We start from the raw sequence: 67,869 nt of genomic DNA, 5'->3' as shown, positions 1-67,869 counted from the left end.
CTGGTCCTCCAGCCAGGCTGAGAGAGAGACTGTCCTCCCTGCTCCTCAAGCCAGGCTAAGAGAGACTGTCCTCCCTGGTCCTCCAGCCAGGCTGAGAGAGAGACTGTCCTCCCTGGTCCTCCAGCCAGGCTGAGAGAGACTGTCCTCCCTGGTCCTCCAGTCAGGCTGAAAGAGACTGTCCTCCCTGGTCCTCAAGCCAGGCTGAGAGAGAGACTGTCCTGCCTGGTCCTTCAGCCAGGCTGAGAGAGACTGTCCTGCCTGGTCCTTCAGCCAGGCTGAGAGAGACTGTCCTCCCTGGTCCTCAAGCCAGGCTGAGAGAGAGACTGTCCTGCCTGCACCTCCAGCCAGGCAGAGAGAGACTGTCCTCCCTGGTCCTCAAGCCAGGCTGAGAGAGAGACTGTCCTCCCTGGTCCTCCAGCCACGCTGAGAGAGACTGTCCTCCCTGGTCCTCCAGCCACGCTGAGAGACTGTCCTCCCTGGTCCTCAAGCCAGGCTGAGAGAGAGACTGTCCTGCCTGGTCCTCCAGCCAGGCTGAGAGAGACTGTCCTCCCTGGTCCTCCAGCCAGGCTGAGAGAGAGACTGTCCTCCCTGGTCCTCCAGCCAGGCTGATAGAGAGACTGTCCTGCCTGGTCCTCCAGCCAGGCTGAGAGAGAGACTGTCCTGCCTGCACCTCCAGCCAGGCAGAGAGAGACTGTCCTCCCTGGTCCTCAAGCCAGGCTGAGAGAGAGACTGTCCTCACTGGTCCTCCAGCCACGCTGAGAGAGACTGTCCTCCCTGGTCCTCCAGCCACGCTGAGAGACTGTCCTCCCTGGTCCTCAAGCCAGGCTGAGAGAGAGACTGTCCTGCCTGGTCCTCCAGCCAGGCTGAGAGAGACTGTCCTCCCTGGTCCTCCAGCCAGGCTGAGAGAGAGACTGTCCTCCCTGGTCCTCCAGCCAGGCTGAGAGAGAGACTGTCCTCCCTGGTCCTCCAGCCAGGCTGATAGAGACTGTCCTGCCTGGTCCTCCAGCCAGGCTGAGAGAGAGACTGTCCTGCCTGGTCCTCCAGCCAGGCTGAGAGAGAGACTGTCCTCCCTGGTCCTCCAGCCAGGCTGAGAGAAAGACTGTCCTCCCTGGTCCTCCAGGACAATCCTACAATGACAGACATCAACTCGCTGTCAGAAGATCCTCAAACAGCCCAATTACCCTGGATACTCACTCTTCTCCCTGCTGCCATCAGACCAGAGTTTACGTTGCCTGAGAGGATGAGGAGGCTGTCTGAGAGCAACACAGAGAGGATGAGGAGGCTGTCTGAGAGCAACACAGAGAGGATCAGGAGGCTGTCTGATAACAACACAGAGAGGATGAGGAGGCTGTCTGATAACAACACAGAGAGGATGAGGAGGCTGTCTGATAACAACACAGAGAGGATGAGGAGGCTGTCTGAGAGCAACACAGAGAGGATGAGGAGGCTGTCTGATAACAACACAGAGAGGATGAGGAGGCTGTCTGATAACAACACAGAGAGGATGAGGAGGCTGTCTGATAACAACACAGAGAGGATGAGGAGGCTGTCTGATAACAACACAGAGAGGATGAGGAGGCTGTCTGATAACAACACAGAGAGGATGAGGAGGCTGTCTGATAACAACACAGAGAGGATGAGGAGGCTGTCTGATAACAACACAGAGAGGATGAGGAGGCTGTCTGATAATAACACAGAGAGGATGAGGAGGCTGTCTGATAACAACACAGAGAAGATGAGGAGTTTCTTCCTTCAGGCCATCCGTCTGCTCAAACTTAAGCGTTGAAATACTGCTGTGTGCTATTTTACTCTATTTTATTTATTGTAATTTATCTATTTCTATTTTTATGTCTCCTTTAGTATCTTTTATGTCTCTTTTAGTATCATTTTATTTATTTACGTAGTTGCAGGTACAACATCACTGCATATTGTACCATGTATAATCATGTATGTGACAAATAATAATAAATCCTAAATCTTGAAATAAGCATTAGCAAACTCTGATGCTACGCAGAATTCATTCCCAAAGTTTTATTAGGTTCAGTAATTCTCCAGCATCTGAGGGTGGATTTGCTACCATCTGACCACTTCCAGGAGTCTCTGTACAGGCCAATCCAGGCAAAGACATCTGCAGGTATGATATCCGATATCTGCTGGTTCTCAGTCTGGCTCCTCACTCTGGCCAGGTCTGTGTAGTGCTGCCTGCAGTAACTCTGAGCTTCCGTCCAGGTCATTGATTGATTAATGTAGACAAAAGCTACACCTGCAAGAAGTATTGAGGTTTTGATGAGAAATTACAGACAATACCAGTTGTGTTTGTGAAAGGCCCACACCCCCTGCAGATTCTGTGCACTTTGTCACACTGGACAGCCTCTGTTAAATCAATAAACACACGTTAATGACACAGATGTGCTTACCTTGGTTACAGACGAAGGGTCTTCTAACTGAACAGGAAGAGTCATACCACTTGGAAAGACTTCCAATCCCAGCACACAAATGTCACGGGGACCATATTCAGTACCGTATTAAACCAACTAGCTGCAGGTGTGCAGCAGGGAAGCACCCAGCTGGTCGCAATTAACCGGGGGATTGGGAGGGTTTTTAAACTCAGATCACCGTCAATCAAGGAGGGTTGGGGACTGGAAGGAGAACTGAGACTGGAAGCGGAGAGAAGGACTGGAAGCAGAGAGAGAGGACTGGAAGCAGAAAGAGAGGACTGGAAGCAGAGAGAGAGGACTGGGGGAGCAAAAGACTGCAACACAGCGCGCACGGAGACGGACTTTCGCTGAAGCTGAGTACCGTGAATTCTACACAGTCAAGCTTGTGGAACGTGCTGCCCGGACTGCTCGGCCTATTGATACACCTGAGTTTGAGGTTTTATCCACAGTTGTGTTACGCTTGCACACGTGAGTTTGATGTGTGGTGTGCCCATGTTCCACTGTTTTACAGATTTTGCCGTTCATGCACTAGTTGGAGCACCCTGCAGTCCCGGGTGGGCAATAGGATTACGTCCAGTGTGCGCAGAATAATCAATTGGACTATTCCAGCAGTCTCCGGATAACCCCCCTTCCCCCTGCTGGAGGAGGCCAGTATCAGCGGCCACCAGAGGAACCAGGCTACCTTATCTCCTGCCAGAGCCTCTTAAAGGGATCAACAACAAGGACTTCCTTTTCTTTTTATTTTTTTACCAATAAACCTAATACATTTTATACCTCGATTCTACGAGTTTTGGCATCTTTTGAGTGGGAGATACGTTTTGCTCCTCAGAGTAAGAGTAGACTAAGTGGAGGCACCAGCGCCCCCACCTGTGACACAAATCTGAAGCTCCATTTGTGGGTTCATTAGGCCTCCAGTTCCTGAACTCAGCCTGTCCCTCTCCATAGTACTGACTGTCTTCCAGAGACCACCTCCAGCTGTTGATGTCATCATACAGACCTATCCAGACTGCCCTATAACTACTTGTTAGATTAATCATATTTGCTATATTGACTAGCTTGTTCATGTCCTCCATGTTGTCTATGGTGGCCAGGTCAGTGTACTTTTCTCTGCAGTATCTCTGGGCTTCAGTCCAGGTCTTTGGGATGTTAACAAGGTGGTACTGATGAGGAAGGCATGAGGAGAGGGCACACAGTCCTGTTGACGTGATACAAATGCAAATGTTCTTTATTTTTTGTGTACCTGTTTCTAATTGCTTAACGTGTGTGAACACTTGTGCTCAAATAAAAAGACAGTCGAGCCCAAAGCTTTAGTTCATTTCATACTGCAGAGGAAAACTACATAAATCTGTCATTAAGAACTACAAGAACCAAAAGGCCACTGGCCTGATAGAAGTGTAGTCATCAGGACCAGCATCTTCATGGTGGATGACGATTCAGCACTGCAAAACACTCTAAAACAGTTCAAAACTTTTAGACGGAATATTACTTTTGTTTGCAGCAAGTCTAACAAAACCATCACACAACACTGTCATTCTGAAGGGACGTCAAGTTCTCGTTTTAGAAGGTTCAGTGGTAATGATGTGATTCAGGTAAGAGGAACAACAGTAAGCCAGGAAACAGCTAATTATCAAGCAAACACGTATTATTATCATGATGATTATCATAATTGAAATCATTAACAGAACCGTGTTTTATCAATGGACAAAGTAAAGTAAATCAGAAGATCAAGGATCAAAAGTGTGTCGTTCATTATCAACTGTAACCATCAACATTATAAGGAAAAACAACCATTATGAAATGATCCCTACACCTTTCTCTTTAAAAATAGCTTACAAAGTTTCGCCACAATTAAGCAAACCTGCCCTATGTATGTTAACCAGTCTCTTACCTGTGTAGCAGAGAGTCAACAGACAAAGCTTGGTACCATCCACACCTTTCCCCTACCCCCGAAAAGGGGGAAGGGTCCTTCCCCCTTTTGTCCTTATCTCCCAGAAGATGCTTCAAAAGCCCTGACCCAGCATGGGGTCAGGAACAGAGACCACATGGTCACACAGTATCAGACAATGGAGTATAAGGGAGAACTTTCTTTTGTGGATTTACGAACATATTTCTCAAGGACTACATGGCTCATGGACACTAATTCAATGACAGTAGTCGATGTGTTATAATGTGTGTCTTCTCATTTACCTAGAACGTGTTTAATTGATGTTTGATTATAACTCCCCTTCAGATATAGTTAAATCAGTCAATCTTGATATCAAAATAATTGTATCATACTAACAAAACCAGTTATGAACGTTGTATTGCTCTATTCTGAAGTTTAAGCATTTCATGGACATTTGAGATAATGGAATTTAAACTATCAGCCACTTCACACCTCTGGGCAGATCTCAAGACGACGCCCAGGTGGAAGTAACTGACCAATGAGAGAGGTCACCTTCACACGGATGACCCCCTGTTCTTTGGAGTATAAAATCGCCGAACTTACAATCACCCCCGCTTGTTCGTAGGATTAACTTGGGGTGAACGCGTCACTCCCTAACCTTTACCTCATAACCTGCATATTCACTTTGCGCCCGGAACTTTGACGAGAGATTCCGTTTCCTATTCGTTGGATATAACGAACCATTGACTCCGTTCTTCAAACCGACAAAAGTAACTGCGATTTGCAATATTTCTTACTTGTGACATATTGGCATGTTGTGATTGAATTGTCGATGTTTGATTGTATTTTACAAATGATTTAACTTGACCATCGTTAGGTCAGTTGCTATTGATCGTCCATTGTTACTATAGAAGCCTCTTCCTCTGTACCTCTTCCTCACTCTCTCTCTCCCCTCCCCCTCCACACGCGCTCTACGCAGCCATTGTGTAGTGCGCTCTCATTAGAATTTAGGCCTACTGTACTGCTTTAGCCCAACTAACCCATAACTTATCTGGTATGTGTTCACTATAATTTCATTATCTTAAATAAATCATTGTGTATAATACTCGCGTATCTCTCACGTAATATGATCTGCTCTACTTTCATAGAATTCCCTACTTAAGATTAGACTGATTATTACGAGTGCTATTATTCAATATTATTAAACAAGGTTTCCTCTGTCCCTTTCACGAATCAGAGGTGGTGCCCCCAAGAACGACTATACTTTATTATAAACTAAGTATTGCTAATCTTAACCGTGCAAACCACACTACACCTGTATATACCTCCTCTATGTACATTAACCAAGCTCTTACCTGTCTATTTCTCAATGTTCACCTCCTGTCTACTGTTTCCAGAGCAACAGAAAAAAAGCCTCTGTTTGGCAATGTCTATGCCTTCTCTTATGTTTCTCTCTGGGTTGAGATGGTTCTAGGTAATATGTTACTTTATGTAAAACGTTTTCTGATATACAAAATACAATTGCCTGGAATTCAACTAGTTTGCATGAAGCGGAACACGTCTATTCAGGCCATACGATCACAGTGGTCATCATTCCAGAATTTTTGTATACGTTTTAGTGCTGTCAGTTTAACGCGTTATTAACGGCGTTAACGCAAACCAAATTAACGGCGTCAATTTTTTTAATGGCGCGATTAACGCTCTTTTTGACCTAGCAAACTTTGTAGTTTTTTTCACATTCTTTTGCAACAACCACTGACGTTAGAAAAACTACAATACCACACCGGATCTAGCTAGACCGGAAACAAAACAACAGGCACGCCACAACCACTTGTTTGGGCTTGCGAGCCGGCTAAACAGTCGTAGCAGAGCCCGTTTACGGATATTAGACATTCTCTGGTAGTAGGCTAACGTTATGTTTTGAGTTGATTGCCAGCGCCAGACGCCGAAATGGATGCCAATAAGATTCTGAATGGAAAGTTTACTTTTAAAAGGTTGCCAAATGGTTCCATTGACAAGACCAAAGTGATCAGTGTGTTCTGTCGTTGTGAACTGAGCCGGAGGGAATGAGCTATCATCGCAGCACGTCGTGGAGTCGAAAATATAATTTTGATGGCACACAGCCAAGCACACAGCTGATGCGAATTCTCCGCCTGCTCGTCAAAGCCAGGCGATTGCAATGTTGTTTTCAATAAAAAAAAAAACGTTTGCACGAAGCAATCCGAACCACTTTTCCATGTCGATAAGAGCATTACAATTTGAAAAAAGAATGGATGAAAAAGAAATCAAGGGACATTTAAAATAGATAGAAATGTGCGATTAATTGAGATTAATCGCGAGTTAACTATGACATTAATGCGATTAATCGCGATTAAATATTGTAACGATGGCGCTAGGGGTCTATATTGGAGTGGATGCGTAATAATCGGACGCAGAGAAGAAGACCTTTTTATCCTGTGTCCCATACACCGCTCGACTACAGGTTTTATTACTACACCACCAATCACATGTGAATGCCAACAACAAGTCATTAACTCACATACAATTCACAGTTATGGCAACAACGATAACTTATAGTTACTAATATCCATACATCATCCACTGACAAACCTAATTGACAGAACAACAACACTCAACTCAAACATGCATACAACATTAACCAAACATGAAACAAGTATGTGAATTGCGCCACCCACAATCCTTTGCGCCAACAGCGCGAGTTAACACGCGACCAATCCGTGGGTCGCTACATAGCCCCCACCTGAGGGGTCAGTCGTCCCCGACAACCCCATCACCCAACAGGTAGTCTCTTAAGTGTCCTGGCCGTAACCGCCGCCGAGTTGGCCTCCTGGGACTGGTAGAAGGTGCCATAGGGGGGGGGTTACATTGTCCAGTGGGAATGGTGCCGCTGGTGTCGTTCTCTGCTCCACCCGTCTCTGGAGCAAGCGGGCGATATGGTGATAGTCTGTCCTGGTGCAGCACCACCACACGCCCCCGACCAGGCATGCGCACCCGATACACCACCTCAGAAACCCGTTCCATAACCTCACTGGGCCCCTGCCAGTGACTGCATAGCTTGGGTGACACCCCCTTCTTACGAGTAGGGCAATACACCCAGACCTTGTCACTGGGCTTGAAGGTCAGCTTCCGACACCGGGTGTCGTAGGCTCTTTTCTGCCGCACCCCAGAGTTAGCCTGGGCCTGACGAGCGTACTCATGGACTACTTGGAGGCGATCTATCAACCTCCGGTAGTAATCCATCTCCTTTCCTCCAGCAATCTCCGGCTCGGGCGGGGTCCCGAAAACCAAGTCCACCGGTGTCCGTAATTCCCGCCCAAACATGAGGGCAGCTGGTGTGCACTGGCTGGACTCTTGGACGGCCGTCCGGTACGACCACAGGACCAGGGGCAGGTGGCGATCCCAGTCCCGCTGATGTTGGCTGGTCAGGATGGCGAGCTGGGTAGCCAGGGTGCGGTTGAACCGCTCCACCAGCCCATCGCTCTGAGGGTGGAGAGGTGTCGTCCTCGTCTTGGATACTCCCAGCCGTCGGCAGACCTCGCTAAAGACCTGGGACTCGAAGTTCCGCCCCTGGTCACTATGGAGTTCCGCAGGGACCCCGAAGCGGGCAAACATCTCCTCTACCAGCCTTTCCGCAGTTGTGGTGGCACTCTGATCCGGCACCGCGTATGCCTCCGGCCATTTGGTGAAATAATCCATGGCCACGAGGACGTAGCGGTTGCCGGAATCAGTCGCTGGAAAGGGCCCAAGTATGTCCACCGCTACTCGCTCCATCGGAGCCCCCACCAGGTACTGCTGCAATGGGGCATGGGAGCGCTGCGTTGGCCCTTTCTTAGCAGTGCAAAGGTCACAGCAGTGCACATACAGCTCCACGTCCCGTCGACAACCTGGCCAATAGAATCGGCCCCTGAGGCGGCGGAGGGTCTTGGCGATGCCGTAGTGCCCCGCCCCCACCGAGCCATGGACGGTCTGAAGGACCTGTTGGCGGAGTTCACGGGGTACCAGCAGCTGTAGGAGGTCGCTTCCCCGGCCAGGAGCTTTCCACCTCCGGTGCACCAGCCCGTCATGGAGCTCCAAGTTGCCCCACTGTGATTGGTAAGCCTTAACCTCCGGTCCGTGGGCAGACACTTCTGTCCATTCGGGACGCCGCCCCGTCGCCAGCCAGTTGATTACCACCGCCAAGGTTGCATCGGCCTCCTGGCATTGTTGCAGCTGAGCGGAGGTCCATGGAGAACTCCCCTCGCAGTCAGCTGTCTGAATGGCTGCCACCGTCAGTGGTTGGTCCCGCTCCTCTTGTCGTTGGCAATACCGACATTCCAAGACTGCACAGGGGCGGCGGGAGAGGGCATCAGCATTAGCATGCAACCGCCCTGGTCGATGCTGGATCTCGAAGTCATACTCCTGTAGGGCCTCCAGCCAGCGAGCCACCTGGCCCTCCGGGTTCTTAAAGTTCAACAGCCAGGTAAGGGAAGCATGATCGGTGCGCACAAGGAAATGGCTGCCATGCAGGTACGGCCGGAATTGTCGCAGTGCCAGGACCACTGCCAGCAGCTCACGCCGGGTCACACAGTAGTTCCTTTCAGCTCGGTTCAGAGTGCGGCTAAAGTAGGCTACTGCGCGCTCCACCCCTCCAACACTCTGGGACAGTACGGCGCCAACTCCCACGTTGCTGGCATCAGTGTCCACGATGAAGGGCTGTTCCGCATCTGGGTAGGCCAAAATGGGAGCCTCGGTAAGGTCAGTTTTTAGCTGGGTGAAGGCTCCGGCACACACGTCGTCCCAGTCAAAGGGCTGTCCCTTGTCAGTCAGTCGATGGAGGGGTTTGGCAATCGTGGCGAAGCCCCGGACGAAACGCCGGTAATAGGACGCCAGGCCCAAGAAGCTCCGCAGTTCGGTGACGTTGGCAGGGGGTGGCCAATTCTGGACTGCGGCCACCTTAGCGGGGTCGGTAGCTACCCCGTGCGCGCTGACCACATGGCCCAAGAACTGCGTTTCTCTTGTCAGCAGGCGACACTTGGCAGGGTTCAACCGCAACCCAGCCTGACGAATGGCTTCAAAGACCTCTTGCAGGTTACCCAGGGCTCGGTCAAAGTCGCTGGCATGCACCAGCAGGTCATCCAGGTATACCACACAACGACTCCGTGGTATTTCAGCCAGTACCCTCTCCATCAGCCGTTCGAACGTCGCTGGTGCATTACAGAGTCAAAACGGCATAACACGAAACTGCCACAGTCCCTGTCCAATGGTAAAGGCAGTCTTTGGTCGTGCGTCAGGGGCCAACTCCACCTGCCAGTAGCCACTACGCAGATCAAGGGAACTGAACCAGCTGGAGCCTGTGATATGGTCGAGGGCGTCATCTATGCGAGGGAGGGGGTAAGAGTCCTTCTTGGTCACCGCGTTGAGACGTCGATAGTCCACGCAGAACCGCCAGCTGTCATTCTTTTTTCGAACCAGGACAGCTGGTGCGGCCCACGGACTGTCAGAGGGCTCAATTACCCCAGCAGCAGCCATCTCCCTAACTTTGTCTTCTGCCACCTGTCGCTTGCCGAGGGCCAGCCGGTGAGGCCGCAGGCGGATGGGTTGGGCGGTACCGGTGTCAATGGAATGCTGAACCAACCCCGTCCGCCTACAGTCCTCATCCTTTGCTGCAAAGATATCTGCATAGTCCTCTAGGAGGTGCCTCAACTGGCCGCACTGCTGTTGGTCAAGGCCATCACTGCTGCGGCGGCAGAGTTCCCTCACCGCCTCAGACGTCTCCGCCGATGTATGGTTGGTAGGCTGACCTGGCATGGAGTCGCTGGTGGCAGCTGTTTGGCAGCTGGCTTGCTGGTCTCTGACCTTTGTGTTCTTGTCCTGGCCGGCCTGGAGCGCCACAGTCTCCCCACCAAGGGTGATGGCTGCCCTCAGGACATCAACATAGGCACCCCAACGGGACAACAGGTCCAGGCCGATAATGCACGAGTCCTGAATATTGGCAAGCCAGAACTCGTGCTCCGCCTCCTGGTTCCCAGCCTGGATCCGCAGATGCTTCTTCCCCTTTGTAGCAGCCTTCTCCCCTGTCACCGTCACCAGGTTCGTGTCTGACTTTGCCCATGCGCCGGAGAGCGTCCCCATGGTTCCTGGAAGGACGCCAGGACGCACCAGTGAGACGGTAGACCCCGTGTCTACTAGAGCTTGGCAGGGTTGGCCATCAAGCCAGCAGTCCAAATACAGTCCCTTAGTGTTGCCTACACGACCAATCAACAGTTCTTGGCTTAAGGGAGGGGCCAACGATTGGGGTGGCGGGCCCCTCACTGCGCCACCCCCCCGTCGTTTCCCGTCTGCTGTGGTGCTCTGGAGACTGGTGCTGGTGCTGGGCAGTCACGGGCAATGTGACCAGGTTCGTCACAACGATAGCACCGAAGAGTGGATCGAGATCGACGGTTCCCAGCTGGGGCTGGCCGCCGCTGAAACTGCACCTGACAAACTGGCTCGGCCTCCTCACCCTCACAGTCGATGGCCCGGACGTGTGGAAGGGACAGCCGTGGGGCAGCCTGAGTGCAGAGCACCGCCTCTGCCCGTACCGCTTCTTGAAGAGCCCCCTCCAGGGTTCTGGGCATGGTGAGACGCACATGCTGGCGTAGCTGCTCTGGCATAAGCCCCTTGAGGAATGCATGGAGAGCCAGTTCCCCTCTTGCAGCGGCGTCGAACATTGGATAGCCATGGCGGGCGTAGAGCTGGATATCTGCGGCGAAAGCGCCCAAACTCCCTCCCTCCTGGCTGCGACAGCTGGCTAGCCTGTCCCTACTCTGGTCAGGGAATGGTGGCTGCCCGAACCGCCTCTCCAAGGCCCCGGTCAAGGTCTCCAGGTTCCGCTGTTCTCCCGGGGTCAGATCCAGGAGCACCTGCAGCGCATTTCCCTCCAGCGCCAGGGCAAGATGAGTGGCGGCTTCCTCGCTGCTCCAACCACCATGCCACACTGCCAACTGGAACTGGGCAAGATATGGCTCCAGGAGCGTCTCTCCATTGAACTTGGGCACCTTCGCTGGTGTTCTTGGCATGGCAGTGGAACGGGGCAGGATGGCCCCAACATCCACCTGTGGGGACGCCCCAGGTAGGTCAGGTTGGATGTCCACAGCTATGGCTGTGTGTTCTGTGGTTCCACTCCCGGCCTCTAGGGGCGACAAGGCCGTTGCACACTGGACCCATCAGCGTGGGACGACGTTCTTGCCCTGGAACGCTCCATCTTCAGCCTACGTTTCTCCAGGTGTAGCTGAGTCCTCTTAATGGTCTCTTCAAGATCTGCGATTTCTTCCTCCATCCTGCGTGGTTGCGCCATCCCACTTCTGACACCAATGTAACAATGGCGCTAGGGGTCTATATTGGAGTGGATGCGTAATAATCTCACGCAGAGAAGAGGACCTTTTTATCCTGTGTCCCATACACCGCTCGACTACAGGTTTTATTACTACACCACCAATCACATGAGAATGCCAACAACAAGTCATTAACTCACATACAATTCACAGTTATGGCAACAACGATAACTTATAGTTACTAATATCCATACATCATCCACTGACAAACCTAATTGACAGAACAACAACACTCAACTCAAACATGCATACAACATTAACCAAACATGAAACAAGTATGTGAATTGCGCCACCCACAATCCTTTGCGCCAACAGCGCGAGTTAACACGCGACCAATCCGTGGGTCGCTACAATATTTTAATCGTTTGACAGCTCTAATACGTTTATTAATCAGTAAAAGCATTTGTTATGAAGAACGTTTTGCATTCAAGAATGTCATAATAGGAACAAAGAAAGTTCTCAACAAATGAGGCCTAAACTAGTAGATAAATTAAACAAAACTTAACATTTCCTCTACAGGTCTCTAATACCTGTAAATATTGCTACAGGAAGTCAAACGATTGATAGCTGTATTCATTAACAAACACATTGGCTATGAACATTTTGTATGAAAGAAAGTAAAACAGAGAAGTACATGGGATATACAGTATGTGTGTCTGTACTCTGCAGTCCAAAAGAATCTCCACACTTATAAAGGGATGAACATCAAAATACAGTATCTGGTACAATAGGTAACATAGTGTTTTCTATCACTAAGCAGATTTAGAATAAATGTATCTACTAAATTTATAATTCCTTCTTAGTCAGAACTGGTTTCCTCTCCCTTTTCTTCCTCTTCCTCTGAGAACTCTCTTCTTCCTCCTTGTGGAAGACCTTTCCATCTGGCTGCTTTCTCCACCTCAGCTGGAAGGCTTCAGTCAGCCCCTTCTCTCTCAGCTTCACCTGGACCTGAGGAAGAGAGCGAGTCTGGACTAAGAATTTGTACTCTCCTCTTTAAAGTGAAGATCAACATGAATCAACAAGTCTCACCTGTTGTAAGATGGCCTCCTTCACAGCAGGATCCTCTAGGTCCACACCAGAGTTCTCTCTGGTCAGACTCATCCTCACCACCTGCTGCTGCACTCTGGGGACTTGAGACACACAGACAACTCAACATTTCTGACAACACATCGGAACATTTATCAGCACAACTTCACATTCAGAAACTTAACCACAGTGTAAAAGAAGGACATAGGCCTACAAGAAAAAAACAGTTGGTGTCATATTTATTTAAAAGAAAAAAGGTAACTCACTATTGCAGAAAAAAGGGAATGTCCAATTACAGGGCCAGTCTGCCCATATGCCAGCGTCAGCAAACTCTGATGCTACGCAGAATTCATTCCCTAAGTTATTATTAGGTTCAGTAATTCTCCAGTATCTGAAGGTGGATTTGCTACCATCTGACCACTTCCATGGGTCTCTGTACAGGCCGATCCAGGCATTGACATCTGCAGGTTTGATATTCGATATCTGCTGGTTCTCAGTCTGGCACCTCACTCTGGCCAGGTCTGTGTAGTGCTCTCTGCAGTAACTTTTAGCTTCCGTCCAGGTCATTTGTTGATTAATGTAGAAAAAAGTTACACCTGCAAAAACAATTATGGTTTTGAAGAGTATTTACAGATGACAAAAATGATGTTTATTTTCGGTTGTAGTATTTTGTCTTTTTTGTGCTCCCCAAAAACAATATTAAGAGGAATCTTAGGGAGTCAGGGAGTCAGGAAGCTGAACGACTAGGGAATCGGGCTGGAAATCAGAAGGTTGTTGGATCGATTCCCAGCCGAGACGTGTGTCCTTGGGCAAGGCACTTCACCCTACTTGCCTTGGGGGGAATGTCCCTGTACTTACTGTGAGTCGCTCTGGGCGATAAGAGCGTCTGCTAAATGACTAAATGGAACCTAACTCCTTATTTATTGTATTTATTTATAAGGATCCCTATTACCTCTACCCTAAGACAGAGCTACTTTCAGTGGGGTCCACATACTGTGGGGACTTACATACTAACAACAAACATTTGAAACATACATTACAATACCAATATCTAACATTTAAAACATATATTACATTACAAGTATCAAAAGTTAAAATACATAAAAATAATGATCATACAATTTTACATTACAAATATAATAAAATGTACCTAGTGGTTATGCAATTTTCCTTTTGTCATGATATAAAACGCTGACATATCCAATTCCATAGAAGCGTAAACTGCAAACCATGTAAGAGAGTATTACACATTTCTGTACAGTATATCACCATCTGGTGTCACAAGTACGCTGTACCCAAGTGTTTCGTTATTTGCTTTTTGAACATATATTTACGTGTCATGTTTAAAATTTCCGTCTGTAGTAGGTTCCGTTACTTTATGGCCCTGTATCCCACAGTTCGTTTAAGAAAATTGGTATTAGCTCTGGGGAGTGAAAACCTACCTTCTTTTGCTCGTCTAGTGGCATAGCTATGTGAGGCTACATTTGTATTTAGTTGCCTAAACGGATCAGCTGGTGTTTTAGACTGCAAGAGGCGCCATGTTGACAAAAGAAATGCAGCTATCATCCTGTCTTCAACTTTTAGCTAGTGGAGACTGGCCTTATATGCACCCTAAAATATTAATGACCTGAAATGTTAATCAATATTGCTCCTAGTTAGCAGTTTCTTCCTGCAATGGTGCCCATTATAAATAGTATCATTTGTAGTCACACACCTCTGCAGATTCTGTGCACCTTGCCACCTTGGACAGCCTCTTCTAAATGAATACATGTAGACGTTAATGACACAGATGTGCTTACCTTGGTTACAGACAAAGGGTCTTCTAACTGAACAGGAAGAGTCATACCACTTGGAAAGACTTCCAATCCCAGCACACAAATCTGAAGCTCCATTTGTGGGTTCATTAACCTCCCAGTTCCTGAACTCAGCCTGTCCCTCTCCATAGTACTGACAGTCTTCCAGAGACCACCTCCAGCCTTTGTGCATACCTATCCAGACTGCCCTATAACTACTTGTTAGATCAGTCATTTTTGCTATATTGACTAGCTTGTTCATGTCCTCCATGTTGTCTATGGTGGCCAGGTCAGTGTTCTTCTCTCTGCAGTATCTCTGGGCTTCAGTCCAGGTCTTTCGGATGTTAACAAGGTGGTATTGATGAAGACGGCATGAGGAGAGGGCACACAGTCCTGTGGTCAATATACAAGAACACATGTTGAGTTTGTTAGTGCACCTGTTTCTAATTTCTAATATGTGTGTGTGAATTTGTAAGTAAAAGAACAGTCGAGCCTAAAGCTTAGTTCAGTTCATTCTGCAGAGGAAAACTACATAAATCTGTCATTAAGAACTACAAGAACCAAGAGGCCACTGGCCTGATAGAAGTGTAGTCATCAGGACCAGCATCTTCAGGATGGATGACGATTCAGCACTGCAAAACACTCAAAACAGTTCAAAACCCTTAGAAGGGTTTTTACTCTTGTTTGCAGCAAGTCTAACAAAACCATTACACAACACTGTCATTCTGAAGGGACGTCAAGTACTTGTTTTAGAAGGTTCAGTGGTAGTGATACGATTCAGGTAAGAGGAACAACAGTAAGTCAAGGAACAAGCAAAGATGTATTTCTATCATGATGATTATCAATGAAATCATTCGCAAGACCGTGTTTTATCAATGGACAAAGATAGAGTACATCAGAAGATCAAGGATCAGAAGTGCGTAGTTCATAATCAACTCTAACCATCAATGTTATAAGGACAAACAACCATTATGAAACAATTCTCACACCTTTCTCTTTAAAAATAGCTTACAAAGTTTCGCCACAATTAAGCAAACCAGCCCTACATACATTTCAGCAATTTTTCACTTGTTTATCGCTCAATTTTCACTGCCTCTCTGCTGTTATTAGTAAAGGAAAACACTTCTGTCTAGGAACGTCCAGGACTTTCTTGTATTTCTCTCTGGCTTAAGATGGTTCCAGGTAATTAGCTACTTTATGTAAAATAAGTATAAAACAGTATTCAAAATACACTGGCTTTTGATAGTTTGCATTCCAGCACAAGCGCTACCACATGACATGATGGAACGCATCTATTTTTGCCTGTACGATCACTTGCAGTGTGTGTAAAATATCTACACTATGGTATCAACCTCAAAACCTGTGAACCAAGTACAGATACAGCAGTGTCCCAGCCAGGGCATCACGCTCTCGCCGTGAACCCACGCATTTCAATAATTTCTCACGCTGACAAGTAATTGGGATGACTTGTCCTGCTACAATTGATGATGCGCAGGCATACGGAAGGATGAGTTGATAGTTGTCACGAGTTTAATGACACCTACCAGCCAATCATAAACACCATCAATATTATTTCATGAATTCTTTGTTAAGTCCTACAGACAAACAAATTACTAATACATCATATCCACCATGACTATAAGCACGATATACATATGCTTGAAGGGGAGACTATCATAGTAAAGACATTTTTACTAATTTTTACTCGTTTTTGCAGCTGTCTGACATTTCACCACAATCACTTTGATAGGAATTAAATTAAACATGCCTTACCTATCAGTCAATGTCTCTCTCCTGTATTGTATCTCTCTAATGCTCTCTTCTCGTGTCTCTCTTTGTATCTGTCTTTTGTTTCTGTGCTTTCACATAACACAAAACAGTTGTTTTGAAAACAACAGGGAAATCATTTGCCTGAAACCACAATGAAGTTATCCTATTGTGGAACTGCTTCCATTGAAACAGTCAAATATCCTTAGACTGTGGTAGGCTATACACCGCATTATCAACCAAATATCGACATCACACGCCATACCGTTAACACCATGACCGGCATAAACCACGATGGAACCAGCACATCAGGAGATTCAAAACTTTAGGCCTTAGGATCACAGTGGTCGTCATTCCAGAAATCCTTCATACGTTTATTAATCAGTAAAATCATTTGTAAAAAACATTTTGCATTCAAGAATGTCATATAATAAGAACATTTGTGACATGAAAGTTCTGAACAAATGAGGCCTAAACTAGCAGATAAATGAAACAAAACTTAACATTTCCACTACAGGTCTCTAATACCTGTAAATATTGCTACAGGAAGTCAAACGAATAATGGATGCATCAATAAACACATTGGTTAAGAACATTTTCTATGAAATTAAGTAAAACAGAGAAGTACATGGGATATACAGCATATGTGTCTGTACTCTGCAGTCCAAAAGAATCTCCACACTCATAAAGGGATGAACATCAAAACACAGTATCTGGTACAATAGGTAAAATAGTGTTTTCTATCACTAAGTAGATTTAGAATAAATGTATCTTCTAAATTTATATTTCCTTCTTAGTCAGAACTGGTTTCCTCTCCCTTTTCTTCCTCTTCCTCTGAGAACTCTCTTCTTCCTCCTTGTGGAAGACCTTTCCATCTGGCTGCTTTCTCCACCTCAGCTGGAAGGCTTCAGTCAGCCCCTTCTCTCTCAGCTTCACCTGGACCTGAGGAAGAGAGCGAGTCTGGACTAAGAATTTGTACTCTCCTTTTTACGTAAAGCGAAGATCAACATGAATCAACCAGTCTCACCTGTTGTAAGATGGCCTCCATCACAGCAGGATCCTCTAGGTCCACACCAGAGTTCTCTCTGGTCAGACTCATTCTCACCACCTGCTGCTGCACTCTGGGGACTTGAGACACACAGACAACTAAGCATTTCTGACAACACATCGGAACATTTATCAGCACAACATCACATTTCTAATACTTCAACAATTTTGTAAAATTAGAACATACAGGAATGAACAATGATGCAAAAGATACTAAAAAGTACAAATGTACACACAATCGTGGCAGAAAAATGGAAATCCAGTATCACAGGGCCAGTCTGACCATTTGCCAGAAAAATTTAATGTTGAAGTTGCACAAAACTCATCCCCTAATCCATTGGGTTCAGTTGGATCCCAGTGTCTGAAGGAGGAGTTGCTCCCATCTGACCACTTCCATGGGATTCTGTACAGGCCGATCCAGGCCATGACAGTGGTAAGTTTGATATTTGATATCTGCTGGTTCTCAGTCTGGCTCCTTACACTGGCCAGGTCTGTGTAGTGCTGCCTGCAGTAACTCTGAGCTTCTGTCCAGGTCATTTTTTGATCAATGTAGACAAAAGTTGCACCTGCAAAAACAATTATGGTCTTGAAGAGTGTTTACAGATGACAAAAATTGAGTTTCTTTTCAGTTGTAGTATTTTGTCTTTTTTGTCCTCCCCAAAAACAATATTATGAGGAACCTAAATCCTTGTATGTAACCTTAAATATGAATATCCTGAAATGTTTATCAATATTGCTCCTAGTTAGCAGTTTCTTCCTGCAATGGTGCCCAGTATAAATAGTATAATTTGTCAGTCACACACCTCTGCAGATTCTGTTTACTTTGCCACTTTGGACAGTCTCTTCCATGTAGACAAATATTACCACAGATGTTCTTACCATGGTTACAGACAAAGGTTCTTCTAACTGAACAGGGAGTATCATACCAATTGGTAAGATATCCAATCGCAGCACATAAATCTGAAGCTCCATTTGTGGGGTCTTTAGGCCCCCAGTTCCTGAACTCAGCCTGTCCCTCTCCATAGTACTGACTGTCTTCCAGAGACCACTTCCAGGTATTGATGTCATCATACAGACCTATCCAGACTGCCCTATCAGTACTAGTTATATTGTTCATGTCTGCTATTTTTATGAGTTTGTTCATGTCCTCCATGTTGTCTACGGTGGCCAGGTCAGTGTACTTCTCTCTGCAGTATCTCTGGGCTTCAGTCCAGGTCTTTGGGATGTTAACAAGGTGGTACTGATGAGAAAGGCATGAGGAGAGTTAGTGTTAGCTGCTCCTGGCATTCTCTAATCCCTGCTCTCCTCTCTGTCCCCCCCCCCCCACACATTCCCTGTGGTGTGGGGGGTTTGAGCTGTCAGGACCTGCTTGGTCGTCGGTCTGCCTACGCTGAACCAGGTCGTCACCCGGAATCCAGTCTCCATGACGGCCAACAGCGAGTTTCCCGGTCCCATCCAACGTCTATAAAGCCGAACAATGGATTTTGGTGTTTCAAAACCCATTGACACTGTATGACTATGTTTAGCTTGTGTTCTGCTCCTCTCTCTTACCAACCGTCTCTGGAGGAGGGGATCCCTCTCTGAATTGCTCCTCCCAAGGTTTCTTCCATTTTTTCTCCCGGTGGTAGTTTTTCTGGGAGTTTTTCCTTGTCTTCCTTGAGGGTTTAGGTTGGTTGAGGGGCAGTTCTATGGGCGCATGTGAAGCCCTCTGTGACATGCTTGCGTGTAAAAAGGGCTATACAAATAAATTTGATTTGATTTGATTTGATTTGAGAGGGCACACAGTCCTGTTGTCAATATACAAGAACAAACGTTCAGTTTGTTTGGTCCACCTGTTTCCAATTTCTAATACATGTGTGTGAACTTAAAAGGTAAATAAAAGGACAGTCGAGCCCAAAGCTTAGTTCAGTTCATTCTGCAGAGGAAAACTACATAAATCTGTCATTAAGAACTACAAGAACCAAAAGGACACTGGCCTGATAGAAGTGTACTCATCAGGACCAGCATCTTCATATTGGATGACTGGTCTTGCTGGATGATAGGGAGTCAGGTGGCTGAGCGGTTAGGGAGTCGGCCTAGTAATCAGAAGGTCGCTGGTTTAATTCCCGGCCCCTCCAAATGACATTGTGTCCTTGTGCAAGGCTCTTCACCCTAACCTTTTAGGTTTTTACTTTTGTTTGCAACAAGTCTAACAAAACCATCACACAGTTCTGTCATTCTGAAGGGACGTCATGTACTCGTATTAGAAGGTTCAGTGGAAATGATACGATTCAGGTAAGAGGAACAACAGTAAGTCAGGAAAATGGCAAATTATCAAGTAAAGACATGCATTATCATTATAATGATGATTATCAATGAAATCATTAACAGAACCGTGTTTTATCAATGGACAAAGATTAAGTACATCAGAAGATCAAGGATCAGAAGTGTGTAGTTCATAATCAACCCTAACCATTAACTTTATGAGGACAAACAATTATGAAACGATCTCTACATCTTCCTCTTTAAAAATAGCTCACACAGTTTAGCCATAATTAAGCAAACCTGCCCTATGTATGTTAACCAAGCTCTTACCTGTCTATTTTCTCAATGTTCACCTCCTGTCTACTGTTTCCATTGTAACAGAAAAAGCTTCTGTTTAGCAACATCTATGCCTTCTCTTATGTTTCTCTCTGGGTTGAGATGGTTCTAGGTAATATGTTACTTTATGTAAAACCTTTTATGATATACAAAATACACTTGCCTGCAATTCAACTAGTTTGCATGAAAGCTCATTAGCGTGAAGCGGAACACGTCTATTTAGGCCTTACGATCTTAGTGGTCGTCATTCCAGATTTTTTTATATGTTTATTAATCAGTAAAAGCATTTGTTACGAAGAACATTTTGCATTCAAGAATGTCATAGAATATGAACAAAGAAAGTTCTCAACAAATGAGAAGTCCCTCTCCATAGTACTGACTGTCTTCCAGAGACCACCTCCAGCTGTTGATGTCATCATACAGACCTATCCAGACTGCCCTATAACTACTTGTTAGATTATGTCATGGCCACATGACACAAATGCCACATAAACAGCGCATTTGTGTGTAGGGTGGGGGTGGGGTTGCTTAGACAGAGCTCTAATGCTATTGTTTTGCACTTGCTTTTTGGATTTCTCCCTACAGATTTGAAGGGCCCATATTGCATGGAGTACTCAATCCCTCTAAAGTCCTATAGATAAACTGAGGAGATAAACACTCACTTGAAAGGTATCATGATGGTTTCTTTCTTGTGACATCTTCAAAGTGAATGTTTAGGCTATTCTTTAGTTTTTCAGTAGGACTTTTGGGGCCCTGTTATTGACATGAATGACTTAAGCCTAGCATTTACCAGCTACGGCACATCGTGTCATATCATCATATCAATACAATGTTAATAACAGCGACGTCACGCAGAGGCTCTGGCTTAGGGGCCCCCTGAGCTCATGGGCCCCTGGTGCCGGTAGGCTCGTTCGGTAATCCATCCCTCAGTAGGACTATTGGGGCCCTGTTACTGACATGAATGAATTAAGTCTAGCATATACCGGCTACGGTGCATCGTGTCATATCATCATATTCATATCAATACAATGTTAATAACAGCGACGTCACGCGCGGAGGCTCTGGCTTAGGGGCCCCCTGAGCTCATGGGCCCCTGGGCCTGGGCCCGGTAGGCCCGTTCGTTAATCCATCCCTGGGCTATACACCACATTATCAACCAAATCTCAACATCACACGCCGTGATGCCGTTAACACCATGACCGGCATAAACCAGGATGGAACTCTAAGGAAATAAGGAGATTCAAAACATGACATTTAAAATGTATTGAAATGAAATGTTGACAAAATGTCAAATGTCAATATCCAAGATAATACATAGGCTATCATTAGGCTATTGTTTAATTACAATAATACTAATAATCGAATCCAAACAAGAGTATAAACTACGGTTTTTCTGAAGAACGATTCAATGACCAAAATAGAAAAACTAATAGAAGTGATCAGTTATTGTTTTTTTTTTTGTTTTTTTCATGGGGCCCAAAATTCCTGGCGGCGCCCCTGCCCCCTCAGCTCCTGCTCGGTTCCGAAAACCTCCGAGTTTGGCCGGAATTACTGTAAACTGGCAGGTGTTTCCTCGTGTTGCTCCGGCTGTATGGAGTTTTTGAATGGTTTCAAAAAAGCCAAATTGTGATCATCATGATATTTTTCAGAATGTTGCTAATATATTTCTGACGATTGTTTCCAATTAATTCTGTCTTTCTCGCTAGCTGGAACGAGTTTCAGTTTTAAAGTCTGGTTTGTTTGCTCTGATAGAAAATGCATCCGGCCTCTAGGCCTAATGCTACATGACCGGTTAGTTGAGTTTGGCGGTAAAAAGTATTTCAGGAACATTCCAACAGAACAAACAATATGCGCATACACTCACAATATACTGACACAAATAAATGATAGAGCACAGCGTAGCCTACGTTTCACATTTTCTATTTTAGTGGCTTGTTGGCTTACAATTTTACCTGTGCTGTTCTTTGAGCGAGTTTGTCGCTCCGCAGTCATCATAGATAAACGATAAAGCGGCATTAAAGAAATACTGCGGAAGGTACTCGAATGAAATGTACAACTGATGGTACTATTAAGGATTAATCATTCGCATTTTGTGATTAAACTGAACCGATATCTGTGACTGCAGTTGATGAGAAGAGCGAAAGACCCACGCGCCAACGAGTTGGAAGTTTTCCTTCAGATCTTAACAGTAGCCCAAGTCACAGATGGACGTATTTGAGCAAGGTAAGAAAATGTGCGGCTTGGTGGTATTTCAGATAAACAAAATCACGATTACGTGGGGATGCTAATGTTATAGCATTCAAGGGCTGTAGAGGAACTGCATCACGTCATATTAGTTGCATGGAAACGGAAAATGTCCTCTATAGCCCCCCCCCCCCCCCCCCCCCCTTCCCCGTCTTTCTGTTCTGCCCTTTATCCGTTTACCACAGAGTATTTGCATAGCTGGCCTATTCTAGACACATAGACACAGACACACACACACACAGACAGACACACACACACTCTCTCTCACAAACATACCGTACCATTCACACATTTCATGATATTCATAACATGTATATTTGTTGACGAGGAGGATGGAGCTGGACTGTGAGCTCTGGTCCACCGTGATTGTGCTGTTTATCACTCAGACAGAGAGGATCAACAAACGGAGGCGAGAAGAGGTGGGATGAGGAAAGAGATAAAGGTCATAAAAGCAGGGAAGGGTAGGGAAATCAGGTAGGTAACGGCTACAGAGAGAGAGAGAGAGAGAGAGAGAGAGAGAGAGAGAGAGAGAGAGAGAGAGAGAGAGAGAGAGAGAGAGAGCAGAAAAAGAGAGGAAACAAAACTTTGAGAGACCGGGTGGGTGGAGAGATAAATCGAGCGAGAGAGAGAAAGAGAGAGAGAGCGAGTATGAGAGTGAGCTAGTGTGAGAGAGAGAGAGAGAGACAGAGAGAACGTGAGGAAGGAAGAGAGTCAGGAGTGTGCCGGTGGAAGAGAGCAGGTAGGCACCCACAACTCTACTCTACTCTGCACCTCATTCTCCCACAACATACGGTCATTATTCTCCTGATTCGTCTTCTGTTTCCTAGTTTTCTGTTAGGTATCGCTGTTGGTTATACAGTGTGATTATCTGTCTTTCAAGTGTTTGTGCTCTAACCAGAACTGTAAGCAACTCTGTCAGGTGCTGTTACAGTAATCTGATAACAGACTTTCTTGACAACGATCAAAGATAAAAACATTATGTAGGAATTATATCACTAAATCACACTTACGTTGGAGCCACCGTTTGTGGCCCGATGTCTGTTTCACATATGTGGTACCTTGTTTAGGATTATGTGGAATCACATGTTACTAATATGGTTTTGTGGCTGATTTAGTCAAAGTTTGAAATGGTGTCAGCAACGGGAGTTTTAAGAGAGAGAGACAGAGAGAGAGAGACAGAGAGAGAGAGAGAGAGAGAGACAGAGAGAGAGACACAGAGAGAGAGAGATACACAGAGAGAGAGAGAGATAGAGAGAGAGAGAGAGAGAGAGAGAGAGAGAGAGAGAGTGAGAGTAGAGGACAACATAGAGAGAGAGAGAGAGAGAGAGACAGAGAGAGAGAGACAGAGAGAGAGAAACAGAGAGAGTGAGTGAGTGAGTGAGAGTAGAGGACAACAGAGAGAGAGAGAGGGTGAGAGGGAGTCTGGGTACGTCACAGGGCTGTCACTGTTAATATTAGAGTAGCTCAGTCATTTCAGTCATGGACCGAAACAGCAAGACAAACCAGTTTCTCTAACAAAGAGGAAATCACAGGGACGAGTGTGTCATCACGCTGGAATCATTAATACATGAACCGAATAGATGCAGAATACATGAACCGATTCAGATGCAGAATACATGAACCGATTCAGATGCAGAATACATGAACCGATTCAGATGCAGAATACATGAACCGATTCAGATGCAGAATACATGAACCGATTCAGATGCAGAATACATGAACCGATTCAGATGCAGAATACATGAACCGATTCAGATGCAGAATACATGAACCGATTCAGATGCAGAATCATCTCAGGCATGTTTCACTTCACAGGGGAGTGGTCACACTCTTGTGAACACAACATATATATGTTCCTTTTTTGTCAACTTCCCTTTGAATAGGAAAATCGCTTACTTTTAACTCTTTACAATTTATTTGTTTTGACAGGAATCCTCCCAAGGGCCACTTGGGCAACGGAGGACATGATGGACTAGTATTCCACCATTTACATTTATTTATTTACATTAAATTATTTTTTAAGCTGTTATGGAAGAACATTCTCTGGGATACTTGACGGTTGGAGCCAAAGGGGAGGGGCTCCATGACTCACAGAGCCATGTGGGGCGTCTCATTGGTGGAGCAGGGAGCGTTGCCTTGGACACATGTCTGGAGCTGAGGGACGTCACCAAGCGACAGCCAATCCCAAAGGGAGTGGACGGTGACAGGTTCCACCTCGAAGGAAGTGAAGCACAAACTCACACTGATGACCTCACAGTCAGCGTGGATCCCGCCAGCCAACCAGATCAGATGTACATCGAGGTGGGTGTGGCCAAGACGGCACTGGCACCGGAACCCTTAAAGACTCAAACCTCACACAGAGAACCTGAGGTGACTCCGCCCACTGTGGAACCTACTCCCGGCCTCGCCTCTGATTGGATAACGCCCACCACGCCTCCGGCCGCCTCAGGAAACACGCATTCCTCTCGCGACCTCTCAGGACTGAGCTCACGCGATGACACAAATGTCAAAGACTCCCTGAAAACAAACTCTGTCAACAAAGGCTCCCAACAGAACGCAGTCTCTCGCGACAGCAGTACTAAGTCTGGCCAAACCCCTGCCAAACCAAAAGCAGACCAGCAGGACAATCGAACCGACCAATCCGCGGTCTCCCCAACACTCCACAACAGCACCATCGCCACGCCAACGGAGAAGCCGACCAATGACAGCGCAGGAGCCCACGTGCCCCACGTGTCCCTCACCCAATCGGAGGCCGTCCCCGAGGTCAGATGGGACGAGGGCGGCGGGGCGGAGAGGCGCGGCGGCTCGGAGGCGGCGGGAGGGGCGTTGGAGCGAGCGTGCTGCTGCTACAGGGTGTTCCACCGGGGCTTCCTGCAGTGCGTGGAGGAGACGCCCACCATGCTGCCGGGGCTGCTGCTCCTCATGGCTTTCTGCGTGGTCATCATCATTCTCATCCCAGCCACGGACAGGGTGAAGAGGGGGTCAGATGGGGGGGGGGGGGGGGGGGGGGGTGGAGGGGGGGATGGGGGGGGCGGAGGGATGGGGGGGGCGGAGGGATGGGTGTGTGATGGATGGGGGTCAGATGGCTGAGCGGTTAGGGAGTCGGGCTATTAACCAGATGGTTGCCTGTTCGATTCCAACTGTGCCAAATGACGTGTCCTTGGGCAACGCACTTCCCCCTACTTGCCTCTGGGGGAGAATGTCCCTGTACTTCCTGTAAGCCGCTCTGGATAAGAGCGTCTGCCAAATGACTAAATGTGGATGTGTGTTTGTGTGTTATCCTCCCTCTCTCCCTCCTTCCCCCCCTCCCCAGACCATCAGCCTCCACGTGGGCGCCCTGTCTGTGGTGTGTGTGGTGCTGTGCCTCAGCGCCGCCCTGCTGGTGTGTCTGCCCTGGCTGGCCGTGCTGCGCCGCTGTGGGGGGGCGCTGGCTTTGTTCGCCTGGGCGGCCCTGTACGTCACCGCCGTGGTCTTCATCTTCACAGGGGGACCCGTGTTCGCGTGGGAGCAGGTCAGGACCTGGGCGGGGGGTGGGATGGGGTAGGAAGGGAGATGGGGCAGTGGCAGCGGTGGGGGAAAGTATGAAGGGAGGATATGAGTTAGGGGAACTGGCAGAGGATAAGGTCAGAAGTCATTTTTTGTTTATTCTCTGCTCCTCCCTCCCTCTCTTCCCTCCCTCCCTCTCTTCACCTCCCTCCCTCTCTTCCCCTCCCTCCCTCCCTCTCTTCCCTCCCTCCCTCCCTCTCTTCACCTCCCTCCCTCTCTTCCCCTCCCTCCCTCTCTCCCTCCCTCCCTCCTTCCTTCCCTCTCCAGGTAGCGTTCTTCCTCTTCCTCTCTTTTTCCGTCTACACGGTGCTGCCTCTCTCTCTCACTTGGGCGCTCATGGTTGGCATAGGAACCAGTGTGTCACACGTCATCATCATCAGTGTCTACGTCCCAGTCACAAGCCCGGACACACCCGACCTGGTCGTGCAGGTAGCACACACACACACACCACACACACACACACATCACACACACATCACACACCACACACCCACACACGTCACACACACATCACACCACACACAAACACGCAAACACATCTACATGCATGCATACACGGGTGCACACACACACACATGTACAGGTACACACCAGCATGCACACGTACACTACGCACGCACGCAAAACACACACACACGCACAGATACGTATGCACACACATACAGACAGGTGGGTTACTGCATATGAAAAGGTCGAAGGCAAACACAGTCAAATTAGCCTCAGGCGGAGAGAACACACAGATATTTGCATCTGCAGAAAACCTGGCTTCTATTCAAATACAGCAATGTGACATTACACCGTAATAACAGGGTAGAGGGAGGGAGGGAGAATCACAAAGGTTGCAAAACTACTTTAAAGTCTCCCTTTCCACCCTTTCATATATCTCTCCCACTATCTCTCCCCCTCCTGCCCCTCTCCTTTTCCCCTCCCTCTCCATTTCTCCCCCTTTCTCCCCCCCCTCTCTCTCCCACCCCCTCTCTCTCTCTATCTCCCTCTCTCTCCCCCCCCTCCCCCCCTCTCTCTCTCTCTCTCTCTCTCTCTCTCTCTCTCTCTCTCTCTCTCTCTGTCTCTCTCTGTCTCTGTCTCTGTCTCTCTCTCTCTCTCTCTCTCTCTCTCTCTGCTCCTCCTTGGTCCAGCTCGTAGCCAACGCCGTCTTGTTAGTGTGTGTAAACGGCGTGGGCGTGTTCCATCGGTGGATGACCGAGCACGCCCACCGCATGTCCAATCAGAAGAAAGAGGAGTTCAGCAAGATGCGCTCCGACAACGAGATCCAGAAACTGCAGCAGGTGAGTCACCTGTGTGCCCTTTGATGCCTCCTGATTCACTTCAGTTTATCCAGTCCGGGCTTTCTTGAGTTCATTTGAATGAGGACGGATTCAGTTCATTGGATTCAGTTCGGTTCGATTCACCTTGACTCTGTAGCAGAAGCCCTAAACATCAATGGGATTCAACTGAGCTATTTCCGTGTAAACGAATCGACTCTCCTCATTGGTGTCCCTCAGTGATGTCACAGAGCCCACATTTCCCCAATTTGCACTCGGAACTACGAGCCCACAGGTCCGATCACTGTGCCCTATCAAACGCTCTCTCCCGTACGCCCCGCCCCCTGGCAACAGGAGCATCTCCTGCTGTCGGTGTTGCCGCGGTACATCGCCGTGGAGCTGAAGCAGGAAGTGGTCAAGAGGCTGTCGGAGAACCGGAGGTCGGAGGCCAGCAGCCCGCACAACTTCCACAGCTTCTACATACGCCAGCACAAAGACGTCAGGTACCCACACACACAGAGATCACCAACATGTGATACACACAGACTCATCACACACACACCAAACCAGAGAACATGCGTGTCTGTGGTTCCTGCAGCATCCTGTACGCAGACATCGTGGGCTTCACCAAGCTGGCCAGCAGCTGCACTCCTGAGGAGCTGGTTAACGTGCTCAATAAGCTCTTCGGAAGGTTCGACGACATCGCCAAGGTGAGCCGTCCATCGCCACGGTTCCCTTCACGACCCCCCCCCCCCCTCTCCCCCACACACACACACACCTCACCCCCCCCACGTCACCTCAGCTCACCCCTCCCTCCCTCTCTCCTCCACCTCCTCCAACGTCACCACCCTCCCTCTCTCCTCCACCTCCTCCCACGTCACCAACCTCCCTCTCTCCTCCACCTCCCACGTCACCACCCTCCCTCCCTCTCTCCTTCACCTCCTCCCACATCACCTCTCTCCCTCTCTCCTCCACCTCCTCCCACCTCACCACCCACCCTCCCTCCCTTCACCTCCCCCCTCCGCAGACGAACGAGTGTCTACGTATCAAGATTCTGGGCGACTGCTACTACTGTGTGTCGGGCCTGCCGGATGCCATCCCCACCCACGCCAGGAACTGTGTTCAGATGGGCCTGGACATGTGCACCGCCATCAAGTCAGTCACTGAGCCACTGAGTTCCCTCATCTCCCCTCCTCCTCTCTCTCTCTCTCTCTCTCTCTCTCTCTCCTCATCTCCCCTCCTCTCTCTCTCTCTCTCTCCTACTCTCCTCATCTCCCCTCCTCCTCTTTCTCTCCTCCTCTCTTCATCTCCTCTTCTCTCTATCCTCCTCTGTCCTCTCCTCTTGTGCTCCACTGCTTGTCTCTCCTCCTCTCCTCCTCTGCTCCTCTCCTCCTCTCCTCCTCTCCTCCCGCTCTTCTCTGTGTGTCCTCTTCCTTTTCCTCTTCCTGTAGGAACTAAATATAGTTTTAAGCATGTTTATTCCTTGTGGTAAATATGTTGTTGTTGTTGTGTTCATGCAGTAAACTTCGAGAGGCAACCAGTGTGGAGATCAGCATGAGAGTGGGCGTGCACTCAGGCAACGTTCTCTGCGGTGTGATTGGCTTGCAGAAGTGGCAGTACGACGTGTGGTCACATGACGTCACCCTGGCCAATCACATGGAGTCTGGTGGGCTTCCTGGGTAAATGGAGGACGTAGATTACGTTTGACCACAGATGCAGTCGTTTGACATTTTAACGTTGATGATTTTGTTATAAATCGGTACCTACGTTTGACAACAGATGCAGTCGTTTGACATTTTAACGTTGATGATTTTGTTATAAATCGGTACCTAACCCTAACCCCCCCACCCTCCCCTTCACTATAGACGAGTCCACATCACTGAGGAGACAATGCAGCATCTCGGTGGAGCATACCAAGTGGAGGATGCTGATGGGGGGAGTCGGGATGCCCTGCTGGAGGGCAGGAAGACCTACCTGGTGATAGATCCCCACAAGGAGGAAGATAGCGTTGTTAAGAAGGTGAGGATTAAGATTGGTTAGCATGGATCTGGATGGAGAGTGTGTGTGTGTGTGTGTGTGTAAACATCCGTGTGTGTGTGTGTCTGCATCTGTGTGTGAGTGGGTGGGTGTGCATGTTTGTGTGTGTGTGTGTGTCTGTGTGTGTGTGTCTGTGTGTGTGTATGTGTGTGTATATCATCCGTGTGTGTGTTTCTGCATCTGTGTGTGAGTGGGTGGGTGTGCATGTTTGTGTGTGTATGCATCTGTGTTTGTGCTTGTGTGCATCGATGCGTGTGTGTGTCTGCATTTCTGTATGTGTGTGCTTCCCTCTGTGTATGTGTAAGTGTGTGTGTGTTCACGTCTCCTGTGTGTGTGTGTGTGTCTGTGTGTGTGTGTCTGTGTGTGTGTGTGTGTGTCTGTGTGTGTGTGTGTGTGTGTGCTCCAGCCTCCCACACTGACAGATTCGGGCCGGAAGCAGCGAGCGTCCATCAGGATGTCTCAGTACCTGCTGTCCTGGAAGACCATCAACCCCTTCTCTGACCTCAACAACCCCGACGCCACGCCCGCCCAGCCCCCTGTTAGCCCCACCTCCGCTGCCAGCGCCGCCCAATCCCATCTGGCCGCGGTAAGCTCCGCCCCACTCTCACTCATACCTCTTGACAAATTACACAAACCCAGTTCACTGTGAGAGCCCTGTGTGTGTGTGTGTGTGTGTGTGTGTCTTGCAGGAGAGAACACTCACTCTGGACTCTAGCAGGTAATCTCAGTTACATGCCTCTGATGATACTCAGTGTAATCTGAACCACAATATCATCTAGATATGAGCCGCAGGATCTACAGTTGAACCTAGGTCTAATGTACTGTATGTCCTCGTTCCTGTTCTCCAGTTTGGCCCCGGGCCTGGACCCCAGCCTGAGGGGGGCCCTGGACCCCAGCCTGAGGGGGGCCCTGGAGGACCCCAACCTCAGGGGGTCCCTGGACACCGTGGATGATCATGGGTCAGAAACAGCTCAGAGATGTGAAGCCAAACCGCATGATTTCATCTAAAACAGGATGTGTGTCGTATGATCACTGTTTGATGACTACTTGGAAAACGTTGTGTTCTTTTCTCGTTTCTCTCCGTGTAGGAAGAGAGCCAAGAAGCTCAACGTCGTGACCCTCTTCTTCAACGACCTCAAGCTGGAGAAGCAGGTGTGTGGTGTTGGTTTAATCCGTGTCTGGCAGACCGGGCCATGTTTGGATAAAGGCGACTTCTCCATGAAAGAAAGTGAATGTGCATGTGTGGTTCCGATGTGTCTGTGTTTCAGTTCCGTCTGTCTGAGGTGAAAGGATTGCATCACTCTTTTGGCTGTTTGGCGTCCATCTTTGTAGCTGTGTTCACCGTCCAAATGCTGGTGTCCGACAAGTGAGCCTTTTACATCGCTCTCTGTCTCTTCTCTCTTTTTATCTTCCCCTCCTCTCTCTCTATCTCTCTCTCACTTTCTCTCTCTTTCAGTTTTCTCTTTCTTTCTTTCTTTCTCTGCCTCTCTTCAAACTCTCTTTTATTTCTCTCTGGCGGACACAAAAGCCCACGCCCACACACACTAAAGGCTTGTGAATGAAAAGTCACTTGAATTGCCTCACTTGCTCTCTCCCTCTCCACCCTCCCCCTCCACCCTCCTCCTCCACCCTCCCTCTCCACACTCCTCCTCCACCCTCCTCCACCCTCCTCCTCCACCCTCCTCCTCAACCCTCCTCCTCAACCCTCCTCCTCCACCGTCCTTCTCCACCGTCCTTCTCCACCCTCCCTACCCAGGAACTTTGCCATGGCAGTGTCGTACGGCGTCACGTTCCCCGTCCTGATCCTGGTCCTGTCTGTGGTCTGCACAGGCTACCTCCAGGTGACTTCCTTTATCTAGTTAGTTACTCAGGTACTTAGTCATATTAAAGAGGAAAGTAAATCAGACAGACATTTTTGCTCTGATTTTTCTGATTTGTTTTGTTAACATGTTTATATTTTTTCCATTATGCTTTTTGTATGTGCGTGTGTGTGTCACTGTGTGTCTGTGTGTGTGTGTGTGTGTGTCAGAGATGGCAGTCTAAGATGCCCCTGAGTGTGCGCTGGGTGTCAGGGCTGTCTCAGGGGGTGTCCAGAAGGGTGGCGCTGAGACTGCTGCTGGTCTGCTTCAGTCTGCTCATCTCACTGCTCATGGCCATCCTCAACTTTGTGAGTCACACACACACACACACACCGATACACACACACACACACACAGATACAAACACACACACACACACACACACGCACACACACAGATACACACACACACACACAGATACACAAACACACCCACACACACACACACACACACATACACACACACACAAATACACAAACACACACACACAGATACACAGATACACACAGATACACAAACACACGCACACGCACACAGAGACACACACAGACACACAAACACACACTCACACTCACATACTTGAAGCAGGCACACACAAATACACACTTGTGTCCTAACATACAAATAACACACATACACACACTATTCCTAAATCCCTGTATTTTTTTGTTGCTAGTTCTTCATCCCAATCCCAGAAGCAAACTGTACCTCCAACTTGTACAATGGAACTGTTCTGGAAGGACCGAGGTTCTACACGTTCCCTGTAAGTCCCTTAAGGGTTGAAACAGCACATACATTTGACATTTTGACTTACTCTATCTTCTTACTTTTCAGCTCTCCTTACTAATCAGAATTAGAATCAGAATAGTGTTTAATGGCCAAGTAAGTGGTCACAAACAAGGAATTTACTTTGGTGGGCAGGTGCATACAGTAAACATAATAAACAAGATAAAATGTAGAAATGTACAACAAAATACTGTCAGAGCTATACAACACAAGATACAATAAATAGCAATACAATAATAATAATGATACTGTCTGTGATAAAGTGACAGCGTGTCAGTGTCAGTTTGGGGCCTTGTTACTGTGACTGTTCTTGAATCCCTGCCTCACCCTTTCTCTCAAACCATTCATCTCTCTCTCTTTCTCACACCCTCTCTACTCCACCCCCCCTCTTTCTTTCACTCTACCCCTCTACCCCCACCCTCTCCACCCTACATCCCCTCCCCCCCCCCACAGTACTACCTGTACTGCTGCCTGCTGGCCATGCTGGGGGTGGTGGTGTTTGTGCGGGTGGCCATGTCGGTGAAGGTGCTGCTGCTGTCCCTGGCTGTGACGGTGTACCTGGCCCTGTTCCTCTACGTCTACGCCCCCCGCTCCGACTGTCTGCTGGACACCCTGCAGCACAGCTACAACCACAGCAGGTACAGCAGGAGCACACACACACATGTACTATACACACACACACATAGTATACACACATACACATCCTACACACACACACATGTACTATACACACACACACACATAGTATACACACATACACATCCTACACACACACACATGTACTATACACACACACACACATAGTATACACACATACACATCCTACACACACACACATGTACTATACACACACACACACATAGTATACACACATACACATCCTACACACACACACATGTACTATACACACACACACACATAGTATACACACATACACATCCTACACACACACACGTACTATACACACACACACACATAGTATACACACATACACATACTACACACACACACATGTACTATACACACACACACACACATAGTATACACACATACACATACTACACACACACACACTGAAGCATGCCTTCAGTCTAGGATTCCCATTCATAGTAGTCACTGTCTGGGACAGCTGTGGTGTGTCTTAACAGAGCTTTGTGTCAGACAGATTGAATAACCAAGTCCTTTCAGGGATATCCGCTTACCCCTGTCTGATGACTTTGTCTGCATTCAGACTGGTTCACCTCGGGACATACGGTGTTATGTTATAAGGAGATATTTTTGTGGTTAGGCAATACAACAACGGCTTAGTAAAGTGGAATGTAAGGAGAGTGTGTGTGTGTGTGTGTGTTTACAGTCTTGGAGTCCTGAAGGAGCCGAAGATAATGGCGGGGGTTTGGCTGTTCATCTTCTACTTTACCTGCATCATACTGGCTCGACAGGTAGAGGAGACGTGTGTGTGGCTCCCTGTTTCTGCGTGTGTGTAGTGTGTGTACGTTGTGTGTGTACGTTGTGTGTGTGCGCAGACTTTGCTGTATTAGATTGTGTGTGTATGTGTGGTTCTGTGTTTTGTTGTGTTGTGTTTTATCATGTGTGTATGTGTGCATATGTTTGTGTGTGTATAAATGTGTGTGTGTGTATATACATTTACATTTAGTCATTTAGCAGATGCTCTTATCCAGAGCGACTTACAGTAAGTACAGGACAGGGATAAACTGCCGGGAATCGAACCGTAAACCCTTTGGTTAATAGCCCGGTTCCCTAACCGCTCAGCCATCTGGCCCCCTGTGTTTGGTGTGTCTCAGGATGAGCTGGCCTGCCGTGTGGAGTTCCTGCTGCAGTGTTGCTTCCAGACGGAGGAGGAGGAGATGGAGACCACGGAGAACGTGAACAAGCTTCTGCTCCAGAACATTCTGCCTCTGCACGTCACCTCCTTCTTCATGGGCAAGACCATACGCAACCAGGTAGCCCAGCTCTGACCATACACAACCAGGTAGCCCAGCTCTGACCATACGCAACCAGGTAGCCCAGCTCTGACCATATGCAACCAGGTAGCCCAGCTCTGACCATACGCAACCAGGTAGCCCAGCTCTGACCATACACAACCAGGTAGCCCAGCTCTGTGTTTTCTCCTTGCAGGACCTGTACAGCCAGTCATGTGACTGTGTGTGCGTCATGTTCGCCTCCGTGCCGCAGTTCAAGGAGTTCTACAACGAGAGCAGCGTGAACAAGGACGGACTGGAGTGTCTGCGCTTCCTCAACGAGATCATCGGAGACTTTGACGAGGTCCAGACAAACATTTCCATCTTCCCCCTTATAATGATCAGAGTCGTAATCGTTCGTATCGTCATCGGTGATGTCATCGTCATGACTGTCGTCCATACGAGTATCCTAACTGTTGGTATTGTCGTTAACATCAGTCATGAATCATTCATCTTCATCATGTCCAACCTGTGTGTGTGTGTGGTGTGTGAGTGTGGCGTGTGTGTAGTGTGTGTGTGTGTGTGCGTGCGTGCTGGTGTCGCCACCCCCCTTCATACTGCATAACCAATAAAGTTGTTTTTCTTTCAAAACAATTCGAACCCCCCCCTCTCTCTCCCAGCTCCTCTCCAAACCAAAGTTCTGCTGTGTGGAGAAGATCAAGACCATTGGCAGCACGTACATGGCAGCTGCCGGCCTGACTAACCCAGCATTACGACCAGAGAGGAAGGTCCGTCTGGAACAACCGTCTAAACCTTCTCAACCTTCTCAACCTTCTAAACATTCTAAACCTTCTAAACTTTCTAAACCTTCTAAACATTCTAAACTTTCTAAACCATCTAAACGTTCTAAACGTTCTAAACCATCTAACCTGTGCTGGTTCCGGTCTAAACTGTGCTGGTTCCGGTTTAAACTGTGCTAGTCGTGGGGTACCTGAAAAGCTCCCCAGATAAGTGAGCGTATCATGCAGGCAGAGGACTTATCCCAGTGGCCTGGGATCGAATCTGGCCTTGGTCCTTTGCGGCATCTCTTCCCTTCTCTCTCTCCCTCTGTCTCCCTCCATCTTCCTCTCTCGCTCTCCCTGCTTTTCCTGTCACATTTCACTCACAAACAATCCTATAAAGCTTCCAAAATGTATATCTTAGCATGTATTTAGAAAAGCATAAAAAACGTTGCTGCTCCTGGTCTAAACTGTGCTGCGCTGCCCCCTGCAGGAATGTGACTTCTCCTACAACCATGTGCGGAGCATGGTGGACTTTGCCATTGCTCTGATGGCCAAGCTAGAGCTCATCAACACACACTCCTTCAACAGCTTCAAGCTCCGGATAGGTGAGTCTGGGAGGGGCGGACTGTTCAGACTGTTTTGTACAGTTATGTGTAGCCGGTGTGTGGTGAAACTCACTCCTCAAGTATGTAATAGGACACCCGCGTCCACAAATTGGTAGCTTTTCGTTGGCGTAGTTGGTAGTGGTGGCGCTTGGGAAGTCAGAGGTGGTGAGTTTGACTCCCGTTCGGAGCGGACAGTGGCCCGTATACCTCTGACGGAACTTGCAAAACTACGTCTGTTACACATGGAGCTAGTGGGATTGAGAGATCGAGATTTAAAACAGTGCTTATAATAATGGAATGTACTCGCTTCACAGATGTTTTTGTCTAAAGCGACATAACGTGGGGAGATTTGAACCTGTGACCTCTTGATATGTGGTCAGATATGATATGCCCCTGATCTTTTCCTCTCCCTTTGGCTATAACTGACCGTCAGGGATAAACCACGGGCCGGTGATCGCGGGGGTGATCGGGGCTCACAAGCCTCAGTACGACATCTGGGGGAACTCTGTGAACGTGGCTAGCAGGATGGACAGCACCGGAGTCCTGGACAAGATCCAGGTCAGAGGAAAAGGGATTCGGCAGAAACAGAATGTCCGTGTGATGTCCGTGTGTTTGACGGAAAGAAGGCAGAGCTGTTGATTAGGAGACAAAGCAAAATATTTTTTCTAGAGCAAGAAAAAGTAGATGAATTAATTGCTTTGTTAATTAATTTATTAATTAGCTAATATATTGATTGATAAATACTAATATTGATACAATTGATTAATCGATTGATTGGTTCATTAATTGATTGGTTGGTTAATTAGTTGATTGATTGGCTGACTGTCGTCAGGTGACGGAGGACACGGCCATGGTGCTGCAGACGCTGGGCTACACCGTCACTCTCCGGGGGGTCATCACCGTCAAGGGCAAAGGAGAGCTGACCACCTACTTCATCAACACCGACCAATCATTGCCACAGTTCTGACCTGACCGACCAATCACAATCATTTATTCATTTCATTTAGCAGATGCTTTTATCCAAAGTGACTTCCAAGATATGCCCAGATCACAGACACTGACCAATTAGGTCCTCTGACCTGACCAGCCAATGATTAACCACCTATCATGGTTATTGCTATTGACTATTCTGACTAATGTGAATTAGGTGTTTTGACTGACTGGCTACTGGAAGATATTGCTGTCTAGGGTATCTATTACTAACTGTATCCATTTCCAAACTGGATCCATTACTAAATTACTTAAAGGCTATTAGATTAATCTTTGGCGTTCCTGCACTACGACCAATAGGCATGGACACAGAATCCGAGTCAACCAATGAGAATGTATTTATTGTTATTTATTTATACACTGTATGGCCTACTGTGGAGAGTAAGTCAAAAACGATTAAATAGTTTAGTTGCCATGGGAATGTTTGAAAGGGACTTGTACTACATAAACTGCTTGAAAGTGCTGCCTAACTGTACATAAAGAGGAACACCAGTGCCATTATTGACAGGGAAAATATGTTTATAGCTTTGGAATATTTATATAAAAATACTATAGCTTTTCCTATTTTGTGCATATTGAATATTGTATTTTCAGATATTTTGTATATTATTTTAAGAGATTGTATATTTTTGTTATTTTCTAAACGACTTTGTAAGAGTGTCTTGACACAAATTGCTAACTTAAAATTATATATTTGCATATGTAGCCTTCAGTATGATATCCTTTGTTTTGCTTGGACTTAAGACACCTGAATGTAAAGTGCATGGATCACTTCTGCTGCAAACATAGGACTGCGAAAACCGTTATATGAAGAAGAAAAAAAAGCACTACTTTAACTACTTCCAATAAATCGTATTGCATATGTGTGCGAGTGTATGTAACAACATTCAATCGAAAACGATCAAAAAAAAGTTTCCAACTTGACGAGCTGAACAACAGGTTTCACATGAGGGCGGTGGAATTTCCCTCTTCAAAGTCACGCCTACCCAACGTAGGTCATTGGCCAAAACATATTTCCAAGCAGAAAGTTGTTTCTCTCGTAATTGGTCACCGTGGTTGTCGCTTTTTTCGTTTCCTGTTTGGGGGCGTGGATACAATTGACGAACTTTCGTTGAAGCGATGTGGAAGTAATAGGCATAAAGTTGCTAAAGTTGGTAAGTGTATCTTCGAATAATACAGTTGTATTTGTAATGTAGGCTACGGGTTTGTTTGTGTTCGTAAGGTGTTCTGACTCCCGATTAAGATGAACGTTTGTCAGGTAGGCAAATGCGATCGGAAGTGTTAGAATCCAAGCTATCGTGACGAGGACACCTGTTGCTTTTGATTTATTTAGTACATGGCCATCTTATGTGAGTATTTTATGTATTTGGCTCACCACTAACGCTGTGTAAACTACACGCTGTACCTTTTTTAACCAGAGGCAGTGTGAAAGGCTGAACCCGCGCCACACACACACACACATACCATCAACAATGTCTGGGGCCCAAGAACAGAGGAGGCGTCGTCCCCCGAAAATGTTCTTGGTGGTGTCGGACCTGAAGTTTCAGGACCAGTTGGACGGAACCATTCGGCTACTGCGGGGGAATATCTGTCAGGAGCAGGACGCGGGAAGAAGTAGGGGAGAACACATTTGGGTGAAGGTAGGCAAGGATCCCCCTTATCTTACACACACGCACACACACAAATCAATACACTTCCATACACAAGACAGCCTATTCCTTCTCTGTCTTCCTCTCTCTGTCTCTCTCTCACACTCTCTCCCTCCCTCTCTCTCTGTGTCTCTCTGTCTCTCTCCCTCACTCTCTCTCTGTCTCTCTCTCCTTCTGTCTCTCTCTTTCTCTATGTCTCTCTCTCTCTCAGGTGCTAGATTACAGCTGTGTGGTGAAGATTGACAAGCAGTACCTCACTGAGGTGCCCAGTGAGCTGAGCGGCTTACTGGAGCCCGTGTCTGACCCCGAGTCCCGCCTCAAACTGCTGGCCAACCCCAGACATCTGCAGCGATTGGCTAGCTTGCCCATGGGCACACCCCTCCTTGTCCACTTGAGCCAATCGGGGGAACCGGTGGAGGCGGAGCTTAGGTACAGAGGTCCAATGGCCAGAGGGAGCAGCGCGGTGTTGTTTGGGGTCCAGTTGAAAGTATGTCATTGTTATGGTCATCTCTCTCCTTTCATTGTACCTTGTTATTAGAAAAACTGTTGTTTTACTCAAAACCCATACTTAAAGCCTTTAGCATCTTCCATGATGATTCTCCCTCTCTCCCTCCACCCCTCCCTCTCGCTCCCTCCACCCTCTCTCTCTCCCTCTCTCCCCCTTCAGGGGGCAGCAGTGGGTCGAGGGGTCAGTAACGGCTCCTATAAGGGCCACCAGCTCTTCATCTGCCCCGAGGCCTCCGCCCTCTTCCTCCCGGCCAATCAGATTTCCCTCCCGCGCTCGCCCCGCGGCAGCAACGGCGAGCAGCACGACCACGACCACCCCCAGCACAACGGTCACCACGACAACCACCAACGCCACCCCTCCGTCCGCGCTCACCCCACCCCCCCCTTCCCCCCCGCCGGGGTGAGCGTGCTCCCCAGGACGGCAGAGTCTGCCCCCCTCCAGCTCCAGACCCCGCCCCCCGGCCCGCCCCGGGGCCCCGCCTCTCCTCCACCCCTTCAGGTGGGCCAGCGGGTCTGCTTCCCCCACGAGGACACGGTCCACGGGGGGGGGAGGTGCGCTACTGTGGGCCCCTGCCCGGACGGGCCTCCTCGGGGATGTACGTCGGAATCCTGCTGGTCAGTGATAGAGGCTGGAGAGGACTGTTTAAACAGCGATTTGATACATGTGTTTCTGTATACAGAATGTGTGTGTGTGTTGTGACTGTGTGTGTGTTGTGACTGTGTGTGTGTTGTGACTGTGTGTGTGTGTGTTGTGACTGTGTGTGTGTGTGTGTGTGTGTCCAGGACATGCCGGTGGGAAACTGGGACGGCTCTCACAAAGGGGACAGACTCTGCCACATCCCCTCCCCTCTGTACGGCCACCTGCTGCCCCTCTCCAAGGTGTCTCCAGGTACGCTGCTCTCATAGCACTCCACTCACGGTCTCCTACTCACTGGTAGAAGGCTCGGGGAACCACGGGTACAACAGGTGGAACATCATCATACTTAGCAGGACGTTTCTAAAGCTTTATTTGTGTTCTTTCTCACTTCTCCTCCTCTCCTCCTCCTCTTTATTCTCTTCATCCTCCTCGTCCTCCTCCTGTTCGTCCTTCACAGAGCCTAAATCTCGCCGCCAACCCCTGCCCTACGCCAACCCCGCCCTCGCCCCCAACTCCAGACTGGTTCTGAAAGTCACCCACCCCACCCCAGGAACAACCCCACCCCCTGCCACCCCCAAACCTGCCCCCTCCGCACCTCTCACCTCCCCCCCCTAAAACCGCCTTGATGCCCCCCCAGCTGCACTCTGCCAAACTGGCGCTCAAACCCCCGCCCCCCAACAAACCTGCCAATAAACCGCTTCCCCTGCCACCAATCAAAGCCCAGGACCCGCCCTCCCCGATGGTCCTCGACCAACCGCAGCCCTCGAACGGTGCCCCTCCCAACGCTCTGTGGTCGCCCGGCTACGGGGGTGTGGCGGAGGAGAATGAAGACACGGGATTGGAGGTTGAGCTGGAGGTGGGGTCGATGGTGGAGGTGAACGACCCGCCCCTTTTCGGAGTAATCCGCTGGATTGGTCAAATCAGTGGCGTTCCAGAACCGGTGGCTGGGATCGAGCTGGTAGGTTTACCGTTGCCGTGCCAACCATGAGTCATCCTAGCTCCACTCTGTTTGAACACATGTAAACAGACACTTTCTTTGTTTCTTTCTTTGTTACTCTCTCTCTCTCTATATCCCTCTCTCTATCTCTCTCTCTCTCTCTCTCTCTCTATCCCTCTCTCTCCCTCTCTCTCTCTCCCCTCTCTCCCTCCCCTCTCTCTCTCTCTCCCTCCCTCTCTCTCTCTCTCTCTCTCTCTCTCTCTCTCTCTCTCTCTCTATCCCTCTCTCTCTCCCTCTCTCTCTCTCTCTCCCCCCCTCCCCCCTCCCTCCCCCCCCTCCCTCAGGACCAGGAGTTGACTGCGGGGACAGATGGAAGTTACCTTGGCGAGCGCCACTTCCGTTGCCCCGCCAACAAGGGGCTGTTCGTCAAACTCCGCAACTGTAGACGGGACTCCCGGTTCCCTGCCCCGGAGATGCCCGTCAACCAAGTGGAGCGCTGCAACTCCATAGGTGTGTGTGTGTGTGTGTGTACTCATTTGGTACACTTGCGCCAGCTTTCCCTACCACAGCCTTGTATCACAGCTCTGTTCAAGTCTGACCTCATCCTGTGACTCCTCCCCCCCCCTCCTCCATCTCTATTACTCCCCTCTTCCACCCCTCCCACCCTCTGCCCCCCACCCCCTCCTCCCAGCGTTTGCAGAGTGGGGTAGTGAACGTGTGGAGGAGCTTACCCCCCCAGAGGAGGGGGAGGAGGCCAGGGAGAGGTACCAGGGCTGGAAGAGAGGCATCCAGGGCCACCTCAACTCCTGCTACCTGGACGCTTCCCTCTTCAGGTGGGGAGACAGTACTCACAGCTCATCACCCCCTCCCCCTGGTGGCGGATAGGAGAACGACATCATTGTTTGGAGCTTTGGTTCTCCGTGTTTTGATTGAATGCAGTGTTTTTGTAAGAATTGATTTGGATCTAACTTCCCTCCCTCCTCAGTCTGTTCTCCTGCTGCAGCTCTGTAGACTGGGTGCTGCTGTGGCCCACTGACCCTGAGGACGGCTCCCACTCCAGCCAGGCCCAAGACCTCCTGCGCTGTGAGATAGTCAACCCCCTGCGCAGGTGAGGGGGGGTGAGGGGGGGGGTGAGAGGGTGAGGGGGGGTGAGAGGGGTGAGGGGGGGTGAGAGGGTGGGGGGGGTGAGAGGGAGGGAGGTGGGTTGCCAGGTTTGGTGCTTCCTCGGCAGGTTTGGATGTGATGTTTGCTGTGTGTGTACACGTTGCCAGGTTTGGCTATGTGTGTGCCAGTAAGACCATGGCCCCTCAGACGACTTCTGGAGGCTGAGAGTAGTGATACAGGCTTCACCAACCAGGAGAAAGGTAGGTGTGTGTGTGTGTGCACCTTTCTGGGTGTGTGTATAATTGAGGGCGGATGGTTACAGACCAGGTTGTTTTTGTTCCGTCAGACCCAGAGGAGTTCCTGAACAAGCTGTTCCAGCTCCTCAGGGTGGAACCTCTGCTGAAGATCAGGTACTGCCCTTCCTTTTCTTCCTTTCTCTCTCTCTCTCCCTCCTTCTTTGCTGTCCCTTCTCCCCGACTCACAAGCAAGCACACAAGTTTACACTTTTGTATACATTCTCTGTCTCTGTCTCTCTCTGTCTCTCTCTGTCTCTCTCTCTCTCTCCTCTCTCTCTCTCTCTCAGGTCGATGACCCAACAGCCCCAGGAGTGCCACCTCTACCAGCTCTTCCCGCCCTCCGTGCCCCTGACCCCCTCCTCCCCCCGTGCCCCTCTCCCCCCCCCTCTCCCCCCCTCCCCCTCTCCTCCCCCCCCGCCTCCCTCATGAGGGTGGCCAGTGTCCAGGTCCTCCTGGAGACGTCCTTCCTGCTCACTGGACTCAAGTTCACTGAGGTGATGGATGGATAGATGGATGCATTGATGAGTGGAGGAATGGATGTATGGACAGATTCCTCCTCCCCCACGCACACACACACACACTCTTCTGTCCGTCCTCCAGGCCCCCTCCTGCCTTCCTCTGCTCATGCCCAGGTTCGGGAAGGACTTCAAGATGTTTGACGCCATCTTGCCCTCGCTCAGCATCGACATCACCGACCTACTGGACGACAGTAAGACAGCTCAGCTGATTGGTAGTTTTTTTGTGACTGGCAAGTTTAGTCACCGGGGGAAACGCAGACATTGACGCAGCCTAGCCCGGTGGATCTGGAGTTGGGCGTGTTGTCCCTGCCGTCATGGAGACGTGAGCTTGGATTTGTTATGTTGCATATCAATCTCTGTTTTCATTTAGTTCTACCCCACCCTTCTTTTTTCCTCATTTTCTACCCCCTATTCTCTCTTTCTCCCTCCCTCTCTCTCTGTCCCCTCTCCCTCCCTCTCTCTCTCGCCGCTCCGTTCTCTCTTTCTCGCCCCTCCTTTTCTCTCTCTCTCTCTCTCTATCCTCCTTTCCTCCCCCTCCCCCCCCCTCTCTCTCTCTCTCCCCCAGCTCTCAGGCAGTGCAGTATATGCCAGGCTGTAGCAGAGTGGGAGTGCACGCAGTGCTTTGACGATCCGGACATCACTCCTGGCAAGCTCAAACAGTACTGCCACACCTGCAACACCCAGGTAGCCCTCCACCTGCCCACTCCAGCATTCCGTATGACAGCGGCGTTATACTGTTAGAGGCATTTCCCTGTTCCAACACATCTGATTCAAATGAATGGGGTGTTCTATTCAAATGAATGGTTGTTATCAAGCTCAATAACAACATTTGAATGAGGCGTGTTGATCTGAAGCATGCTGGACAGAGATCCCTGAGGACCTCTCTCTCTCTCTCTCTCTCTCTCTCTCTCTCTCTCTCTCTCTCTCTCTCTCTCTCTCTCTCTCTCTCTCTCTCTCTCTCTCTCTCTTTCTCCTCTCTTTCTCTCTCTCTCTTCTCTCTCTCTCTCTCTCTCTCTTTCCCTCTCTCTTTCTTTCGCTCTCTCTCTCCCCCCTCTCTTTCTCCCCCTCTCTCTCCCCCCCCCCCCCCCCCCCTCCCTCCTCCAGGTGCACTCCCACAGGAAGCGTGCGTCCCACCGCCCCGGCCAGGTGGGCGTTCCCGGGGGCCCATGGCCCGGGCCGCCGCACGGCGCCCGTCAGAGGATGTCGCTGTTCGCCGTGACGTGCATCGAGACCAGCCACTACGTGAGCTTTGTGAAGCACGGGCCGCGCCCCAACGACTGGCTCTTCTTCGACAGCATGGCCGACAGGGAAGGTCAGAGGTCGACATTTACATTTATGCATTTAGCGGACGCTTTGATACAAAGCGACTTCCAAGAGAGAGCTTTACAAAAGTGCATAGGTCACTGATCATAACAACGAGATAGCACCAAACATTGCGGGTAGCCCAAAATATGAAGCATACATTGTGATAAACCAAGTAAGTGTCAAAGGGAACAACCTTAAGATCATGTAGTTAAACAAGTTACAATTAAACAACATAAGGTCTAGGCTGGGGCTGAAGAAGCTGAGGGAAGAAAAAACGTGTTTTAGTTTTTATAATAGAATAAAGATTCTGATAATGTTGTTGTTGTTGTTGTTATTAACAAAGAGTATTTCCTTCATGCGTACTTCCTGGTTCTTTTGTGTCCCGTTGCCATGGTTTCCGCCAGGCGGGGAGAATGGCTTCAACATACCGCAGGTGAGGCCGTGTCCCGAGGTGGGCCGCTACCTCAGCCTATCAGAGGAGGAGCTGAGCAGGGTAGACCCCGCCTCTCTTCGAGAGTCCGTTCGACGCCTGCTGTGTGACGCATACATGTGCCTCTATCACAGTCCTGAGCTAAGCCTGTACAAGTGAGACACGCATTCACATGTACACACACGTTTACACACAATATGCTTAGTGACATAATGCAGTATATTTACATGAAAACTAGTCAAATGCCTCGCAGACGTGCCTTTTTATAAGCACACTTTCCCTTTTTGCACTGTATTTTCTTCATGCTGTTAGGATTAATCTTGCTCATTTGTAAACCCACGCTGTATCAGTATTTTTTCTAAAATGAGTAACAAGATACTGAAAATGTTAAACAAATACTGAAAATGTTTGATACTGAAAACAGTTCGTAATAAAATATCTACTGTACACATCCATGTCGTGTTTTTCTTCTGCCACTGGAGGGTTTCGATGAGGTCATTTACGCGACATTATTTTGTGAAACGTCATCATAAAGAGTCCAAGCTGCAGTTCTCAATTTGGTCTCTACACAACTCCAGATATTTCTCACTATTATCCTTTAAAAAATCCGCTTCTGTGTACACAAAACAGTGAGGTTAACTTGGACGTATTTGGAACGTTTTTGTAAGGTAAGAAAACGTGTCCGTATGTTATCCCTTCACGTTGGCTTTATGTCTGTGGATGTTGCTAGCTAGCTAGCTAGCTACATTGCGTGCTTACAGTTAGAAAGCTAGCTGACAGTCCATCTATCTCTTGGCATGTCCCCTAAGGACGGTTGGTTGGGTGCTTAAGCTATCTAAAAGAAATGCTCATGATTGTCTCACTGTCAGACATGTATATACTAAATACTTTTAACACTGTAAGCGACACTGCTGAAGGACGTTGCTATCAATGCTTAAGACTGTCACCACTCTAGTGATAGTGACACCACACATACTCACTGTCATCTCTCTCTAGGTCTTGTCGTCTTCGTGTGTAGTCGTAAAGCCGGTTGCCATGGCGTCTCCAGGCGGACAGGGAGGAGGTGCACTATCTACGAGAGGGGGGGCGGGAGCCCGGCGGATGAAATGGGCTCTGGAGCTCAGCATGGGCAACACGAGGTAAGAAGCTGGTCCGATGTCGAGTTGGTTGGGTGTCGAGTTGGGTCAGGTGTCGAGTTGGTCAGGTGTCGAGTTGGTCTGGTGTCGAGTTGGTCGGGTGTCGAGTTGGTCTGGTGTCGAGTTGGCTCGTTGGTTGGAAGGAGGCGGAATACATTGGTGGAAATGAGCTAGTAATGCCTCTTCCACTACATTTATAAATCACGTACCACCAGCAGTAACACACTGTTGCTCTCGCTCATGTTTCTCCTCTGTCATTGTGTCTTTTGTTTGTCCCAGGTCACACCACAGCATCGCTAGGGCTCTGTGGTAGAGGTCTGACATGAACTGTGTTCTCTCTGTCATCTCTCACTTTCTGTCTCATTCTCTCTCTCTCTCTCTCTCCTGCCCTCTTCTGCCCATCCCCCCCCTCCCGTTCAACCCCCCCCCCCCCCCCCCCCCCCCCCCCCCCCCCCCCCCCCAGGGGCCGTGGGGACAGGCAGAGTGGCCAGGGGGACGTGGTCTACCCCATCGGCTACTCAGAGAAGCCCGTCCCTGACACGAGCGTCCAGGAGACAGACAGGAACCTGGTGGAGAAGGTAGGGAGACGTCCACCATGCACAGGGAGGAACCCAGGCTCACGCCCCTCTCTTTCTAGAATAATCCATGGTTCTGTTGCACAAAGGACAACATACAGATGCCAATCTCACCTGCTCTCTTCCTCCTCCCTGTCTCTCCATTCCTCTCTCCTTCCTTTTATTTATCTCCCTGTCTCCTCCCTCCCTCCATTCCTCTCTCCTTCCTTTTACTTATCCCCTCCCTCCCTCCCTGTGTCCTCTCTTTCCTCCCTCTCCTCAGAGGTGCTGGGACGTGGCGCTGGGCCCCCTGAAGCAGATTCCCATGAACCTGTTCATCATGTACATGTCAGGGAACACCATCTCCATCTTCCCCATCATGATGGTGGCCATGATGGCCTGGAGGCCCATCCAAGCCCTCATGTCCATGTCTGCCAGTGAGTACAGCCAGACCGTACCCGCCGCCGCCACCCAACGTCCACCAGCACACTGGGGTTGACCTCTGCTGACCTCTGCTGTCGCTGAGGTCATGGCCCACTTTTTAAAAGGTTCATGTCTAGGTGTTTTGATGCCAGATGAGTCGTAACACGATATGGTACTGTACTTCCATAATCAGTTGACAGTGACACTATCAAACAGAAATCTGTGCACACAATCTATTATCAGGGTCAAAAAAGAGTATCTGATGGCTTTACGTCAGGTGTTCCATGTACTGACTCAATCATTGGGAAGATGTAGTGTGATTGTTAACTGCCATTTCCTCCTTAGCATTTAAGCTACTGGAGAGCTCCAGTCAACAGTGGCTCCAGGGGCTGGTCTACCTGGTGGGAAACCTGCTAGGCTCGGCATTGGCCATCTATAAGTGTCAATCAATGGGGCTCCTCCCAACGCACTCGTCCGATTGGCTGGCCTTCATAGAACCCCCTCAGGTAATGAATTTGATTTGGTAGCGCAGTCACTCTAGAACTGGAGGTGATTGGTCAGATTCTGTTCATTCAGTTGAATAGTTGTTCATTAATATTGTTTGTTTTCTTGTTTTCACAGAGAATGGAGATCATGGGGGGAGGGATGGTCTTGTGAAAAGGAAATAATTACACAAACACACACATTAGTTAGCGTTTTCTGATGCAAACAGTGTAAGATGTCTGTTCTGTTGATAAATATTAATTTGGGAATATTAATTAATAATTCCCTTACCCTTTTGATCCTTTTGTTATTATTTTTCCTTTTTATTTTCTCTGCATCATCACACTTTATAATCCATTTCCCTTATTTTGTTCATATTTAATGATATTACCACAGTTGTCACATGGGATCAACACGTAACCAGAACCTCAAAAACGTTGTCAAACTATTGAAAAAGTCTATACCATGAGTAATATTAACATATTGATATTACATTTTCATTCTCGTTCGTTATATTAAAAATACTGTTATGATTTCTTCCAGTTTTGTCAAATAAAAACTCCTACGTTGGATAACCTAAGATCTTGATTTGTTGGTGTGAGGGTAAAGACAGCGTCATCTAATGGAAGAATTGTGTAACTAGTCACTAACCACAAAGATCTATCCAATTTTGTGTCAATAATGGGGGTCTCGCTATAAGCACCACCTATGGCTATAGCCGTGGTCTGTTGACACAAGAACGGGGCCATAATCTCGCTATACAACGTGTACATTATGAACTATATGCAATAAACCGCTGCAGGTCATAAAATAAAGAAATTGGCTACACAGAAAATTCAAAATCAAGAGTGCTCTGATGCGGGTAGGAAAGCGTGTTTTGAGTCAACCCAAAACAAGTCGTTGGGAGCTCTGTTGACCAGCTATGATGTGAAATTAAACACTAAAGGTAAGCACCTATCGAAACAATTCTACTGGGCGTAAAACGCTGAAGTCGCACCAAAACCGGTTTGTCCAATCGGAACAGCTTTTTCAAACATAACCGGTTGAACACTGACATCGGGTTCTGCGAAGGGTGGGCTGTCAGGGTTGAATGGGCGGGACAGGTGACTAGAAAAGGGTAATGCAACAAGCTTCGCAGTCTGTTGTTGACAAGCCATGTGGAGGGACAAGATACGTTTTCTGTTACTGGGATTCTAACCAAGCAACGTCTGTAAATACTTTTCACGGTGTGTTGTTCATTCGGTTTAAACGTTACGTACTTCACTTTTTTGGATAGCCATTGGGGTCTCTTTTCACGACGTTACTTTTCACATCGTATGTCCAGTCCCTTCCCTTTACATTTGTGGACATTTTCGCATTTTTCCCACGCACGTTTTTTTTGTTTACTTTTAAGAACTTGGTGTCGTTCGAAACAAGATTTTTTTGAGGACTTCTCTGTCAAACTTGTCAAAGCTTTCTGTGTCGTCATGGAAAGACGCTACAGTCACTCAGCAACGCCAGAGTGCCCACACCCCTTCGTGCACAAACTGAAACTGACCACTGCGCAGCAAATCAGGGTACGTTGTTTTCCCATTTGGGTGCTTCGACAACGAGACCACCACATAAAATGTTTGTGTTAGCGCATAGGGATATCTCATCTAAGTATCCTTCACCATGTTTGGAAGTGTTCCTTGAATGTTGGCAACATGCCGACATTGGCCTAGTTGCTATTTTCGGGTACTTGCATGCACATTGTGTACTCATGAGAGGCATTCAATAACATGCATCGTTCTCCTCTGTCCAGGGAATAGTTCAAGGATGTTTCCTCTTCCCCATACGAATGACTCTGACAGCCCTCATCTTTCTCATCATGTGGCCATTTGCTCGCCTACGATTCGCCGGTCTGTCAGAGGAGGAGCGGGCTAAGCCAGTCAGTGGCTGGCGCCGTTGGCTGTTCCACCCCATCATTTTCCTGCTCAGCCGAGCGGCTTTCTTCTCTCTCGGGTTCCTGTGGATCAAGGTCAAAGGTCGCCGGGCAGGGCTGAAGGAGGCGCCGGTGCTGGCCGTGGCACCTCACAGCGGGTTCCTGGACATGCTGGTTCTGTGTCCGACCCAACTGCCAACTGTGGTGTCGCGCTCTGAGAACACTGGCCTGCCAGTCATAGGAGGTGAGGAGGGAGGGAGGGGGGGGGAGAGGGGAGGGAGTTGGGGAGGAAGAGATGAGTGGATGGTTGACAAGATGGATTGAAAGGATGGAGGTGGAGGTGGGTGAAAGAATGGAGAGAATGGCGAACGGATGAGTATGTATGTGACTTCCTTCTGTAACCGGTGGTTTCACCGATTCACACCGGTTACTCCTCCATCTTTCCTCTTCACTCTCCATTGCTTGACCTCCCTCCCTCTCTCCTCTTCCCTTCACTCCATGATGTGACCTCCATTCCTCTGTCTCTTCCCCTCCCTGTGTTTCTGGCAGTGTTTATCTCTGCAGTGCTGTGGAATCTCGTGGGGTTCTACTTTTGAACCCTGGTTCTGTTTCCTGTGTGTTGCAGCCCTGCTGGAGTTTAACCAGTCTGTGATAGTGAGCAGAAAAGACCCAGAGTCCAGGAGGAAGTGTGTCACCCACATCAAAGAGCGGCTCACGTCCAATGGACACTGGCCTCAGGTGAAGGAGGGGCGGGACTGCTTTGTGAGAGCCAATACGGTTTGATTTAGGGGTCCACAGGAAACTTGTCTCACAGTCTCCTTATCATTCTCCCTTTCTACAGTTAGTGCTCCTTTGAAAAAATCTTCTTTAAGTTATTTGGATTGGTGTCATTCTTTCCAACCCCTAACTCTCTGTTGACTATCTCTGCAACAGATGCTGATGTTCCCAGAAGGCACCACAACCAATGGCAGTGTGCTCATCAAGTTCAAACCTGGTAAGTTTAGACTGTGCTTAGGGACCTGCGAGGAACATGCACTCCTGTCTTTGTCTCTCTCTCTCTCTGCGTGTCTCTCTTTCCCTCTGTCTCGCTTTGTCTGTGGGTCTCTCTCTCTGTCTCTGTCTCTGTCTTTCTGCCCTGTCTCCCACCCGCCCTTCCTTTGTGTGTTATTGTTACAGACGGTGAAGGAATGGATGGTATGATATATAAGGGAAGAAGGAGAAGGGGGTGTGTGTGACACGAGTGTGTGTTCAGTGCTGACGGAGCGCTTTGAGCAGCAAAGTTGGCTTTTTCACAGTACTCCCCCCCCCCCCCCCCCCCCATCTCCCCATTTCTCTCTCCTCCCTATCCCCCCCCCCCCCCCCTCATTCCAGGTGCCTTCCTAGCTGGCGTCCCAGTTCAGCCGGTTCTGCTGCGGTACCCTAACAGACTGGTAAGTGGGTCCGACCGGAAACCAGCCTTTTCACAGGGTTTTCGCTTGTATAACAAGTGTGGAGCCAGGGGAAGGCCACCCAGTCCCGGTGACAGAGGCACACAGAGTGGTGACACCTGTCTAGCGAGCCTAGCGTTCGAACAGACCTGTTTTACAGTAGCACTCGTGTGACTCGTGGATGGGAATGCAGGTGGAATGTGTGTGTGTGTGTCCGAGACTTGCTTCGTTCATGCCGTTGGTACGAAGTGGAGGTCATGTGACTCAAACAAACCCACCTTTCCACCCTTACCTGTGTTGAAGGAGTTAAGAAATGCCCACACACATGCCCATCCTGGGCTTCATCAGGTTTATTAGCTGGAAAACGTTAATCAGTTTCCTTGTCAAGTGGTTACTCCCTGTAGAATGCCTAGGTGGGGTGTGTTTTGAGGTGTGTGTGTGTGTGTGTGAGAGAGAGAGAGAGACAGGGCTGACGCTATCTTAAGATTCTGTGTCACTGCATGTAAAGTGACTTTTCTATTTATTCTAGGACACAACCCGGTGGACTTACAAAGGGACCAGCTGGTAGGCTCTCATCTCAGTACAAACCCAAACCAGCTGTTGTAAAATTATAAAATCAATCTAGAACATGAAGACATGGATCGCTTATGTTTGTTTGGTCGTTTGTTTGGTCATTCCCAGGATAGCAGCACTGTGGTACACCACTTCTCAGCTCTACACAAATGTCACTGTAGAGGTATGCTATTGGTCCATTGGACCTAACCAAGGTCAACCTGATGATTTCTCATAGGTCACTGTACCAGGAAGTACTTATGTGCTCTTTTCTCATTGGTCCCAGTACATGCCAGTTTACACCCCATCCCAGGAAGAGAAGGCTGACCCCAACCTGTATGCTGACAATGTTCAGAAGCTCATGGCCAAGTGCGTCTATACAGCGTTTTCATGTGTGTGTGTGTGTTTGAGAGAGACAGTTTGTTTGTGTGTTTTTCTAGACTCTGGCTGTCCTCTTTATGAGTTGTGTGTTAAGGAGAGAGAGATGAGAATAAAGTGTGTGTGAAGGAAACAGACAAGAGATGAAGTGAGAGGTGTGTGTGTAACAGTGTGTGTGTGTGTGTAACAGTGTGTGTGTCTCCTCAGAGCCCTGGATCTGCCTGCCACAGACTATGTGATGGAGGGCCGTGTTCCTGTCAACAAGCTGGGGGGCGTCTCCCTCCCCCTGGAGCCCCCAGCCAGACAGACCCTCTGCTTACTGTACAAGAACGGGTAGGACCCCCCTCTGTGTGTGTGTGTGTGTGTGTGTTCAAAGATCCTCTTTTTCTGTTTCTATCTCACTTGTCTCTCTCTCTCACTTGTCTCTCTCTCTCACACACTTGTCTCTCTCTCACTTCTTTCTCTCTCTCTCTCACTTGTCTCTCTCTCTCACTTGTCTCTCTCTCTCACTTGTCTCTCTCTCTCACACACTTGTCTCTCTCTCTCACTTCTCTCTCTCTCTCTCTCTCTCTCTCTTTCTCAGGTTCAGAGCTGCAGATGTGGAATCAGCCCTGGTCAGGATGATTGACAGGTGTCAGTCGGATCAAGGGTGGATGGTTGGTGAGGACGAGCTGCCGTCCCTTCTGGGGCTGACCGACCGACCGACGGCTGCCAAGATCTACAGCCTCTACTCCAAGGTAAGCAGCCTGTGTGTGTGTGTGTGTGTGTGTGTGCGTGCGTGTGTGTGTGGTTCCCTACCTCCAGGGGAAACTAGAACACACTAACCTACCTCTCTGTGACTCAAAGCTGCTTCTGTTCTGCCTGGGTTTGAGAGCCCAGGCCGGGAAGTGAGATGTGTTTAACCCTGTGAGTGTGTGTGTTTCAGGATGAGGAGGTGGACCTCAGACAGATCTATTTGAGTGTGGCTGCCATCTCTGGCCTGGTGGGCCTCAAGTCTCTCCTGCACACTGCAGTGACTGTACGTACCTGTGTGTGTGTGTGTGTGGACATGTATTAGTATTTCCCAAAAGTGTGTGTGTGTGCCTGTGTGTGTGTGTATTAGCTTGACAGTCTTTGCCCCAATACCTGCTGAATGTGGATATACACTGCAACAACTGTACGTACCTGAGGATGTGCGTGTGGAATATGTATTAGTATTTCCCAAAAGTGTGTGTGCCTGTGTGTGTGTATTTGCTTGACAGTCTTTGCCCCAATAAGTGCTGAATGTGGATATTTTCTATACCGATATGCAGCCCACCCCATATACTCTATATGTGTATGTCACATTTGCAGACAAAACCTGCTAATCCTAAACGATTCTCCTCCTCCCAGATGTTTGACTGTGACGGTGTTGGCAGTCTGAGTGCAGTGGAGCTGTCTGACCTGATGGGGGCGCTGGTGGGCATTCGCCAGCACAACACCACAGCGCTGTACACAGAGCTGGCGAGGGGGAGGAGACCCACAGAGGGTGAGTCCAGCCTGGCTGCTCCTCTGTTCTCACACACACACACACACACTGTGAGACTTATCAGCTTTTTCAGTTCAAACACTGGGACTCTTCTGTGAGGGCCAGATGGAGGAGGAGGAGGAAGTCCAGTCACTGACCAGCACACTGAACGCTCTTCTGGGTTATCTCACTTGTTATCAGGTCACATTTAATGATTACACGTCACGTGTTGCTATGGTTGCCTTGGGCTGTGCTTTTACTTTGTCGTCATGACAACACCGCTAATGGTTGTTCTCCTCCACAGAGGACCTGCTCAGAGTACTGACATCCCACCCGACCTATCAGAGGCTTCTAAATGAGTACCTGCAACCCGAGGAGGCGGGCCCAGTGACGTCATCCTCTTCCTTGACCAATGGGGAGCCGAGAGGCAGCAAAAACAACAACAATGGAGCAGTTTTCACCAACAAGGCTGACTGAGGATTCCGTAGGCGGGGCTACCCCTAGCTGCTTAGTATTTGGACGATAAAGACCTGTTGAAGGCAGCTTTACAAAAACGCTGCTTTACAAGGGTGTGTGTGTGTGTGTCTGTGTGTGTCGATAAAGTGTGTGTTTCTGTCTGTTTGCTTACCACTGTAAAACATGGTTTACAATGCACATCCTGTGGCTGATACTTCATAGTATCCTGGTGTTCTCTGTGTGAATGATCAGTAGACTGTCTGTGTGAATGATCAGTTGACTGTCTGTGTGAATGATCAGTAGACTGTCTGTGTGAATGATCAGTAGACTGTCTGTGTGAATGATCAGTAGACTGTCTGTGTGAATGATCAGTAGACTGTCTGTGTGAATGATCAGTAGACCATGTCTGTGGTACGGCAGAATGCCTCCTTCTGAAGCCATAGATAAGACCTTTTATATTTGTTGAATACTATTGCCTTAGGTGTTTGTTTAAAGAAGGCGTATGACACATGAACACTTGTAAACTAAACATATTTTAAGAAATAACTTCTCAGGATTTTTAGGCCTTATTTTATATTTAATATATTAAACTGTGAATACATTTGTACACGTTGTGTGAGTCGATTCGTTCAATTACTATCTTTCGATCTCTGATCACATGTATATACATTTTGTATCTTTATTCACTTCTTCCTCTGCATTTGCCCCACTCTGGCAATCTCTTTCTCATTCTCTCAATCTCTTTTCATTTTCTGCATCTCTTTTTCATTCTCTCCATCTCTCTTTTTGTTCTTCTATCCTTCCTAAAACTCTCATCCCTCCGCGTTCGGTGTTTGATTTGGAGAGCTTGTGCCGTCTCGCCCCCTCTCTTTCCTCCTCCTTTCTCCTCTCTCCCTCTCTTCCCTCCTTTTTTCTCCTCTCTCCCTCTTTTCCCTCCTCCTTTCTCCTCTCTCCCCCTCTTTCCTCCTCCTTTCTCCTCTCTCCCTCTCTTCCCTCCTTTCTCCTCTCTCCCCCTCTTCCTTCCTCCTTTCTCCTCTCTCCCTCCTCCTTTCTCCTCTCTCCCCCTCTTCCTGTCGTCTCTTTCCCGTGTTCCCCGTTCCCCGGGGCTTCCTCCTCCCCTTTCCTCCTCTCGTCTGCACCTCCCGCCTTCGCCTCCCACCAGCCCCCCCCCTCCAAAGTCCTTGCCCTCCTCCCCCTTTCTTTTCCTCCCCTGCGATCCGGTCCTCCACGAAACGGGGCGTTTAAACCTGCTGGAGTACTTCACCCTCCTCCCCCTCTTCCCAGGAGGGGCCAGACGGACGGAGGGATCGTCGCCCGGGCGCTCGCCCCCCTCTTTGTTGTCCTCTTCTTCCCTGCCCTCTTCGTCACTGGGCGTTGGCCTGGCCTCTCCTCCCGTCTTCGCGCACGTTCCGCCTCTCCTTCCCCTCCCGTTCTCCATCGCTCCATCCCCCTCCTTCACAGAGGGAGGCGGGGTCGTCTCCTCTTCTACGTCTCTGGTTCTTCCTGTGGTCGTGGGACGGGGCCTCCCCGCACGCTCCTTCCCCTCATCCTGCCGTCCTCCTTTGCCCTCCGCGCCGACGCTCCTCCACCTGGCTCTGGTCATGTGACTCGATGCAGGGCTCGGCGTGGCGCTTGCGGTCGCTGTCGACGCGTGGTTTGGCTTCTCGGCCGTTTGTTGGACCGTGACCTTTTGCTTCGCCATCTCCTCCTTTGTGTCTTTTTGTGCTGACGATGGCATCTCCTCCTTCTCCTCCTCCTCTGCAACAGTAGCTCTCGTTCTAGACCTCGTCAGAGGACTGGACGTGGGATTCTGAGTTTCTCCCACGTTCTCCTCTTCCCTCCCCTCCTCGCTCTCCGCCTCCCCTCCCCTTGCAGGTCCTGTGTCTAAATCCTCCACTCCGCCCGTCTCGTTCTCCCTCTTTCTGACTTTCCTCACAGGACGAGCTGTTCTCCTGTCCTCCTCCACCTGCCTGTCTCTCTCTCTCCCCCCCGAGTCCCTCCCCTCCATCTTCCTTCTGGCTCTTGTCATCGGGCTTGTCATGTGACGGGGCACGTCTGGTATCTCGGTTTCTTTCTTCGGCCTCTCTCTTCTCTCTGTCCGCGTGGTCCTCCCTCTGGCTCTAGTCACGGGACTTGTGATGGCTCCCCAGACCCAGAATGGGTGAACCTGAGCATGGCTGTCGGGCCCTGCCAGGTCCGCCGGCTCTGGAAGAGCCGCCTGGTTCTCCTCCTCCTCCTTCTCCTCTTCAGGCTCCTCCTCCTCTACCTGAATGAGGGCAAAAGGCACGGTGGTGAGGTCTGTGAACTCTTTCCCCCCGTCGTCGTCGTCCGGCATATCTGCGGTCGGCGGGGCAACGCCACAACCCCTCTCCAAACCACCACAACCCATCAGGCTAGTCGTCCTATGGGTTTGGTTTGTGTCTGATGGGTCTACGGTGGTCGTCTCTGCCGGTTCGACCACACGTTCAGAAGAGTTGTCGACACAGTCCGTTTCTTCGGTGATGGAAACGTCTGACACTGAACTCTTGGCGTCGTCCTTGTCAGAGCTGTTGGGTGGGCGGGAACATAATCCTGTCCTCTCCTCGCCATCCTCAACCACCTCCACTTTCACTTCCTCCAGCTGTGTCCGGGTGGGTCCCCCCACCCCAGATCGAGGCTCCTCTGTGGGGTCGGAGAGGCCAGGAAGGTCCCCTGGTGCCTGGGCAGGCTGTGAGCCTCCATGGCGGTGGTCCGTGACCCAGCCTGTGAGGTGAGCAGCTGTGAGGGGGTCGGACCTGGGCCTGGAGCTGGACACGGCCATGAAGAAGGCCTGGACTGGGGCTATGTCCGCTGTCAGCCTGTCCAGGGGAGCAGGGTTGGAGGATGGAGGGCTGTGGGTGGTTCTCGGTGGGTGGGCTAGCTGGAAGGGGCAGGGGAATCGAGGGGTCCAGTTGAGGGGGCTTTCACCACCTGGTTCACTGTCATCCTCTGGGGGCGTGGCTTCAGCTCGGGAGCTAATGAGTGCCTGCATGGCCAGAACTCTGAGTTCGGGCGGGCCGGTTGGTGGAAGTGGCTGGGTGTCCGTCAACGGATCTCTCTCGGGATTGGGTGTCAGAGGGAGGGGGGCGGGGCTACGCTCTTCGGGTGACTTGACCGGAGATGGCAGGCTGAGCGTGGACTCAGTCAGAGGGTAGGGGTAGTCGGTCTGAAGGAGTGACAGTTGTACCCCCTCCTCCATCTCCATCTCCTCCTCCTCTCTTTCCAGATCCTCCTGTTTCTCCCCTTCTCCCGGCCGTCCTGCAGTGGAGTCATCCGACAGCTCTCCGTCGCTCCACGTTCTACTTTCAACACTGGTTTCGTCCCTCCTCCTCCTCCCTCCACCTTTCCCCCTCCTCAGAGATGGCAGCGTCGGGATGGTCTGAGAGCTGGCACGAGCATCATCCAGCTCAGGGGGACACAGACGGCAGCCCTCCCAAGACATAGCTACCTCTGAGGCAGACACTGAGAACAGGAAATGCCCTGGTGGTGTTTGGCTCTGGAGGCCCGTAGCTTCTTCTGCATCCGGGTCAACAGAGGATGAGGACAAGCTATAGTCATACTCAGTCGTGGCTCCACTCGTGCCACTTGATACCGGTTCTTCTGGTGAAGATCTTTGGTCCTGGAGATTAGGGCTCTCACTGCCTGAGCTTGGCCCAGATGGAGCTCCATCGGATGGGCTGTCCTTGATAGTAGAGGCCTCCCAGACTTCCTGGATCTCCGTCAGAGGGATGGTGCCGTTGGGGAAGTGCTGTGGCTGGCACACAAAGCCATTGCCGCAATTGTAGGTGCAGGTGACTTGAGGCTCCGAACTGTACATTCGAAGTGAAGGATTATGGGGGATGTAGTTCAAGTCATCCACAGAAACAAACACAACCTGCCTGTCCTGTGGGTCATGCTGGTTGACCAGGAAGTGACCAGGATGAGGGCAGAACTGAAATGCATTCTGGGAGTTGGTGTTTTCAATTAGACCCGATAAAGGACAAGGGGGAAGGTATTCAGATGTGGCACAGAATGGCTCAGGTGCATCGTGGGAGATGTAGTCATCATGAACAACAGCTAGGGGTACATGGGTAAATGGCCGTCGCCATGCCAACGGAGCTCCGTGGGTGGTGCTGTTATGTGGTTGAGGAGGAGGGGGTCCTTCCAATGCCAGATAGCTGCCCTCTGAGTTTTCCTGTCTATAAATACTGAGAGGAGGAAGAGGAGGAGGCAGAGGAGGAAGATCAAACAGGAAGAAACGATCTGTCTGTCCGTGCTGGGAAGCAATGCTCCTGTGCTCGTGCAGAGCGTTCTTGTCACTGTTTTCTGTATCCGTCGCTCCGTCGCTATCATGAGGAACACTGTTGGTACACATGCCGGGTGTGGCTAACTGTGCACCTCGTGAAGGCGGAGGAGGTCTCAGGGCTCGTGGGGAAGAGCCTGGCAGGGTGGGACTGCAGGCCCAGGCTGTCCGGGGGGCAGCTGGGCTGGCCTGCACCATGTCTGCCTCCCGCTGCTGGGGTCCCTCCTGTGAGGAGGAGAGAGGGAGGGAGCAGAGTGAGGGTGCTGTTTCAGTGGGGTCTCGATCCACTATCGGAGGGAGGAGGGAATGGAGGAGGAGGGGATGGAGGAGGAGGGGATGGAGGAGGAGGGGATGGAGGAGGAGGGGATGGAGGAGGAGGGGATGGAGGAGGAGGGAATGGAGGAGGAGGGGATGGAGGAGGAGGGGATGGAGGAGGAGGGGATGGGGAAGATGAGGAGAAGAAACAAGATGAAGGTGAGGAGGAAGAAGAGGATAGGAGGAACAGTAGAGGAGAGAGATACTATCGTACTTGCGTCTCTTCCGGCGCAAGGAGATCGACAGGTTCTGGTTCTGAGGAGATGAGCGAGTTCAGGTAGCCTATGTTGAGTTCTGCTCCCACCTGAGGAAGGAAACAACGATGGGAACCGATATTTTCACACGTTGACACGATGATGAAGAAACAAACAGGTTAGATCTATCTTGCATGTTCACAGCAGGCTCCCGAGCAAGACTAGACTAAACTTGTCTCACGTCTGTGCTGTTGGAGAACAGTGAGAGCACAGTGTGAAGCGGAGCCACATTCCTTGTATGTGTAGGCTACAAACTTGGCCAATAAATATGATTCTGATTCCTGACATGGCTGAAGTGAAATGAAGACATGATGACATACCTCGGTCACAAACTCTCTCTGGCCACACAGTTCACCTAGGTACTCCAAAAACAGCCCGCTCTCCATTTCTTCTTCTTCATCTTTCTCTCCCCTGTCCTCCTTTTCCTCGTGCCCTTTGACCCCTGGCTTCTTCCTGGCTTCCAGGACCTCCATGATCTCCATGTATTCCGTGAGGGCCCTCTCCTCCAGAACCTTGACGTCTACCCTGCAGTTCCTCTGCCCGCCACCGCGGGGCGCCCTGCAACTGTTTCTACCTCTCAGGGTCTTGGCGTTGCCGTCTGGGATTCTCAGAGCGGCCGTCTTCGTGCCGTAGCCTGCGGGGAAAGACGGAGAGGGAGCGGGCGACAGAACGAGGGTGGATAGAGAGAGAGAAAAAGTAGTGAGAGAGGGAGAGAGAAAAGGTAGAGAGAGAGAGAGAGAGAGAGAGAGAGAGAGAGAGAGAGAGAGAAAAGGTAGAGAGAGAGAGAAAAGGTAGTGAAAGAGGGAGAGAGAAAGAGAGAAAAGGTAGAGAGAGAGAGAGAACATGCGGCGTGAGAGGGAAAGACAAAGCATGAGATCATTCTATTTCTCGCTGATTCTTAGACTGTGGTCACGGGTCGATTGTGGAATTATTTGGATATCGGGTGCCAGTGTCTAACTGTAACTATGTTGGTCATAGGTTAGACAGCGTGATACTGCGTCTGACCTTTGAACTCTGCCAGCTCTCCGCTCTGATCCTTCCCTGTCAATGAACTCTGCGTGACCTTTAACCTCTCTCTCAGCTCTTGCCATCGTTGCTGCGTCTTCTCAAACTCTAGGAATCTAGCGGTGGCGATGAACGCATACAAACACACACACAATGTTTTGAACCAAATCACTACATCCTGGTTTCATGGAAGACCATGAAATCTATACATCAGACTAGGAAGGTTAAAATAAACTTTTGGAAGGCCTCTGCTCTCAGTAGTGTTTTGCAGAGCAAAGCTTTGTGAAAAGGGTTTAACCTTATTACGTTCAGTCAGACAGTAGTGGACATGCTTGTTCCAGTGTGCAGAAAAACTCAATGTATTCAATGAAGGAATGAATGGCCTTCTGTTTTCTACTCTAAGTGAAGTTCTGCTAATGTCATTTCACAGTTAGACAGGCAGGTAACTTTCTGACTGAATCGTCCAACGAGAACATCGTTATTTTTTTTAATGGTAACCACAATGAAAAACTAATTATTCGCGTTCTTCAGCTTCACATGTTCACAAGTCATTTGTGAGAGTCAGCGGTGTTAGGTTTGACCCGTAGGTTTACATGTCTACGGCCCCTTTCCCCAGAATTGGATTAAGCTTATTCCTAAAGTAAGACAAACAATCTACATTGAAAACGTTTTCAGTCTAGGACTAGGTTTACTCCATGTCTGGGAAAGTGGGCCAGTGGGAGTCTGATGGCTGAGCGGTTAGGGCATCGGGCTAGTAAGGTGAAGGTTGCCAGTACGATTCCCGGCCGGGGAACGTGACGTTGTGTCCTTGGGCAAGACACTTCACCCTACTTGCCTCGGGGGGAATGGCCCTGTACTTACTGTAAGTCGCTCTGGATTAGAGCGTCTGCTAAATGACTAAATGCAAATGTAACTGGGCCCAAAATGTGACAGTCTAGTATGTTTTTGTAGTCTAAATACAAGAACCAGCCCTGGATCGATATACCTTAAGAGCTCTCAGGTGTGAGAGTGTTGCTTGAGAGCCAAGTGAGGAAGACAGAGCCTTACGTGTGAGCTGTCTGGTAGTACTCCATCCTGTCAAAGTTGGAGAGCTTCCTCCACTCCCCCACAGCCAGGTCCACCCCACAGAGGAGCGACAGGGAGGGAGCATCATGGCACAGCCTGCGAATCACCGGACTGTGGACACACACACACACTCAGTGGACTGTGGACACACACACACACACACTCAGTGGACTGTGGACACACACACACACACTCAGTTGACTGTGGACACACACACACACACAGTGGACTGTGGACACACACACACAGTGGACTGACCACAGTATTATTATACCAAGACAAACGAAAGACATAAATACAGTGACTTTTCATCAGACACCAATCAGGACTGGTTGCTAGGTGAGAGGGATACATTTGGCCACACAGTCACTGTACAGATACACTAACATGTAGTAACGTGTAGTACAGTAGCAGGTTTGATTTGCCTGGAGGGGACGAAAACCTAGGCCTTTGTGGGGCCACTGGGTTTCTAGGCATTTAGAAAAATGATGTGAAATAGAGACAAAAGTGATGAAGAAGGTTTGTCAGTTGCTTTCAAAATGGCGGCAGCAGACGGGAGTTGCGTCACTCACACAAAGAAGCAGGCCAAGGCCTCGGCGTCCACGGAGCTGTCGGCGTGGATGTGTCGGGCCACGCCCCGGTAGCTCTGCCATCGCCGGTACTGCTCAAACATGTCCTCAGAGAGACCCTGGAGGCTGGGAGGCTGGGGGTGGAGGCTGGGAGGGTGGAGGCTGGGAGGCTGGGGGTGGAGGCTGGGAGGGTGGAGGTGGAGGTGGGCAGGCTGGGGGTGGAGGCTGGGAGGGTGGAGGCTGGGAGGCTGGGGGTGGAGGTGGGCAGGCTGAGGAGGATGGGGCTGGAAGAGCTGGAGTTGAGGCTGGAGTTGGGGGTGGAGGTAGGGCTGGTGAGACTGGGGCAGTTGAAGCTGGGGCTGGAGGTGGAGGTGAGGGCGGAGTGGGGCCAAGCTGGGGCAGAGATCCAGGTCTGGGAGGGGACGGATGGACCTCAGCTTGACACTGAAAGAGGGAAACGACTGGAGGTCCAGGGGAGGAAACGGTACTGTTGGAGGGACAGAGAGACACACTGCAGGCTTGCCGGACGATGAGGAGGGAGACTGGCGAGGCTGCGAAGAACTCTTGACGCGTGGGCGTGGCTCTGTGTTTAGTAAGCGTGGGCCGTCACGTGTCAGATTATACGACCGCGCGAGTGCGTGTAATGGCCTGGGTGTCGTCTGGGCAACCGTTGTTACGTGCGACGGTGCGTGTGCCTCGGCGTGCTGCAGGTGTGTGTGTGGGGAGTCCGAGGGCAGATGCAGGTGTGTGTGTGGGGAGTCCGAGGGCAGTTGCAGGGGGAGGGGGAACAGCGTGGAGGCTTTTAGGATTCCTTCCTCCTGGCAGGCAGACTGCTGAGGCCACACACCTGGTTCTGATCCAGAAAGGCTTGGTCCCGGTCCAGAACATGAAACGAGAGCTGACCCAGGCTGGGAGGGCGGTCCTGGTGACGGGTTTCCCAGAACAGCCGAGTCATGATGGTGATTCGGTGGACTTGGTTCTGGACCAAATGCCTCTCGAGTGGTTAGAACCGGTTCCGGTCTTTCTTTAAGCTGAGGTGATTCTGGTGAGAGGTTTCGTACAGATCTTGTGGAGTCTGATTCCTCTGTGGGCTGAGTGTTAGCATCAGACACCAGGGTCAGTCGATGGGCAGGGGCTGCATGATCCGAAGGTACCTTAGTGGAGTCTGCAGACAAAGTTCCAGGTTCAGTCATTTGGCTTGGTTCAGTTGTACCTAGTTGCTTTAGGGGAATCTCTTTGGTGTCCCGGTCTGGTTCTGATGACGAGGCAAACCATGGCCAGCTGGAACCCAAATTAGAGTGACGAGCCAGGCCTTCACCTCTGGAGGGATGTTTTTCTGTTACCTGGCTCTGGGCCAGTCTGGGCTCAAGTCGTTCTGAGGCAGATGCTGGACTGTCACAGCCCCATACAGACTCTGCGTCAGACAGGGGACACTTCGCCTCTGGAAATTCTGTTGGTTCTTGGGCAGGTTCCAGGTTTTGTGGTGGGTCAGCTGGTTTACCTTCCACCTCAGAACTCTGGGCTGGTTCTGGATCTGGTGGTGAGTCTATCTGTGATCCGAGCTCATGATGGTTTGTACAGGGAGGGGGGAGAGGAGAAGGACAGGGATGGGGGAGAGGAGAAGGACAGGGAGGGGGGAGAGGAGAAGGACAAGGAGGAATGGATGACACACTCTCTCCTCCATCTTGATGAGGGGGGAGTTGAGGATGTTTTGCTAGAACTGAATCCATCCAGTGTGCGTCTTTTGTATCTGTTAAAAGATATCTAACATTTAACAATGTTTTTTATCTGGCCATTGATTAATAAGTAAAGGTGGAAATTATTGTTGGCCATCATTGTAAAGGCAAATTATGCTGTTGATTAAGAATATTCCACTCACCTGTATGGAACTTGTTAAAAGGAGATTTCAGCAAGCCTTCATCTCAGACATCAATTATTAAGCATTTTTTCATTAATTCTCTTTCGAAAGGAAACATTAATGTATTCTGATTCTATTTCATTCACTTCCTATCAAATGTTCGGTCAACAATCAAAATATTCCATACCAACCAGTTGTTATGATTCAATGCATGTCTTCTTTTGGTAAATTCTCTAAACGCTCTAAAATCACTGCGAATACAACTCCGTCTCCCGTGGTGCTTTGCACATGCATAACCTTCGTCTACGGATATCCGGTCACCCGCACTCGGCAAGGAAGAAGTTTGTCTGCACGTGTTACACAAAATCTTTCTTAAAATCTTCGGATTAACTCCCAAAGTAACCCAGTCTCTGTCGTTGTAATAGCTTCTGCTTTATATTTTTGTTAAAGTTGTTAAGACACAGTCTGCTTTATTTGCAAAGATGTTCCTGCAGTTCTACTTGAACGAGAATGGGGATAGAATCTACACTCTGAAGGTAGGCTATGTTTACCTCAGAATAACTCAGCCGTGTTGTCTAAAATGTTAGGCTACTTGTAACCACATTTTACATAGTTACCCTTTATTGTATGATGTGGGAAGTTTACATTCGGAAACCATTTAGCTAATTCGAATTTCACTTAAACAAGTTGAGTGAAAGGTAGCACTCTTAATTTGGCCTAGCCAGTAGCCTATAGCTATACCGACTCTGAACAGTTGCATGTTAAATTGTTAGTTAGTCCCTTATTTTTAAAACGTGCATGGTGGCGTTTTTGTATTGCAGACAACAAGTCGCTTTGGATAAAATCGTCTGCTAAATGAATATATGTAAATGTAACAAATCAGATTTATAGTAGAAAGATTGTCCCACGGATGGAATTACAGATGTAAAGACATTACACACAGACACAACAGAATTTATATAATTTAATAAAACATTAAATACTCCTTTGGTCTGTCCCCCCTCTGCTCTGACCCAACAGAAGTCGGACCCCACTGGGCAGCCCACTAGCTCCGCCCATCCGGCCCGCTTCTCCCCGGACGACAAGTTCTCCCGGCACCGCGTGACTATCAAGAAACGGTTCAATCTTCTCCTGACCCAGCAGCCCAGACCGATCCTGTGATCGCGAGACTAATGGACAGAGTTTATTAATGGACTTTTGATTAGCTATTGGTCGTTGTTGACGGACTACCTATTATTTTTCCCGCACTAATGTGCCTTTTGGGAAAGTAGTGGGATGGACGATCATTGGCGATGCAATAATTCTGTTGACATTTATTGGAGGATGGAGAAGTGCCACTCAATAGGCCCCCGAGACACCCGTTATCATTTCCCAATCAACCCTTGAACATTGCTTTTATTTTAGAAGGTGTAATTTGTTTATTTGTGCTTTTATACAACATTTACACGTGACAGAACATATTGACAACTTATTGTAATTACTTGAATACATCTTGGGGAATTTCTCATTTGTTTCCGAATATTACATTTGGTTTGGAATGAAATGAGCAATAAATAATTACAAAGAAAACGCCCGATCGCCTTTCCTTAACGTTTATGAACCTGTCTCTGGTAGACAAGTACATTATGTCCCATACTACATGTCAAAGAATTTGCACACTGACACGTATGCCGTATTCACACTCACGCAACTGTGATTAAATATATAAATAAAAAAACAAGTGTAGAGGAACTGAAAGCATGGGGGCGCGCGCGATTCCGTTCTTGGACAAAGTGCCGACAAGAGAAAGGATGAGATGAGAGCTCCGCATAAGGCATCTTCACTTTTAGAACGGCGCAACCGTAGGAATCTGAGGCACTGCATATGTGGTATGTGTTTATTATGGTGGACTATTTCATTTATCATTCGCCGTGGATTTCGTTTAAATAAGCGCGAGGTGTGCTTGAGTTGTCACATTTATCAGCATGGCTAACGGCTAACGCAACATAGCTAACGTTAGCCAGCGATGTATACTGTATAAGGACCTGGTTTTGGGCTTTTATACATACAAATGTCTCAGCGATTTCCCGAATGAACTATACTGTGCAGCTGAACAAACACTTAAATTGCTAGTTGGCTGTGTATTCTGTGTGCAGTTATTGAAGCCAGCAAGCTAATACGCCGTAGCTTGTTTACCGACGCATAACAGCTGCATGTTACAGACACGCCGCATTCTTTTGTCAACAAAACCATCAAAAGTACGCTTGTACCTTGTAGTGTATTTGCCCACTACGAATCTCAGGTTTTCTCAATATGATTTCTACTCTTGCGCTTTGGAAAAATTGTTATCATGATAACCGGTTCAGGCTTGAACCATAATTGGCTTAATGATAGCAGGGTAGCCTGTCTATGAGCTAGTCAACGGGATGGGGTAGAGCTACCTTCCTAGCAATGGAATTTCAAGCAGGTGGTTTATGTCAGTGACGGCACTCGCCATGTATGTTGACCTGAGACATGATAAGACCTGTCCAACGAGAACAAATGTTATCTTATCTAGCCTTGTCTGTCTTGCTTGGTTATCTAGCTACATACGGCTCACAGAAGCATCACCAGCTGTCAGTGTCCGAAACCTAAGAACTCTACAATGTTGGGTACATGTACCTAGCCAAGCTACCAAACGCTTTAAAAAAAAAATTACGAAATGAACATACAGACATTCGTATTGGAATGCAGTTGATTGATGGAAGTGAGTGATTCGAGTTAGTGGACTGACGATTGTCAACTTCACTGCTACAAACCACCCGGCGTCTGAACAAATTGCCACACCCCCTCACTCATGTCGGTGTTTAAAACAAGACAGGCAAGCTGTATGGCGCAATTTTGTTTTTTTTACGAAACTAAGCAAACATTTCCTCATTCCCTTTCTGTCAAAGACGGCAGTGAAAACAGAAAGAAGCATACAAAATCGCCTCCGCATGTGGAAAGCTCACTGATGCACTGAACCAACCGGTTGGAACCGCTCTGAAATAATAATTAAATTATAAGCCGCACTACTCTACTCAGTTTTTGAACTGAGTGAAAACGCTGTATGTGCCTGTGCTTGTCTGTTGACTTACCGGAGCACATTATGTTCACATCAGTTACTGTGTGTTCGGATCCTTACCCATTAATCAAAACAAAGCCTTTAGCAATACTTCACACCTTCAAGAAGCAGTGTGCTACACCATGTGACCTCAGATAGTTACCTTTCCTCAGTATGATGTAAGATCTATAAACGTTAAAATGGCGACTAGACAGTTTTATTATGATAAACGGGTCACATTATCAGTACTGCCCTTAATGAGGTTTATACCCTTTGAGTATTGCTCCAGGAAACCTTTACAACAAGTGTCTGATGCATGGCATTTCTTCTCTCCCCTCCTCTCTTTCAGTTACCTTACCTTACCTGTACACCTTTGTGGTTTGACCTCGTTTGTCACTGGCAAGACAGCACTCTCTCATAGGTTATCACGTCTTTAAAAGCGGCATATCACAGACAAGACGCAAGCCTAGTTTAACCTGGAATGTATGTGGACAGGGATAGGGGATATGTTACACAATAACTACCTGTTATTATAAGGCAGTTAGCAAAGCAACTGTTCACGTGTGAGAGTGCATCTCAAGCACCAGCACCAAAACCAGCTCTCTCTGATTCCTGCTCAACTGTATCCAAGGGAAAACATTGAATATATATATTTTAATCTCTACTTAATCTTTTCTTTATATGCGGTTTACAACTCAAGACAGCTAAAGTGTTTACGAGAATCGCAGTTTATGTAAAACTGCTAAATTGAAGACATCCTATCGTCAGACCGATACCCGACTATCTTAACCCCTCCTGTGATAATAGAAACCAGCTCAATTCAATGGATACGTGCAGACCACAGTCTAGCCACCTGCTCACAGCCACCTGAAAGTTAGCTACATTTAGCGCAAGCTAGCTAGCCAGCCCCCCCCCCCCCCCTCCATTCCTCCTAAAACTCCCGGAATCTCCCCCATCCTCGAGTCGTCATGGCGTCAGTGCGGTTCACCGTCACGCCCACCAAGGCGGAGGACCTACCAGGGCTCTCGGACACGTCACCTGACATCAGCTCCCGCTCAAGCGGGCGCGTTCGTTTCGGTTCCCGGGAGAGCGTCCACCGCAGTGACCCAATCAGCGATGGCTCAGGGGGCGGTGGGATGGGCGGGGCTGAGACTCCGGACTGCAGCAACACGGAGCAAGGTGATTATTCATAATAATTATGTGTTCATTCATGAATTCAATCATTCCATCAGTCAATCTTGTACACAGTAATTTATTAGGATTTTCCTTTCATCCAAATTTATACAGGTATGAATTTGAAACTTTTATGTGCTGTTAAATGCTCTACCACGTTATACACATAACGGTGGTGTCTTTGGTACAGAACTGACAGTTATGTTCGTAAACAGCAGTTATGGATAGAAACATAAGTCAGTTATGGAACTGTGCTACAGTTTGGACAGCGTCACGCATGATGTCTGAGATATTGATGGCTTTGCGACCAGTGGTTTGTCAATTCATAAGCCAAATGATCCTTAGCAGTTTGGTGTTGTGGAGCGACCAACTGCCAGTGACGTCGCCCCCTAGCGTTCGATTTGAGTTAAGCCGTGATGTTAAGTCTGTAAATACGATGTAATAAGCGCCGGTAGAACACGCACAGGCTCCAGGAATAGAACCAGCAAGATGATCTAGTTTCGGTTTTTGATGATCCTGTGATGCCGTGGTTTATTTACAGCAGTATTAGAGGAGCCAATATAGACAGTTTGCACACAAACACACACACACACACACACACACACACACACACACACCCAGAGAGTGTGTGGAGAAGATGATATGTATTGACAGGTCGGTCTGAGGCACGCACGCAGTGCGGTAGAGACAGGAGGCAGGAGAGTTATTTACAGAAAGGTCTAGCCGTTTCCGAGGTCGTTATTTCAGGCTCTTTTCCAACCAAGCAGTAATTGAATTTGACAGAATCATGACATAGAATGTAAGCAAACACACACACACACACACATATACACACACACACACTCACAGACCAAGGCCTAGAAAAACACACATTCCTGTGTTGTTTTCACATTTCTCTATTACTTTTAGCCTCAAACACAATGTCATGGTATCACTCACACAGACACACACACACACACACACACACACACACTTTGTCACTTGTTAACTGAGGTCATTTTATTAGTATAGGAGAGCAAAGGTAGAAACTAGCAAGGATTAGGGTTTATATGAACCCACTCCTCTAAGGCTTGCATGCCTGTATTACTGTGTAATACAGGCATGCGTATCAGTGTGTATCAGTGTGTGATCATGTGAATGCCTACAAGTGTGTCTTTGTCTTAGGACTGTGTCAGCATTTCTACTGCCACTTCTTCAGATTTTCATTTTGTGTCACCAGCATGTCAGTTTATGCTGCATGTTTTCCATGTTCTCTATGTTCTCCATGTTCTCTATGTTCTCCAGGGCCATCACAATAACATCTCATGTCCACTACATGTATTCTTTGTTGTGTGTATGTTTGTATATCATTTTATTCTACGTGAGTGTGTGTGTGTGTGCGTGTCAGTGAGGGAAAGGAACAGAGAGTGCTAACTCAGCTGGCTGTGCCTCTGCTCCCTTGCTGACTGAGGTGGAACAGGACTGGGAGGGTGGAGGGAGGGAGGGGGGGAGGGGGGGAAGTCTGGGTGGGTGGAGGAGTGCAGGTGTGGCCCTGCAGCTGCTGCCCTCAGGGCTTCGGCTCGCTGGGTTACTGTGACAGTGATGGCCTCCTGAAGAGGACTGCAGCACCGGGTGTGGCTTATTCAACATGTCTGACTACCTCTCTGTGTGTCTGTCTGTCTGTCTGTCTGTCTGTCTGTCTGTCTGTCTGTCTGTCTGTCGGTCTGACTGTCTGACTGTCTTTGTCTCTCTCTCTCTCTCTCTGTCTGTCTGTCTGTCTGTCTGTCTGTCTGTCTGTCTGTCTGTCTGTCTGTCTGTCTGTCTGTCTGTCTGTCTGTCTGTCGGTCTCTCTCTCTCTCTCTCTCTCTCTCTCTCTCTCTCTCTCTCTCTCTCTCTCTCTCTCTCTCTCTGTCTGACTACCTGTCTCTGTTTCTTTGTCTCTGTCTGTCTGTCTCTCTTTTTCTCTGTCTGTGTGTCTGGCCCTCTTCCTTATCTTTGGTTTAGGTTCAGGTCTTGGCGTGTGCTGTCTGTGACGTTGCTTGTAAGAGGGGCTATGCAAATATCATTTGATTTGATTTCCTCATGTATTCCCTCCCTCCCTCCCTCCAGCAGGTGATGGCAATTCCAAAGTGTCGAGCGTCTACATCAATAACACTCACGGGGTGGACGA

At 48.9% G+C, this 67,869-nt stretch overlaps 7 protein-coding genes across 13 annotated transcripts; 5 read left to right on the top strand and 2 right to left on the bottom strand.

Annotated features, from left to right (window-relative positions):
* Positions 1 to 12,003: 12,003 nt before the first annotated feature.
* Positions 12,004 to 16,358, bottom strand: LOC124464478 (macrophage mannose receptor 1-like). 3 transcript variants are annotated; one of them, XM_047016354.1, is made up of 6 exons: positions 16,289 to 16,347; positions 15,092 to 15,157; positions 14,522 to 14,908; positions 12,989 to 13,318; positions 12,726 to 12,826; positions 12,004 to 12,644 (listed from the first exon to the last, which is right to left on the bottom strand). In XM_047016354.1, the coding sequence occupies exons 2-6, from the start codon at positions 15,120 to 15,122 to the stop codon at positions 12,483 to 12,485; spliced, it is 1,011 nt and encodes a 336-aa protein (XP_046872310.1). In that variant the 5' UTR covers positions 15,123 to 15,157; positions 16,289 to 16,347; the 3' UTR covers positions 12,004 to 12,482. The 3 variants fall into 3 exon arrangements, with proteins under 3 accessions (XP_046872310.1, XP_046872311.1, XP_046872312.1); XM_047016355.1 differs by having other exon boundaries at positions 15,092 to 16,358; XM_047016356.1 differs by lacking the exons at positions 14,522 to 14,908; positions 15,092 to 15,157; positions 16,289 to 16,347 and adding an exon at positions 13,873 to 13,940.
* A 597-nt stretch (positions 16,359 to 16,955) lies between these two features.
* LOC124464480 lies at positions 16,956 to 17,394 on the bottom strand. The gene is made up of 2 exons (XM_047016357.1): positions 17,310 to 17,394; positions 16,956 to 17,224 (listed from the first exon to the last, which is right to left on the bottom strand). The coding sequence occupies exons 1-2, from the start codon at positions 17,379 to 17,381 to the stop codon at positions 17,063 to 17,065; spliced, it is 234 nt and encodes a 77-aa protein (XP_046872313.1). The 5' UTR covers positions 17,382 to 17,394; the 3' UTR covers positions 16,956 to 17,062.
* Positions 17,395 to 21,750: 4,356 nt separating this feature from the next.
* Positions 21,751 to 36,805, top strand: LOC124464469 (adenylate cyclase type 4-like). 4 transcript variants are annotated; one of them, XM_047016342.1, is made up of 27 exons: positions 21,751 to 21,944; positions 22,035 to 22,132; positions 24,083 to 25,123; positions 25,467 to 25,664; positions 25,967 to 26,128; positions 26,836 to 26,985; positions 27,316 to 27,464; positions 27,560 to 27,671; positions 27,989 to 28,116; positions 28,482 to 28,640; positions 28,827 to 28,980; positions 29,405 to 29,584; positions 29,688 to 29,716; positions 29,847 to 29,957; positions 30,087 to 30,150; positions 30,267 to 30,364; positions 30,755 to 30,839; positions 31,028 to 31,165; positions 31,534 to 31,620; positions 32,097 to 32,281; positions 32,998 to 33,082; positions 33,446 to 33,604; positions 33,780 to 33,926; positions 34,243 to 34,350; positions 34,835 to 34,949; positions 35,383 to 35,507; positions 35,782 to 36,805. In XM_047016342.1, the coding sequence occupies exons 3-27, from the start codon at positions 24,182 to 24,184 to the stop codon at positions 35,914 to 35,916; spliced, it is 4,005 nt and encodes a 1,334-aa protein (XP_046872298.1). In that variant the 5' UTR covers positions 21,751 to 21,944; positions 22,035 to 22,132; positions 24,083 to 24,181; the 3' UTR covers positions 35,917 to 36,805. The 4 variants fall into 4 exon arrangements, with proteins under 4 accessions (XP_046872298.1, XP_046872297.1, XP_046872296.1 ...); XM_047016341.1 differs by having other exon boundaries at positions 21,751 to 22,132; XM_047016340.1 differs by lacking the exons at positions 21,751 to 21,944; positions 22,035 to 22,132 and adding an exon at positions 22,806 to 22,892.
* A 168-nt stretch (positions 36,806 to 36,973) lies between these two features.
* si:cabz01101003.1 (ubiquitin carboxyl-terminal hydrolase CYLD) lies at positions 36,974 to 43,773 on the top strand. Its single transcript, XM_047016346.1, is given in 20 exon segments — positions 36,974 to 37,093; positions 37,358 to 37,579; positions 37,800 to 38,075; positions 38,256 to 38,636; positions 38,639 to 38,710; positions 38,879 to 38,984; positions 39,190 to 39,338; positions 39,340 to 39,690; positions 40,014 to 40,179; positions 40,361 to 40,502; positions 40,655 to 40,777; positions 40,941 to 40,974; positions 40,976 to 41,033; positions 41,120 to 41,183; positions 41,357 to 41,451; positions 41,454 to 41,563; positions 41,670 to 41,778; positions 42,153 to 42,271; positions 42,692 to 42,899; positions 43,297 to 43,773. Coding segments are annotated over 19 exon segments (2,916 nt in total). The 5' UTR covers positions 36,974 to 37,093; positions 37,358 to 37,411; the 3' UTR covers positions 43,482 to 43,773.
* Positions 43,774 to 43,838: 65 nt separating this feature from the next.
* Positions 43,839 to 46,498, top strand: emc4 (ER membrane protein complex subunit 4). The gene is made up of 6 exons (XM_047016348.1): positions 43,839 to 43,990; positions 44,319 to 44,461; positions 44,922 to 45,036; positions 45,296 to 45,449; positions 45,781 to 45,941; positions 46,057 to 46,498. The coding sequence occupies exons 2-6, from the start codon at positions 44,358 to 44,360 to the stop codon at positions 46,090 to 46,092; spliced, it is 570 nt and encodes a 189-aa protein (XP_046872304.1). The 5' UTR covers positions 43,839 to 43,990; positions 44,319 to 44,357; the 3' UTR covers positions 46,093 to 46,498.
* A 514-nt stretch (positions 46,499 to 47,012) lies between these two features.
* On the top strand, positions 47,013 to 52,727 carry lpcat4 (lysophosphatidylcholine acyltransferase 4). The gene is made up of 13 exons (XM_047016353.1): positions 47,013 to 47,474; positions 47,702 to 48,065; positions 48,447 to 48,559; positions 48,755 to 48,815; positions 49,193 to 49,251; positions 49,778 to 49,812; positions 49,930 to 49,984; positions 50,087 to 50,169; positions 50,386 to 50,511; positions 50,762 to 50,915; positions 51,104 to 51,196; positions 51,550 to 51,685; positions 51,969 to 52,727. Exons 1-13 carry the CDS (start codon positions 47,235 to 47,237, stop codon positions 52,139 to 52,141), a joined length of 1,692 nt encoding a protein of 563 aa, XP_046872309.1. The 5' UTR covers positions 47,013 to 47,234; the 3' UTR covers positions 52,142 to 52,727.
* Positions 52,728 to 61,778: 9,051 nt separating this feature from the next.
* On the top strand, positions 61,779 to 63,055 carry nop10 (NOP10 ribonucleoprotein homolog (yeast)). 2 transcript variants are annotated; one of them, XM_047016345.1, is made up of 3 exons: positions 61,789 to 61,884; positions 61,969 to 62,022; positions 62,507 to 63,055. In XM_047016345.1, exons 2-3 carry the CDS (start codon positions 61,969 to 61,971, stop codon positions 62,645 to 62,647), a joined length of 195 nt encoding a protein of 64 aa, XP_046872301.1. In that variant the 5' UTR covers positions 61,789 to 61,884; the 3' UTR covers positions 62,648 to 63,055. The 2 variants fall into 2 exon arrangements, with proteins under 2 accessions (XP_046872300.1, XP_046872301.1); XM_047016344.1 differs by having other exon boundaries at positions 61,779 to 62,022.
* The last annotated feature ends 4,814 nt before the right edge of the window (positions 63,056 to 67,869 follow it).

Source organism: Hypomesus transpacificus, unplaced genomic scaffold (genome assembly GCF_021917145.1).
Source record: "Hypomesus transpacificus isolate Combined female unplaced genomic scaffold, fHypTra1 scaffold_351, whole genome shotgun sequence".
Lineage (NCBI taxonomy): Eukaryota > Metazoa > Chordata > Actinopteri > Osmeriformes > Osmeridae > Hypomesus > Hypomesus transpacificus.
This window is presented reverse-complemented; position numbering and strand designations above follow the sequence as displayed.

Bases quoted from the DNA above. Each gene is read 5' to 3' on its own strand.
- LOC124464478 (XM_047016355.1), bottom strand. From the start codon at position 15,122: ATGCTGGTCCTGATGACTACACTTCTATCAG. The intron at 13,319-14,521 runs GTAAGCACATCT...TTGTTTTTGCAG, and splicing joins ACCCTTTGTCTGTAACCAAG to GTGTAACTTTTTTCTACATT. The intron at 12,645-12,725 runs GTGAGACTTGTT...TCTCTTCCTCAG, and splicing joins AGGAGGCCATCTTACAACAG to GTCCAGGTGAAGCTGAGAGA.
- lpcat4 (XM_047016353.1), top strand. From the start codon at position 47,235: ATGTCCAGTCCCTTCCCTTTACATTTGTGGACATTTTCGCATTTTTCC. The intron at 49,985-50,086 runs GTATGCTATTGG...CATTGGTCCCAG, and splicing joins ACACAAATGTCACTGTAGAG to TACATGCCAGTTTACACCCC. The intron at 50,170-50,385 runs GTGCGTCTATAC...GTGTCTCCTCAG, and splicing joins GTTCAGAAGCTCATGGCCAA to AGCCCTGGATCTGCCTGCCA.
- LOC124464469 (XM_047016342.1), top strand. From the start codon at position 24,182: ATGGAAGAACATTCTCTGGGATACTTGACGGTTGGAGCCAAAGGGGAG. The intron at 28,117-28,481 runs GTCAGTCACTGA...GTGTTCATGCAG, and splicing joins GACATGTGCACCGCCATCAA to TAAACTTCGAGAGGCAACCA. The intron at 35,508-35,781 runs GTCAGAGGAAAA...GACTGTCGTCAG, and splicing joins GAGTCCTGGACAAGATCCAG to GTGACGGAGGACACGGCCAT.
- nop10 (XM_047016344.1), top strand. From the start codon at position 61,969: ATGTTCCTGCAGTTCTACTTGAACGAGAATGGGGATAGAATCTACACT. The intron at 62,023-62,506 runs GTAGGCTATGTT...CTGACCCAACAG, and splicing joins ATAGAATCTACACTCTGAAG to AAGTCGGACCCCACTGGGCA.
- emc4 (XM_047016348.1), top strand. From the start codon at position 44,358: ATGGCGTCTCCAGGCGGACAGGGAGGAGGTGCACTATCTACGAGAGGG. The intron at 45,037-45,295 runs GTAGGGAGACGT...CCCTCTCCTCAG, and splicing joins ACAGGAACCTGGTGGAGAAG to AGGTGCTGGGACGTGGCGCT. The intron at 45,450-45,780 runs GTGAGTACAGCC...TTTCCTCCTTAG, and splicing joins CCTCATGTCCATGTCTGCCA to CATTTAAGCTACTGGAGAGC.
- LOC124464480 (XM_047016357.1), bottom strand. From the start codon at position 17,381: ATGAGTCTGACCAGAGAGAACTCTGGTGTGGACCTAGAGGATCCTGCT. The intron at 17,225-17,309 runs GTGAGACTGGTT...TCTCTTCCTCAG, and splicing joins TGGAGGCCATCTTACAACAG to GTCCAGGTGAAGCTGAGAGA.